General features: G+C 33.1%; 3 protein-coding genes and 1 pseudogene across 10 annotated transcripts; 1 reads left to right on the top strand and 3 right to left on the bottom strand.

Moving 5' to 3' along the window:
* Positions 1-4,196: 4,196 nt before the first annotated feature.
* LOC111298002 (shaggy-related protein kinase alpha-like) lies at positions 4,197-9,168 on the bottom strand. 4 transcript variants are annotated; one of them, XM_022892658.2, is made up of 13 exons: positions 9,013-9,168; positions 7,871-8,039; positions 7,637-7,729; positions 7,442-7,501; positions 7,075-7,347; positions 6,912-6,986; positions 6,694-6,750; positions 6,459-6,599; positions 6,317-6,367; positions 5,407-5,502; positions 5,212-5,295; positions 4,651-4,753; positions 4,197-4,551 (listed from the first exon to the last, which is right to left on the bottom strand). In XM_022892658.2, the coding sequence occupies exons 2-13, from the start codon at positions 7,976-7,978 to the stop codon at positions 4,469-4,471; spliced, it is 1,224 nt and encodes a 407-aa protein (XP_022748393.1). In that variant the 5' UTR covers positions 7,979-8,039; positions 9,013-9,168; the 3' UTR covers positions 4,197-4,468. The 4 variants fall into 4 exon arrangements, with proteins under 4 accessions (XP_022748393.1, XP_022748392.1, XP_022748394.1 ...); XM_022892657.2 differs by having other exon boundaries at positions 7,871-8,042; positions 9,021-9,156; XM_022892659.2 differs by having other exon boundaries at positions 9,017-9,145.
* Positions 9,169-18,959: 9,791 nt separating this feature from the next.
* On the bottom strand, positions 18,960-23,282 carry LOC111295950 (FACT complex subunit SPT16-like). Of its 4 annotated transcripts, none has more exons than XM_022889824.2 (2): positions 22,948-23,282; positions 18,960-22,498 (listed from the first exon to the last, which is right to left on the bottom strand). In XM_022889824.2, exon 2 carries the CDS (start codon positions 22,467-22,469, stop codon positions 19,272-19,274), a length of 3,198 nt encoding a protein of 1,065 aa, XP_022745559.1. In that variant the 5' UTR covers positions 22,470-22,498; positions 22,948-23,282; the 3' UTR covers positions 18,960-19,271. The 4 variants fall into 4 exon arrangements, with proteins under 4 accessions (XP_022745559.1, XP_022745558.1, XP_022745561.1 ...); XM_022889823.2 differs by having other exon boundaries at positions 18,960-22,481; XM_022889826.2 differs by having other exon boundaries at positions 18,960-22,481; positions 23,027-23,282.
* A 2,171-nt stretch (positions 23,283-25,453) lies between these two features.
* LOC111297176 (putative receptor-like protein kinase At5g18500) lies at positions 25,454-31,119 on the bottom strand. Its single transcript, XM_089768843.1, has 9 exons — positions 30,441-31,119; positions 29,410-30,111; positions 29,224-29,328; positions 28,886-29,008; positions 28,647-28,817; positions 28,381-28,510; positions 27,445-27,657; positions 26,255-26,794; positions 25,454-25,819 (listed from the first exon to the last, which is right to left on the bottom strand). The coding sequence occupies exons 2-8, from the start codon at positions 30,072-30,074 to the stop codon at positions 26,672-26,674; spliced, it is 1,530 nt and encodes a 509-aa protein (XP_089624969.1). The 5' UTR covers positions 30,075-30,111; positions 30,441-31,119; the 3' UTR covers positions 25,454-25,819; positions 26,255-26,671.
* Positions 31,120-53,306: 22,187 nt separating this feature from the next.
* Positions 53,307-58,126, top strand: LOC111297995 (transcription factor PIF3-like; annotated as a pseudogene). The gene is made up of 7 exons (XR_016346769.1): positions 53,307-54,335; positions 54,476-55,705; positions 55,802-55,906; positions 55,998-56,063; positions 56,346-56,411; positions 56,537-57,052; positions 57,581-58,126. The product of XR_016346769.1 is annotated as a transcription factor PIF3-like (transcript).
* Positions 58,127-60,948: the final 2,822 nt, after the last annotated feature.

Genomic DNA, 60,948 nt, shown 5'->3' with positions numbered 1-60,948 from the left:
GGACAAGATGAGCTTAAAGGCTCTGGGCTTGCTGTTACTCAACATCTGTGTTGTGTCTGCGAGATCTTGGCATGAGAGCTTGCGTACAATGCGGGCGAGCATGGTGTTAGGTTCTCACCATGTCAGAAAGCAATAATATTATGAGGACTAGGGTTGTAGGCTTCTATGAGAATTCAAGCGTTGGTGCTAAGGACCTTGATCCCTACAGGTTAGATATGGGTGTTCGGGGCCATCTTAAGAATTGTGGTTTGATAAGTTGATGGGAGTTGGGTTCCTCCCTATCAAGGTGCGACCTTACGGGTTCAGAGCCAAAAAATGTTCATGAGCATGTGGCTTGAAAGATCGATATTAAGCTATCCATGGGAAACTGGACTCGAGAAATGTTGACCTTGACTATGAGTAGTCTTGGTACCGTACAAACGTGTGGTTTCGGTTTAAAGAATGCACGGCCCATGATATTTGGTATCAGAGCCTAGTTTAACTCAATAGTGGGATTAATGCAGCCTCAGGTATGAGCATGATAATGTGATATTAAGGTAGTGCTAAGCTAAAAAAGAACTATCGAGATGCTAATGCAGTTTTGTGGCTATGAAGGCTCGGGAATGAGCCAACGATGCATGCTATAGGATAAATTGGCCTGGGTGGAAAGATTTCGAGTAGGCTCTTGGATGTCAAGCAAAAGGGCACAAGAATCGAGCCTCACCTAGCGGAAGGTGTTGGTGCATGTGGGCATGTAATGCCTTTACAATGGGAAAACCATGATGAGATCGAAATGCAAAAAGGCCTTACACCATGAAATGGTGTCGAGTAAGGCCATGTGGGTCGAAGCAAGTTTTGTCTTGAGGGACATAAGTCATGCGTAATGAGATCAATTATTAACGTGTGCATTTTTTGTGTGGTGCAAGTGCCCTAATAGGGTACAAGCCGAGTATTTAGGTCTAAAAGTGGAGCCATTCTATAGAGGTAGATAAGTTTGAGTTGGCTGAAGATTGAAGCCATGAGTTTGTGACAGTTGGTAGCCCATGAGTTTTTGGGGTCAGAGGATGGGGAGATTATGTTAGTTAGTGAACTATGTTTGGTGTTGGTCGAAAGAAATGGCCTTATGAAATGTGGTGGTTAGTAAATCACAACAGTGTGCAGTCTAGTAAAACGAGCAAGTGGGAATTGGCCAGTTAACAAGGCCTTGAGATGTATGAGTCAGAAGATCAATCGAGTTGAGTAAGTCGATGGTATTGCCATTTGAGTTACATCCTATCAGTGGGCTGGACGAGTTTAAGCAATGCAAAGGATAAGCCGATGGTGATTGAGCTGATTAGGATTTGAGTAGATGTTGGCCAATGAGATGGCCTTGAGTCCAAGCGGGTCAATAGACTTTGAATGCTGAGTAGGTTAGTAAACCCTGAGATTGAGTCGATTTGTAGATCCTTGAGCATCGAGTGGGCTTAAAGTTGCCCTTTGTGAGCTATACCAGAGTCAAGGCAAGTGATTGTGGAACCATTGTGGAGATATGGTTGCGTACAGAGCTGAGTTCGAGTAAAAATGGGGGATATTTATGATTCCTTGTGGAATCAAGCCAAGGTAGTGGAGCCTACAAGTATTGAAACTGTGTTTGAGTCTAAAATTGAGTTCAAGATAGCGAGCATTAAGATGTCGCTACAAGGGTAGTTGGCCAAAGGGTCACACCTAGAGAGGGGACCTTGGAGAGGCCAAAAAAGACCTTAGTTGTGAGATGATCGAAGTGTTTAAATGCCACCATGCTACGGTCTATCATGGGTGGTATCGTATGAGTGCGGTTGACCTAAGCATCACGTCCAAAGGGGCTCATCGAAGAGTCGATTTTGTAAAGGTGCAATTGGTGTGATGGGTCACGTCTAATGGCGCATACCAATGTGTGGCAAAGTAGATGGTCATTCATTCTATTGAGAATCATGTTTGACAAAGGTGTCTCAAGGGCACAACATGATGTGATCATGGGTGAATTAGTGTAGTGACATGTACAAGAAATGGATTAAGTGTAAACCAAAAGTGAAATCAGCACAGATGTGCATTGGAGTTGACAGGATCCCTCTACATCGACAATGGATGGGTATTATGGGCAGTGCCTCATGTGACGGGATCTCGACTCAATCTTTGAGGGTATAAGTGGGAGACATATGAGAAAATGTCAACTGTGTACAGTAAGAGAGTTAGGTATGCTCTTGGCGTTGATGAGGGCATTGACATAGTAAACAGGGAGAGTGTCATGGTTAGGCCTTGGTGTGCTTCAGTCTTTCCATGAGTGACCCTGAGCGGAGCAGCAGTCAAGGCCTTATTGACGGGATAGTGGTTCTAGAGCTATGTGTGGGTATTTTAAGCATAGGAACATGTTGCTAATATTATGTGTGGGTAGTGTGAGCCATAGGGCCCAAGATGTGTGGGCAAGTACAAGTTAGTGGACAGGTGCGTTGGAGTTAGTTACCCAATCGGGTACTGTTGGTCGAAGTCGTGTGTGGGCACCTTCATGTGGGTTGGTGGGGCAATAAGTGGAATGCTAGAATTTTGGTGACTAAGAGAAAAATCACTAGGCCTTGAGTTGGGTGAAGAAAAGCCTTGAGATGTCTAAGGAAAAAAGTGTCTCCATTTCAAACATTTTTACAATTCGTAGTAAGAGGCTTGGAAAAGCTCTTACGCTCTTTATAGGGGACAACTAGTGTCAGCTCTCCACCACCCTCTTGGCTAACGGGCAAGCGAGGGCCTGATTAGTTTGAAGTGAGCTATTCTCAGGCACATGTGATGTCTAGGTGGGTGGGCATCGTAGGGTTGCAAGTGTGACGTAATGTCTCTTCGAGTCATGGTAAACTCGAGGACGGTTAAGACCGGTAAACCCGAGGACGGTTAAGGTCGACAGGTCTTGTATCGTGCCTTTGCGTTAAATCATGAGGTTAAACGGTAACGTTCATTATGCCTTTCGATTTCCCTTCCTTGAGTAAGAAAGATCATGAGATGGTGTTTGTGTAGGAAAGGCACCATCGAGCTTGAGGGATAAGCGGGCTAGCAAGCAGTCACACTGGTAGACCTTAATAGCCAATTGGTAGAGGGGTGCTGCACCTGAGGTAGCACACCTAAGTCCCTGAGATGGGACATGCATGATGTTGAATGTCCATCATGCATGGGGGTAGCCTAAAATGCGGTTAAAGGCTAAAGCCTTAAGAAATAAGTTTCGTTGGATGAGATGAGCGTAGAGGCTCCAAGTTAACTGTTGATCAGCATGTATGTTGTGCTTGCGAGATTTTGACATAAAAGTATACGTACGATACGAGCGAGCATGGTGTTGAGTTCTCACCATGCTAAAAAGCAATAATATTATAAGAATCGAGGCTACAGACCCTGAGGAGAATTCGAAGGTCGATGCCCAGGATCTTGATGCTTACGAGTAGAGAAGGGTCTTAGGGTCACTTTAAGAATCGTGAGCTAATGAGTCGATGGACTTAGGTTCCTCCCCATTAAGGTGTGACCTTACATAGTCGGAGCTAGAAAATACTTATGAGTATACGGCTTAAAGGATCGATATCAAGCTATTCATGAGAAAATAGGCTCCAGAAAGATTAACATTGACTATAAGTAATCTTAATGCCACATAAACACGTAGTTTCGATCTAAAAAATGTGCAACCCGTGACACGTGGCTTGAGGCTTTGCACTTTGTGAATCATTCTTTGGATGGAAGCATTTGCGGTTATCTCCGTACTGACAAAACTCCTTGAAGAGGAAAAAGGAAACAATCCAAATGAATTAATCCAGTAAACCCAGATCTATCAACTCTCCCACCAGTTTTAGTTGAGGAGGAAATCAAAGGTTTTCAACTTCTACTCAATTAATTTCTCAAGATAATGCTACTCTCTTTCAAAAGCATTTTTCGACCAAGCATACATTGCCATTGCGATTCACACTGTAATGTTAAGAAACAAAAACTTCAAAATAACACAGCCTCAGGCAAAAGGAAAAAAAATGCTTAGACTAATAATAATGGCCATTGCGGTTCGCGGCGTAATACACAGTAACTTTGATATCCAAATTTCCGATCAGGAAAAGACAGGACAGTCCAGAGAGTGCCCAAAGCCAGCCAGTAACAGCATGCTTGAGACTTAAAAAGAGTCCAAAAACTACTTTCAAATCCACAAATAACCTTCTTAAATTGCTGTCCAGAACAGATGCACATTCAAATAAATTGGGATCTTTCCTTCTCTGAGATTACATACAACACATCGAAGTAAATGTTTGTTTCCATCTATTATGGAAGTTAAAATCTGTTGCGATATACAGAAATATATTTTTAAATTTGGACAGGACGGGGGATTATGTCTAAATCTGCTTTTTCGTAACAAGGTAACACAACACAGGCATACAAGAATATATTTGCATAGATACGGAAACAACACAGCTTCCATAAGATAATACACTTTTGCTACTTCGTTACATTTTGCATCAAATTACAATCCGACAAAAGGACAGTGCTTTCTTGCCTGCTCCGGAATCAATTTCGCCAAAATCTCTACTGGAACACCCTTCAGTTCTAGTGGACACAGCAACACCATCAATAATAATCAATCATACATCTCAACAAAAATCAATAAGCTTATTATAAAGATTATGTTTCTCAATCATTCCGTACCATGAGATTTAAAGTTAAATAGTGGCAGAAGGAAACGACCATTAGGCAAGCGGGCATTTGGATCGCGCAACTCATCAAAGAAAGGATGGATCAAGGCATCCAGCTACAACATTAGTAACACTTCTAAAATGAGATGCATGAAGCAGACACAAGAATTATATAACTAGGTAACCACAATAATTTAAGCTCTTTTATCTTCTCCGCTCACAGCCACAAACCCCCCCCCCAAAAAAAAAAAAAGAACCAAAAAAAGAGATAAAAGAACACATTAACCTTCCTCTTCTTTGCATGCGTAATTAGTAACACCAATGTATAACAAAGGCCAAGGGAACGAGTTAACAATCACACAACTAACCCACATAGATTATGAATTTTAAACTATTCATAAACCACCAAGGACTTTTTTCTCAACTGATATTTTCAACTCCCTTTTTAATCAGGAAGGAACCTCCATAATTGGAGTTTACTCCTGAAGTCATACTAAAGCAACTTGAAGGAAAAGCACAAAGGAAATAGATGAAGCATAATAAATAATTTAATATAAAGATTTTATATACTCACAGCAGTGCAACGGAGATTAGGAGAGTATTGGAGTAATCTTGACACCAAATCAACAGCTTCAGGAGGCATCCGCCTATGGAATATCTAGAACAAATATATATTTATATAATATATATATATATATATATATATATATTGGATGACAAGTTATGGAAATAAAAGACCATTTGCACACCCTTTCTTTATTGTTAATACCTTGTGCCATGGGTGAGCCTTAATCTGAGGGAATTTGAACTCTGTATAGTTAGGGTTCATGCACTTAATTTCCTCTCGAGTTGGAGTGCCCAAGACCTTGAAAACAGTCACATAATTATCATAGTTAAAGAGAAATGGTCAATTTGACATTGGAAATGACTAAAAATATGACACAAAAGTAATTACAACCAAAGTTATTGGTCCAAGCACACCAACAAATGACACATCCACCAGGAACATAGGGATTTCATGATGTTAACGTTAACAAAAGCACTGGTAGGAACCCTGATAAATATGTCAACGTTTGCACAAGCAGGAGGAAGAGAATAGGAACCATATTTTCTTCAGCTGCAGATATTCTAAGACTGTGTGGAAGCAGGTCTTGCAGCTTTGCAATCTACGCAGAGAGGTTGCTGATTGGGAGGAGCTACAGTGGGCGGTTAGCAAGATTAAAGGGAATGCTCTAATTTCTATCCTATTGAGACTGGTTTGGGGGGCATATATACTTGATTTGGAAGGAAAGGAATAAGAGGCAGTTTTTTTCTGAGGAATGTACTGGTGAACAGATTCTGAGGCAGATAAAGGAAGCAGTCAGTCTAAGATTGCTTGGAATAAAACATATTGTTTTTGATCATGTTAATAAAGAGTTAAGTGAGAGATGGGGACTAAGTAGGGATATATTTGCAATGTAATACTTGAGTGTTGAGTTTGACATTGTATGTACAGTCATTTCGTAGCAGTGTTCTGCTGCTTCTCAGATAATGAAATTACAACTTATCCAAAAAAAAAAAAGTTTCATCCTGTCATCCACTCAACATAATCAACATAGAAAAGTCATTCTTGAAAGCATACAGATATATGTATACGTCACGCTTGCACTAACTAATAAATTAGTCAGAAATTGAAATACCTTAATAATCTCAACAAGCTGGTCGACTCCACTCTCACCAGGAAATAGAGGCTGACAAATAGAAAATTATTTAATACAACACACCAAGGATAATTTAAGGCAATAATAACAATAATGAACCTCATATGCACAAGCTTCCTACCTGTCCAAGTAACAGCTCAGCAAGGACACAGCCAGCAGACCAGATGTCAATGGCTGTAGTGTACTCAGTTGCTCCAAATATTAGCTCAGGTGCTCTATAATACCTTGAGCAAATGTAGGATACGTTTGGTTCCCCTTTCACCTAACATAAGAAAATATAAAATAGTAAGAGCTAAGAAAAATCAAAGATTGATGCTTTAACAAAAAAGTAAAAGACAATAGAAATCACAACATACCAAGACTTTTGCACTTCCAAAGTCACATAGCTTAACCTGATGTGTATGTGGATTTACCTGCAGGGAGGGTAAAAAAAAAACTGAATAAGTCACTGATTTGCCACGTATAAGATATAGCAAAGAGACTTGACAAGTTCATTCATCAAGCAGATAAAGAAACAGGGGTACTACTATAATCAACCAACAAGGAGGTAATAGAAATAGATATTTGAACATACCAAAAGGTTTTGAGGTTTAATGTCCCGATGACACACACCAATGCAATGATGGATGTAAGACAATGCCCTAAATATCTGCCAAGAATCAACCTTTATTAGCATCTCAACCAAGTTTCAATTTAAAAAACACGAGAAACCATCTTTTGAAAAACCAACACTATACCTGGTATGTATAAAGTTTCACGTATATCAATGGCATCCTTTGGTTCAACTTGTTATAGTGCTTGATCACACGATGAACAGTTTCAGGAAAATAATCGAGTACCAAATTAAGATAAAGTTCATCCTTTTCAGTTGTTGAAAAAAAGCAATGCTTCAAAGCTATAACATTTGGGTGGTCAAGAAGATGCATTGTTTGCAGCTCACGGTTCTTGTACCTCTTATCTTGAAGAACCTTCTTTATAGCAACAGTTTCACCAGTCTCTAAGCACTTAGCCTAAATTTAAAAGAACAACAGAATGTCCATTACTAATTACTTATGAAGATTAGCATGTTATTCCACCTTTCAGGAAACAAACAAGAGTCTTTACCTGGAAGACAACTCCAAATGATCCATGTCCAACCACTCGTTCAGCCATGTAACTTATTGTCTGGAATTTCAGAAAGAGAGGGATATGAGGAGAAGATGACATTTGGTGATGTTTTGAAAGAAAATGGGAAAAGAGATGAAAAACTTGTACTGGCTCACTCAGAGCAATAGCATTCTCAAGGCACAATCAGATTACCTGTTTTGGCTGACCATTTCTACCACCAATAGTTGTCACAATTATATGCCCTGTCTCTGTTCCATTACCATCCACAATTGTTGCTTCCATTTCCTACAAATTTAAGATGATCCATGAGAGGTAGTTGCATTTTTTTATGAAAGCTAGTTGCATTTTTGGTATGAGAAAAAAAAAGCAAAAGCAGGGAATCATAATGGTAAAGGAAAAAAAAACGTAAAACAAAGAAATGCACACTTTGTCATCTCTAATTTTCATGTCATTCATCTCCTCAGGTAACTTATCAACAGCAGCAGCACTAGACTCTCTTAAACCAGATGTAGGCGCCACGCCAACAGAAGCCATCTGTAGTACAAAGGTGTGTCCTAATCCTGTTAATATTCCACCTCAAAAGCCAATAATTTATCTACAACAAAAAAACGAAAAAAGATGTTAACAAACTCGACTGAGATGTTGCTATTATGCTACAAAAATCTCCATCATTTCCACAACCCATATTAACTCAACAATAGAGTTGGGTATAAAATCATACTAACATAAAATATACCCAAAAAATAATCAAGTGAACTAAGCACTAGGACCTATGTAGCAGTTCAAGCTTTGCAAAAAAATCACTTAACCAGTTTGAAAAAAAAAAAAAAAAGAATTCAACAGATACCCTTGATTTAAATCAAAAAAAAAAAAAAAAACAACAAACAACAGTTTTGAGTCCATCAAATCACAAATCTTTTATCTTACAAATAGTAGGAAATCTCCATATCTAGCTAAATAATGTCTTTACAATATCATAGCTTCTTAATTAAGAAAGAAAAAAAGCTAACCCAACTTAACAAGCCACATACCAAATAAAAAGAAGCATATAACGTTTTGGCAATTTCATTAATTACAAGCACATATTGCCAATTTTTTTTATGGGGGATTTCAGAATATGAATACAGTTAATCATTAAGGGCTCATCAAGCAAATGCACATCAGCAACAAAAAAAAATCCTTTCCATTTAAAAACTTACTTAAGTGTTGAATATACAGAAACACATAAAAAAAAAGGCAGAGGGATATCCATTGAAGGAAGCCTAAACAAGAAAAAAAAAAAAAAAACCATCTTCAACCAATTCCTGAATAATAATAAAAAGTATAAATTTATTTGAAAAAAATTACAAAAATAAAGATCTCAAAGGTAAAATTCAACCACAAAAAAAAATCTTTTTTTGTGGAAAAAGAAGACACAATCTGCGGATCCAAATCTGAAGATGAGCACCAAAAAGATCGTACTCGAAACAACACGATCCAATGTAATTTAAGAAAAGATAAAGAAAAGCATGAAATATATATACAAAAAGAAAAAGAAAAAAAGCCAAGAAAGAGAGGGAGGATGATACCTACGGATTGAAACACGAAATAGAGAAGAGGACGAGGTGTATGATTAAGCAGTAGCGTTAAAGAGGGAGGAATGGAAAAGGAAGGAAAAGTAGGGGAAATGTTTATATTGTGGTGGTCGTACTTTTATTTTATTATTATTTCAGCTTTCCTTTTTTAAAATATATAAAATTTCTGTTTTATTTATTATTTGTTCTGAATTAGTGGTAAAATAAAAACGTAGTAGAGTAGTTTTATTTATATTTTACGTTGTTTTGTTTTGTTTTTTTTTTTTTTTTTGTGATTATATATAAATAAATAAATAAACAAACTGACAAGCTGAGTTGAGTAGGGAGGTATGACATGTTAAGTCGACAGGTTAAGGTGGTTGGTTTGGTTTGGTTTTTTCTCTGTTCTGGTGGTTCAAACGACTCTTACTCCGACACTCACTTCATATTTTAAAGCTAATATGAAGACAATAATATACTAAATAGCAAAAAAAATTAAAAATTATAATATTAATTTATAAATTAACATTTAAATTCAATTTTAACCAATTAATTATATGTTCTCAAAATTATATTAATATAAAAGCATATTATTTTTAATTTTAATTATATATCATTTTTATGAAATTAATTTTAATTGTTATGCTTGATAATAATATAAAAAAGTTTTATGATTGCAATAGTGTGCAAGTGGAGTTTATCACTACTATATTAAGTGTTAATTTTATTAAAAATATATAATCTCTTTTATATTTCCAAAACCAATTTTTTTTTATAAAAAATATAACCAAATTCTTTATCGGCCAAAAATTTTTTTATCCTAAAAAGAAAATGAAAAACTGTAACCATATTAACTATTATACACAAAATTTTGAGTCATCTAATGTAAATATATGGTATCACCTCGAATCCAACCTGAGTTCATTAAAAGAAAGATAAGGTTGAGGTAAAACTCAAAGCAAAAAATATGGAATACTAATTTTTTTGGGGTTAATATTCTATATGGGTCCTGAACTATTATAATTTTTTAGATTTGGTACTTAAATTAAAAAAGTTACTAAATATGTACTTAAATTTTGAAATTATGTATCAATTTTGTCTAAGAGTTAATTTCATTAGCTTAGTTGTCGACTTGACTATTTAACCAACAAAAATCCATCATTTGGACACAAAATGACATATAAGCATGATATGGATTACTTATGTGGTCAAATATTGATTAACCCTAACCTAAATAAAAAAAAAAAAAACCTTAAACCAAGGTAAAAAAAAAAATCAAAATCAAAATTATAAAAAAACCCCCCAAATCATTCTTCTGTTAGTACCCAAAATTTAAATCGTTCTTCTGAGAATCAAATAAGAAAGTAATAGAAAATACGTTAATTTGAAAAGTTTTAGGTTAGATTTGATTATACCATTTGATCGAAATATTGAGTTTCGTCGCTAGAACAAGACAAGTCAAGAGCATTGACTGGCACGAGGGAATTCAACCGACACAAGAAGATTTCTAGAGTATTTAGGTTTGATTTTGTGAAGCAAAGTGAAAATCGATTGGGAGTTATAAAAATTTTTAAGGTATGCTGATTTTTTTATTTTTTGATTTAATGTTACAGTAGTTTTGGAAATTATGACTTTTTTATTTCAAATGCTTTTTTATTCAATAAGAGTTTATACGAGCACAACACTTTACTTTCATATACCTTTTTATTTGGGCACATCACTTCCTTTTAATCAATATTTACATGTCAGACTGTATGTTTGGATTTTGCAATGTGATCCCAATTTGTCTGCATTATTGTATTCTTTATACTATTTAAGATTTTGTTTATTCAATTTTTGTTACTTTTGATGTAGCTAAAATAATGACTTTTATGATGTTTCCTTTACACATGCATTTAGGTTAGAAATTTATTATAAATTCGAGAATAAGTTATATGGGTGGGCATGTAGATATATGGAGTATAGATCTTGATGTGATTTCATTCACTGTGTTATGTAACATGGTTAAAAAGGTTGGGTAGGGTACTACTACTATGTTTTATTACTTGAGATGATAATAATATATGTGGGTTGGCTGACAGTGATAGTAATTTGAGAGATGCATTTGTATATGTGATTGTGTTGGATGCAGGTATACTTGAAGGTTCGCATGAGGGTGCAAAGGAGGGTCAATTTTAAAATAATGAGAAAGAACCCTTTGAAGAATATAAGTGGAACTCAGATATTGATAATGAGAAAATACAGAATATTAGAACATCATACTCTAAATTTTTTTTAAAAAAAAAGAAAAGTAAGGTAGTGAAAAGTAATAAGATCTCACAAGAAGTAGATTTTGAAGGTCTTTTGCAAAAGATCAAGAGAAAAAAGAAAAAAGTAAAATAGAATGAGGTATGTGAGAATAGTGGGGTTGGGACAAATCAAGAGGATGATATAGATTACATAGACTTTTCAAACATAGGTAGTTATGAAAGTTGTGAAGATGGGGACATTGTATGTAAGAAAAGTAAGAAAAATACTTTGACCTTTCAGATCTAGATCTTGGGTTTGAGATTGGCATGATTTTTTATAGTCTAAGACAATTCAATGATATATTGACCAATCATGTAATTGTAAAAAGGTTTGATTATAGATACCTTATGAATGAGAAACATAAGGTTAAGACTATTTATAAACATGAAAACTATCCATTCCTAATTTACGCTATGATAGACAACTATGATGGGTTGTTCAAGGTAAAGACATTGAAAAATGAGTATCACTGTACTATTACCTTCAAAAACTCGATGATAGATTATAAGGTGTTGACTGATCATTTTCTTTGATTTGCAATTGGTTGAGATAAAAAAAGCTTATAAAAAAAGAGTTAAATGATGATGTCATAATAAAAGTTTGTAGGAATGCTACGATGAGAGTTCAAGAAAAAATTACTAACAAATATCACTATGAGTTTTTAAGGCTATTTGATTATGTTGTTGTTCTAAAAATAGCAAATCCAAATAGATATGTAGATCTAGTGGTTGAAAGGCCTATAGCAAAGCATAAACCAAGGTTTTTGAGGTTATATGTTTATTTTATTGCACTTGATGAAGGATTTTAGAAATATTGTAGGCCTTTACTGTGTGTAGATGAATTTTTTTAAAGGTATCTTTAAAAACTAAACTTTTGGTTGCTATTGGTAGAGATACCAATAATTAAATGTATCTTATTGCTTAAGCATTTGTGAAGGTGGAGAATAAGCATACTTAGGATAGTTTTTGGATAACTTAAAAGTTTATTTTTAAATAGAGGATGGTGCTAGATTCATTATCATGAGTGACATGTAAAAGGTATATATGATAATTATATAATTTTGTTTTTTGAAGGTTTAAGGTTAGTTACTTTTGAATGTTTAATTAACTTTTTTCATTTATTATTGTAAGGTTTATGTAATGCCATAAGTTCTATTATTCTTAAAAGTTGAACACAAATTCTGTGTAAGACACTGGTTTGCCAATAAGAAGAAAACCCATTGAGGTAATGACCTTTATAAGCAATTTTGGATGTGCAGTAAAGCTACAACAAAGGCTGAGTTCAAAGCAAAAGCAAAAAAACCTAAAGATTTGAAACATACAATATTAACTGATATATTAAAAAAAAGGTCCTAAGCATTGGTCAAAGGCATTTTTTAGTATTAAATGTTTGTCAATGTTGTGGATAACAATATAGCTCAGGCATTTAATGCTAGAATTATTCATGTTAGGCATATATCCATCATTTCAATATTTGAAAAAATTATACATTATGTGATGTAAAGAATTATTGACAATATGACTAGATGTGTTAGGTGAACTAAGTTGCTCTGTCCTAAAATTTGTGAGAAAATAGAAGAACATAAGAAAGTTAGTGCTTTTTGTCATGTTGTATGGAATAGTAGTGATGGATATGAGGTTGAATGTTATAAGGATAGATTTGTGATAGATATGGGTGGGTGGAAGTGCATATATAGGTCATGGGATTTGATTAGGATATCATGTCCTCATGCTATATGTGTCATAATTTTTAAGAATGAAAAAATTGAAGAATATGTTGCATATATATATAAGAAAAAAATGTATAAGAAATACCATAGTAGTGTGCTGCCAATTATTCTTATAAACAAGTTATGGCCTACCACATAAATGGGAGACATAGACCTAGCACTTCCTAGAAAGATGTTTGATAGACTAAAAAAGAACAAAAATTTAAAGGTGGGTGAAAACTTAAGTGAGACAAAGTTATCAAATAAAAGAAAGAAGCTAAAGTGTTTAAATTTATTTCAAGTTTGGTCACAATTCAAATAAGTGTCCACAAAAACAAAACGAAAGTTACAATATGCATATATAATTTGAAGTTTAATTTACAAATTGATTAAAACCTAAGGTTATGTTTTTTATACATTACAGGCTAGTAACATAGGATAAGGTGAAGACATGAATACACTTATGCATCATGAACCTGCAAGATCAGAACATTATGCTAGAGCAATAACTACACCACTTAGAGTGACCAAACCCGCTACCAATCCACCTAGAGTGACCAAAGCCAAATCAGCAACCACACCACCTAAAGTGATCACAACAACAGCCATATCATCCAGAATGAACAAAATAGCAATAGCAACCACACCACCCGGACTGACCAGAGCTAGAGTAGTAGCCACACCACCCAAAGTGACCACAACAACAACCACACTGCCCATAATGACTCGAGTAGCAACCACACTACCCACACAAACTATAACACTCATAACATCACACAGACTATAGCAGGCATACCATTAAGATAAACTACAAAAACCAATGCAGTACTGAAAGCCACAAGACTTTTAAAGTTACCTGTCCAAAAAGAAAAATAAAAAATTAAAGAAAAACTTGTACTACTTAAAATTAAGAGAAGAACAATCATGCAAGGAATGGCATATATATTAATGAGAAAATAGGATTGCAGATATTAAATGTAGGGTTCTTTTATAATGTAATTTTTTATTTTACTGTTAGATTGCTTGGATTTATGTATATATGCTGATGAATTATATTTTATCAAACAATCTAAACTAAAAGGCCAAATGTTAAACTTTGTTCCAAAAAGTGCTAAGCATACATTAACATCAACAGCAGCTACACATGGTTTTTTAAATAAAGAGATTAATGGCCATTTAAATGGTGTTACCAAAAATGAAGATGAAAAATTTATTTTGGTCAAGGTAACCTATCTATATGTGTTACTAGATATGATTTTGATGCATTATTTGGTAATACTTTAATGGTTTCAATACATGATTTAATAGAGGAGTTGTTGGGCGTAAAAAAGAAGAGACAAACTTCAATAGCACTTGATGACACTTTAACTCTTTTACATAAGATACAAAGTATATAAGAAAGCCAAGTTGGGAAAAAATCAAAGAGCACCAAGTCCAGCAACATTTTTAGGAACTGATATGATTGTTGTTTGTTAACATGATAACTTTTTGTAACTTTTTTATGCTCTTTGTTTATGAATATGATGAATGTTGTTTCTGTTATTTTTGGATTTTCATGATCAATTATTTATGTGTATGAAGGTACATTGTTGGATGTTGTATGAATTACTTTTAGTTAATGATGAATGAAAGGGTTTCATCTTTTTTATAGTTTCATCTTGTTTCATCTTGTCTATGGATCAATTATGGATGTTGTTTATGTTCTTTTTGGATAATCATCATCATTTTTAGGAACTGATATGAATGTTGTTTGTTAACATGATAACTTTTTGTAACTTTTTTATGCTCTTTGTTTATGAATATGATGAATGTTGTTTCTGTTATTTTTGGATATTCATGATCAATTTATTTATATGTATGAAGGTACATTGTTGGATGTTGTATGAATTACTTCTAGTTAATGATGAATGAAAGGGTTTCATCTTTTTTATAGTTTCATCTTGTTCCATCTTGTCATGGATCAATTATGGATGTTGTTTATACTCTTTTTGGATAATCATCATCATTTCTTTTTGTGTAATGAGCAAAGAATTAATAAACTTGTTTCATGATGGATTATTAATGTATTGTTTCATCTCTTGTTTATGTAATGGTGATGGATTTAAATGAATGAATTAGTTTCAATCTTGTTTGTGTAATGATCAATTGGTTTCATTCTATTTGTAGCAACAATATAAACCAATTATCATAGTTGCAGACAACACAAAAAAGGATGGCTTATTGTCATTACAGGCGACATTCAATTTTGAGAAATAGAAAAGAATAAAGATAATGACAAAATAGTATACTTTAGCAAGTGGTACAAACATTATAGTCAATGTGAAAACAATTTACAAAAAATCAAAAGTTAAACTAAGTTGCAATAAGAAGACAAAAAAATTTAAGCAAATGGTGAGAAACAAAAGAAAAAAAATAATTAATAGATTTTTTAAATTAAAAAAATCAAAACCACAAAGTTTTGGTAGCATTTAACAAAGATCTAAACTGGGACACATAGTAGTAATTGCTTTCATTTCATTACTTCATCCTTATAATTGTTTAGAACAAAATATACAGTCATTCTACAAATTCTTAAAATTTTTCAATCTACCATAAAATAAACCCTAAAATGAAAATGAAAAAAAACCATTCAAGAAACTAGTAACACAATTTTGTAATACCATATTAGTCTTTGACCTTTTTGCTACCAATCCTTATATGATTTCTTTTTCATTTTCAAAACCCAAACCTCCTTCAAAAGCCTATTAACTTCATTATTATTTTAATTTTCCTTCAATGCAATAGTTTCTTTCCTCAACTCTTTGTTCTCAGCCAACAATTTATCTTTTTCAAATCTCAGTTCCTCATCCTGATTTGTATTTTCACTGTCTAATGAATGCTCATCTTCAACCCACTAAAAACAATCATAATTCACACCCTGCAAAACATTAACAGAAATAAATTCAATTTTATCCATCAATACAAAACTAGTTCTGCATAAATCAACAAATGTGAAGAATACCTCTTTAAACTTTTCACACCCATAAAAATTTCTTCTTGGATTGTTCAACGTTGTTGACCTACGAATTAGAGCCATTACTCCATAATAACAACTTATTGAAGTAAAATAATTTCTTGTTCTCGAGTTGCAGCTTGATCGTGACTACTTAAAATGTCCATTTCTCTTCAATGAATCTTCAACAAAACCTCTATATCTTCTTTCAGCCATTTTGCTTTCTTCATTTGCTATTGATTTCATGAATGTTGTAGCTTAGATTTCACAAGGTAGCAACTTCGATTTCACATGCTTCTTGCCAAACCCTTTACAAGTTTTGAATTTGTTAAAATTTCAGAGAATTTTTTGATTTTTCGATTTAAGGTTTAACTATTGAATTTGAGATTTATGGTTTAAGGGGAAATTATTATTTTTAACTAATTCACTTTTTTTTTTCAAAATATCTAGTCACATAAGCAATTCATATCATGCTTACATATCATTTTGTGTCCAAATAACGGATTTTTATTAGCTAAAATAGTCAAGTTAGCATTTAGACTAACAAAATTAACTCTTGGATCAAATTGATATATGATTTTAGAGTTTAGGTACCTATTAAGTAATTTTTTTAGCTTAAATATAAAATTCAACAAATTACAATAATTCAAGAGCCATATAGAACATTATCTTTTTTTCTTTTTTAAAGTAAAAAGCAGAGGAGGGAACCTTTGGGCCTTGGGACATTTCCAACAAAATCATACTGAATTCAAATGTTTCTTCTCTTTCTTTCTCCGTCTTTTCACCATTGCCATCATCGTCTCTGCATCCTTCTCTTTCTCTATATCTATTACTGCTATTTTTAGTCTATTCCATACTAATTATTCTTATCTTCAAAATGGTCTTTCCTATCTCATCCATTTCCTCCGTTGCCCAAACCCAAAAATCACCCATCTTGATCATCTAAAACTAAAACTGTTCAGTTAACCCCTCTTCTTTGGGTGTCCTCTTCATTCACTCAGATGATATCGTGAGAAAATTTTCACCTCAAAGCAATATATAGGTAACTGTTTCATCTTTCAAAATCATGTTTTTCCATTTAAGTTTCCCAATTTTTCTCCAATCTTGTCTCTTCTATTTCTATTGTTCTTGGCAAATGACATTTATCAGTATTTATGTTTAGTGCACTATGTCAATGGTTTCAAAGATCAGGCTTTTGACTTTGGACATCATAATTTTTTGTTACTTCCATCTTTAGTCTGATTATGCATACCATGCTCTGATTTAAGTGTATGTAGCAAATAGCTAATTAAGAAAATTCTATTAAGGTTGAACCTTTTGCCAAATGGAGAAGGAACGGGAACTAATAATTATTTGTTGTTTATCACAGTTTATGCTGATTGTCATACTCAACAAGCTTTACTCTCCTGGATTTAATGTCAGTTTTGGAGTAATTCTCAATGGCCGAAAACTGGAATAGAAATGTCAAGCCACCACTAGCTGCCAACCCATATACCATCAATCTGGATAACTTCAGCAAGCGGTTGAAAATTTTATATTCACATTGGAATAAACACGAAACTGATCTAATGGGCACTTCTAGTGCTCTTGCCATTGCAATTCCTCCTGTTTAAGAGGATCGGAGGTACCCGAAATCCTCAGCACTAAATATTTGGTTGGTTGGCTATGAATTTCTAGAAACAAATATGGTTTTCTTGAAGAAACAAATCCATTTCTTATGTAGCCAGAAGAAGGCCTCTTTGCTTGATGTTGTAAAGAAGTCTGCCATAGAAGCTGTTGATGTTGAAGTTGCTATTCATGTGAAGGCAAAAGGTGATGATGGAACCCGTCTAATGGATAGCATTTTTCTAGCTATCTATTCTCAGACAAAGTCGGGTGATCGTGATGTACCTTTTGTTGGTCACATATCAAGGAAGACACCTGAGGGAAAGTTTTTGGAGACACGGGATGAAAAGTTGAAGAATGCAAAATTTGAAATCAGTGATGTAACAAATGGGTTCTCAGACTTGTTTGCTGTCAAAGATGAAACTGCGCTTACAAATGTGAAAAGGCTGCGTTCTTGACTTCATCTGTTATGAGGCAATTTGTGGTGCCCAAACTCGAGAAGTTTATTGATGAGGGAGGAAGGTTTCCCACTCTGCACCAATGGATGATATAAAGAAGACTATATTGGAACCAGCACGAATTAAGGTGAAATTGAAGGCAGAGAACATTGACATTTGTTTCCCTCCTATTTTTCAAAGTGGAGGAGAATTTGATGTAAAACCAAGTGCTTCAAGCAATGATAAGAACCTTTACTGTGACTCTATTGGTGTAATTAAGTTGTGCACTTGGGTCTTTATACAACAGCTACTGTTCAAATGTTGCTCGAACTTTTCTGAATGATGCTAATGCCACTCAAAGCAAGGCTTATGAGGTCCTCCTTAAAGCCCAAGAAGCATCCATCAGTGCTTTGAAATCTGGGAACAGGGTGAGCTCTGTTTATCAAGCAGCAGTCACAGTGGTAGAGAAGGATGGTCCTGAATCAGGTTTTAATAAATGTGCTGTGCAAGACGTGCCACCGGGCATAAAACAACAATTCAAGTATAAAAAGAACAAAAAAAATGCAGCTGACTTCAAAAGCGAAGTTAGTAACATCAGCAAGCAGTGCAGCACCATGCATCAAATTTATGGTTCCAACCCAGAACAAAGGAAAGCAGCTGGCATAATGACTCTTTTAAGAACAAGAAGCACAAGAACTAAGAATAGTGACGTATTAAGGAATGTATGTAGTTGTGATGCCACTGGCATGATTAACGATGCTTATTTTGGCTTCATGAGAGCTTCACAATATCCTGGAAGATGAAGCTTGAAATTTAAGCAGTCTAAAGCAGCACTCGGCCATATTTAGAAACATCACAATATGGTAATCGTATAGGAGAAAGCATTCCAAGAGGTGAATCTCTTCTTAGAACAAGTGATGTGGCACACTGATTTAGTAAATCAAGACCCCTAAATTTGAAAAATTAATGGGGCAAAATTCAATAGAGCAACATAAATAGACGAAATACTAATAGAGCAAATCCGATACCACCAATTTACAACCAAAACCTTTCCTCCATACAAATCCATCTTGGTGCCTAACTGCTTAGGACGAAGGAACAAGATCCTAATATGAAAACTATGAACCAACAGTTCAGAGCTATGTTAGGAAACTACATTCTTCTAAAGCACCAGCTGCAACTAAAATCACGTCTAAACAATAAAAATAAACTGACACTGTAATTAAAAGAAATACTATCACATCTATCGTAGCTTGGAACGTTTGGGAATAGCACTACTAGGAGGAGCTCGAGATTTCCCAAAAGTCTTCATTTTCCTTCTCCTCCTATCCTCCTCACTGTCCGATTCATTCCCTTTTTCCCTGTCTGCATTACTTGCTTCCCTCTCCAACTCCTCCCATGTCTTTCCCTTCTCTTCATCTGATTCTTCCTCAGAATCTTCCTCCTCTTCATCCTCAGATTCAACCAGTGACTCACTATCAGACTCATCATCCTCTGACTCAGATTCAGACTCCATATCAGATGGCTCATAACCCTGATCCGATTCCTCTGAGTTCTCAGAATCAGAATCACTGGCTTCTAGGTTCAAAAATTCCCAACCCCCATTTTCTATGAAGCTCTGTGGATCATCAGTAATTGTCTTCAGAATCTGCCGCCAGTTCAGATTTAGCCTGCTCTCATAATACTTGAGGTCTGTAGTATCAAGCCATTCCTTGATACCATCAAGTGAGGTTGAAGGGATGGAATCAATCCTGAGTACATCTCTCTTGAAGTCCTTAAACACAATGGTCATGTCAAAATTTTTCTGACCAAGACCAACTCTCTCCAGGTTCACAATCTCAATCTCACTTAAGGTAACCACAAGGAAAGGAGTCTCCACCAGCTCAACCAGACAGCTTGAAGTTGGCACAATAAAAGCTGAGGCTTTGTAGGGGACCCCATGGAAGCCAAGTTCTCTAAGAGGCTGATCAAACTCAAGATCAAGACCATTAAACTGAGGCTGCCCCCAGAGATCATTCACCCGATTCACAAAACTCTGAAAATCCATGTTGATCTTATTCTTCCTATCCCTCTCCCTTTGCTCTTCTTCAATCTCATCTGGATCATAAGCAGACCTCTTTCCCCCTCCCAATGTCTGGACTACATCCATAACCTCAACATAGAATTGCACATCCTTAGTTTTTTTATTTCCCACCATTATGTGGTTGTGCAGATGAAAGTGAAGGAGAGTGATCATCTCTTTCTCGGCGGGCTGGAAGAATGCATGCTTTATGTTTCCATACATAATGTCAACACGCTCATCAGCTCTGGTAGTAGAATACCGAAAACCATTAACATGGGCTTCAAGTGTTCCTGGAATCTTTCTCCCACGGCCACCAAAAACAGGACGAATCCAAAGGTCAGATAACCTTATAGGCTTGAACTTGTTCCCTGCAAGTTGGAGTTTCTCCTGAGTAACCAAGGTTGCCCTCTCAGCTTTCTCAGATTCCCTGGCCACAACATGCCGACGAAGTGTTTTAATCTGCTGTACCACTTCACTTATGTGCCTTGGATCCTTGGAGCGAAATGAGACTTCTTTTAGATATATTGCTCCTTGATTCTTTAAAGAGTTTGAATCATGGGGACTAAACGGAGTCCCTGGAACGTGGAATATTATCCGGATAAAGCAATTTCGATTGGTATCCTGCTGGCTGGAAACTGTCCTTATAGTAGCCACATGAAAAGGGACCATACTACCATATATTGGTAAGAGCACAGCCTCATTCTTTTGGTCAATTTGGATCATAAAATTTTTTGGAAGGGGCAGGTCATTGACATTCTTATAGGCAATCAAATCAGCTGAAGTCTTTGCAACTGCTCGATTGTCTCCAGTGCCCATTCCACCTGCAAGCCGCCTAGCTGTTTCTTCATTCTTCTGACGAGCAAGTTCTGCTTGGTGCTGCCTCCTTAACTCCTCCTTGGAGATCTCATGATTATCTGATCTGAGCATTGTCTTAGAAATGAAGGGGTCAGAGCCATTAGTTTCAGCCCTCACTGACGTTTCTTCTTCTTCCTCATCCTCATTGAATGAGTAAGCTACATCCTTAACAGCCTTGGAACTTTTTCCAGTCACCACTTCTGTATTCTGTTCACCAACAATAACTGTATCAGCAAGTAACAGAGAAAAATTCCTGTTCTTTGGAATATTACTCTCGCACTGCAAGTTCTGAAAACCTAGTGACACGTTGAAAACCATTCCTGCTTTGACCACACATTCATTCTTCGCATTGAGATTAAGCCCTGACTCACGAAACTCAAGACCAATTCCTGTCCCAGCTGATTTTGTTAGATTTGTGATCAAATCAGGAGCATCCTTCTCAACAACTGAAAGTGCTGCTTGATAGGCAGCACTAATTCTACTCCCAGGTTTCAACATACCAATTGCAGCTTCATGGGCCTTAAGAAGAACCTCATATGCCTTGCTCTGAAGTGGAGTGGCATCAATCAAGAAAGTCCTGGCAATATTTGAGCAATAACTATTATAGCGAGCTCCAACTGCACATAAGATAACACTGGCAGAATCATAGTACAGGTTCTCTTCATTACTTGCAGCACTAGGTCTGAGATCAAACTCACCCCCACTTTGAAATATGGGAGGGTAACAAATATCAACATTCTCTGGCTTGAGCTTTACTTTCGCCAGCTGTGGATTCAATATGGATTTCTCTGTCTCATCCATCAAGGTAGCGTGACTGATTTTCTTTTCCTCATCAATTACATTCTCAAGCCTTGGAACCACAATATTGTTCATCACATTGTAACTTAAATAAGCAGCTTTCTTCACATTCATAAGCTCTTCTTTGTCTTTCACAGCAAACAGGTCAGATAACACGTTGGTTACATCAGTAAGCCGAAAGCTAGCACTTTTTAGTTTTTCAGCCCATATCTCTAAAAGCTTTCCTTCAGGAGCCTCTCGGGCTATGTAACCAAAAACAGGAGCATCATTTCCAAATCCCTTGTATTGTGCTCCAATGGACCGAAATATAGCTTCCATCAATGCAGTTCCATCATCACTCTTTGCCCTCACATGCATCACAACATCAACTCCCACAGCCTCCTTGGCAGATTTTTTCACAACTTCAAGCAGAGATGCCTTCTTCTGGCTACACAAGAAATGAACATGCTTCATTGTGAAAACCATAATTGTCTCTGGAAACTCATAACCTAGCAACCAAATGTTTAGAGCTGAAGATTTCAGGTAACGCAAATCATCTGAAGGTGGTGGCGTTGCTACTGCAAGGACACCAGAAGAACCCCAAAGCTCAGCTTTCTGTTCATTCCAATGCGAATACAAAGCCTTCAAACGTTTTCTGAAGTTATCCAGATTAATAGAGTAAATACTTCCTGATCCAGTAGCTGTTCCATTTGGAGGCTGGCCATTTGCATTCCGATGATCAGCCATTTAGAAGCTATTCTGCATAGAAAGTAGGGCTAATAATAACCGTTAGTTAGAGATGATTAAAGAATAAATGTAACCGCAAAAAGAAGGGAAATATCTATCCAACAGTTCAACACCAATTACAAAAAACTTGAATTTAGGGCTCGGTTAGCTTTTAAGGAACCTTAAAACACTTCAGAGACTACAAGAATCAAAGAACAAAAATGCAACACACCAACATTTCTCACTCTTCATGAATAAACATTCAACAAACTTAAATTGAAAACCAGAAATTTTAAGTTCGATTAAGCTTAAGTATCAAAAATTAATACTAGAAAACATATAAAACCTAGGCTTACATCTCCAAAATACCAATGGAAACCGTCCAACACTTCAACTTATCATCAAATAAAACTCGAATTCAAAGGAAAATTAGGGCTTCAATTTGTGTCAAATAGTTAATAGGTACCAAAAATTAAATGAATAGAAAGAGAAAACTCACATTTTCAACTCTGCTGACAATCTCCTTCAATTTTCAGACGGAGAACAAACAAGCCTTGAAGTAGAATTAGGCTTCTTACCTCTGCGACGGCCTCACACTAACTCGGAGAATGCGAAACTAAGGTTAGGGTTTCGAAGAGCAGCAGAACTAAACTAAACAGAGCCCAAATTTTGTCGGTAAATAACAAAAAGATTCAGTGAAAGCCAAGAGAAACAAAGATTAAGCGGGGAATAAAAGAAAGGAAATAAGGGGAATTTTTTCGACTTTGTAAATGGAAGATTGAGAAAAGTTAAAATCTGAAAACTGAAATGAGAGGAAATCCAAAGGGGGAAAACGAGAAAGGATTAGGAGGATTATGGAGACGGCTTATATAGGTCGACCGACTACAGGATGTGGCCTCAGGGTTTGAATATTTACGACAGATGCCACCGTCTTCACGTAGCGAAGTTACAGAATTATCCTTGCTGACGTGGGTCCGAAATGCCCCGATTAGTACGTCATCACGGCTAGTTCTCTTTCTTTCTAATCTATTAATTAATTAATTAACTAATAGGGATAGGGGTATTTTTGAGGAATGGGGTTGTTGGGGCGAGCTGGAATTTTAATATTTTATGAACTATAGTCTAGGCGGGAGTGGAGTCCCAACGGTGTACTGTGGTCTAGATCTAGCTAGAGACGTCGTCGTTTGGTCTTGCAGTTGCTGATGATGCGAGGAAATGGGCGGGAAATAGGTTCTGAGCCCTCAAGAGTGGCGGGAAGGTTCAGATTGGTTTCATCACTAATATGGAAAGGTTGGTACAGTAGTAGTACCAAGCAAAGCAAAGGTAGTATTTTATTTCGTAATATATATATATATGAGGTAAAGTTTATTTTATCCTAGTATTTCCTTGTCGATCGAAACCAATCAAAACATAAAAGCGAAGCGATAAAGCCTAAATATTTGTTCTTGCTTGAGATTGAAGTCTCCCTCCTAGCTAGGCTACCAACTTGATTGACTACTACAACAAGCATAAGGGAGGGAATTAATTAATGATTGAAAATCCTCCTGTGTCTTCTGTATATACATCCTCCAGGAAAATACTACGTACTACAAGCACAACTATCATTTTGGTAATTGTCCAAGTAGTAATAAAAATGCGTTGGTGAAATCCCATCAAGTGATGAAAAGTGAATTCATTTAATTTAAATTTAATGGGAAATAATAAAGGCAATCTCAATAGCTATATATCTCATGCTAGCTTGTTATATATAGCTCATGTTTCAGTGTGGATTTGTCTCCACATGGTTGAAGAACATTTGTTGATAACGATCTTTGCTTTACATTGCAGACGTACGAGTGTATCTCTGTAATTCACTGTCTTGAATCCAAAAGGGCTCACCTGGAAAATCGTTGCTGGAGGTGCTGCTACATGCTGATCATACTGTAAGTGATCTAGCTAATTAATGGATGCTACGTTTTACTTTCCATTGACCTTATCTTTAGCTCAAGTTTGTCCATAAAATGGTTTTAATAGTTATAATACGCAGGTTTAACATCATTTGCAATAGGAGAAAACGAAGGTTTTAAAAGAAGAAAATCATCCAATTGGCCGTTTCTAGCTACAGATTAACCCACGAGGGTACAATAAGAACATGAAACTGGTGAAAATGATGATTAATCTACAGCTATTTTTCTGTTACCTGTTAGTGGGCGTACGGTCCTGAATATCGCAATGCAAATTATTAAGTCCAATTAACAGTGTTAGAGTTGTGCAGTTAATGCTAATTGAAGCTTTTTTATATATTGAATGTATTTGCTTGTTCAAAACAATGGAAATTTTACTATAAAAGTCCTTTTGCTTCTCGAATGCCGAGCTAAAAGAGTCCCAACATTTGAAGGAAGTTTGATTTTGTTAGATGATTACAATAATGCTCTCTTGGCTAACTCTGCTATATAGTGTCCACATGCTCAGAAGATTATCAGATGATTAGATCGTTATAATCTAAAAATGATTGGGATTTAAAAGGAACGGGGAAAGTTCCTTTATTAAAGTGAAATTTATCTTGGATAAGGGTAATAAATAATAAAGGTCAAGATAAGACATTGCAAGCCTTATCACATCATATCATATTTCTATGGGCAACAGTTTCATTCATCCTCGTGAGAAACCGAAATTCACCTTCGATCAAAATTTAAACGTGTAACAAAAAATGCAAAAATTAGGGGATAGGAAATCAGAAAGATTGCTGTAATAGGTATGCGGTCATGGTTGTAGCGAGGAAGCAACTGCCTTGGCTTCACCCAGTACCATAATTTCATCATTTACATCTCCATATGGTGAAGTGAGCAAACAATTCAATGTCCAAGATATAGTCATCAGATAATACAACCAGATCCACCACTTTGGAATTTTCGGCAGAGGAAGAACAAAATATATAACCAGCCAGCCAGCCAAACGAATACCATCTCGAAGTAGTTACTATGTTTCAACATATTCATTCTTTCATGCTGTATTCATCTATGATATGGACAATAATAATAATAATAATAATAAGATCTGGACATGAATTTCTTTTTACAGGCCTTTCTCTGAGTCTGAGGGGATATTCATATAATACTAATAGCTTACCGGTTGAGGAATTGGGAAGCCAGAGAAAAGATTAAGCAGTTGGTAGAACTTAGAAGGCAGAGAATAAAGCTGCTGCTATTGTGACATCTGGTGTCAATGACTCAACAACATTCCAAAAACTTGGAAGTAGAGCTGTGTGCAGAACAAGGCATAGAAGTACCACAAAAACTTATATGCTGATCCATAGTAGCCAATCATGGGCTACGTGATAATCTCAAACGCTAGAGCTTGGATAAATAGAGATGGGGAAACTCAATTGTCACCTGCAAAATAATTAAGTCCCCTCATTTACTCTTTAAGGTCTATCAAGAATTCAGAAGACAACTACTCAACTCAACCAATAAAGAATAAAAAAAAAAAGAGTTGATAAAACTTATGACATGAAAGAAAACGTACATGTGCAAGTGCATAAACACTTACGGCAACACATCCTGCCAGGATGCAAATATATAGAGGGAAAATAGTTAAATTTAATTGTTAATCTGTACAATCTTCTTCAACAAACTCAATGAATAACTGCTTCAATTAAATCACATTGATAAGGAGTTAAACTTTTTGAGTTTGTTTAGAATAAATAATAATAAAAAAACCAACAATCAAGCTAAAAAATTTTCCGGAACTGGACCTGACTAACAAGTTCTACCCTTCAGGTTATGTTCTGGGGTTATGGAATATCAAAAGCAATTGACTATTCTTACCCTTTAAGATTAGACTCTTGCATTGGCTTTCATTCCTTAATTAATGATACATGACATGATCATAATCATGAGCATGAGTCCTGCAGCTGCATTCAAGTTAATGCTCTTCAATTTTCCCGATTATAACATAGCCAGTGTCTCATCGAAAATGTCTTCAATCCTGTACACACCCCTAGTAATCTTGGGTTCGTCAAACGCCAATTTCATACACAAACAAATCATCTCTTCCATCTACAAATTACATTCAACTTTAAAACTAATGGAGAAAGAACCAAAAATAATAATACAACGTAAAATAATAGGGGATTACCTTCCCCACCGTTCCCTACTTATCAACAGTTACGGAGACAAACCCAACAACTTCAAAAATATTTTAAGAATCCCACCCTTCATTCCCCATCCTGTTTGCAGTTTATGTTAAGATTGCATCCGCTTGCTCTCTGATCTGGAAGCTGGATAATCACTCTGATCTGTGTCAGAATTATACCTTTGTGAATCTATTTCCAAGTTACTTCCATGAGTCCTGCGAAGCCTTCGATCCTGAATTTCAAAATTTACCAAGTCATCTCTTTAAAGTTCACCAATACAGAACAGCCAATAAATCTATCAATTTATCAAATTTAAACTAGCCACTAAGAAGAAACCATCACATGCATCATGAATATCAGATTGTTTATAAGCATGATTAATTGTATCTGGGAGTGTGATATGAACGTAACTATTGGTAGGAAAGAAAACTTTCTGGTTAAAATATAGAAAGAAGGGAAAAAAAACATAAAGATACTATTCCTAGGGAGAAGTTGTTTACTAGATGCATCTTTTGATCACACAATTTAAGCAGAATAACTTGGTGAGTATTTCATTATAAAGGCAATAGATGAGAGGTACGAAATGAAGGGAGGAAAGAAATAGATGTGCTTATCATGATAGATATAAAGTCACACTAAGATAGTACCAGAATCAGTCAGTAGATAATACTCTTGGCAATTGAAGTGAGAAATGCTCGGCTATATCTTATGAAGCCAGAAAAATGCCACAAACAGTGAGCAATGGGATTCAAATTGACTCTACCATATTTTGAAGTTTAAACAAGTGTCTTTTTATTTTCACTTCTTTCTTTTTCATTAAGAATTATCCAAACTGAATCTACCATATATAGCATCATGCAAAAAAATGAATTTGACACTAACCTCTCTTGGTATGGGATACTCCTCAGACTCAAGCATTCGCACAACTTGGCCCATCTTGGGTCTTTTTTCAGAATCCGGATCAACACATCTCAAAGCAGTAAGAAGGGTGCGTTTTAGAGCTCTTGTTGATGGTCTAACCTCTATATTTGGGTCTACCACTTCCTCTGACCTCCTGCTTCCAACCATCATTTTCAGCCAATCTACCAAATTTACCTGTAAACATAAAAATTTCATGTTTAACAAAACTTTAAAAACTAAGGAATGCAATGGTAATATTTGTGTTTCTGAAAACAATTTCAATCCACCTAAATCAATTTGAATTAGACCTTTGACTAACTATGACCACAAAGTTGAAATTAGGAGCTTTACTACAGTATGGGTGCAGAATGCTGTTGACTTTTACATATTCAACTTAAGGGATGCCTTGGTGCTCTAAATAATTTTGAAGTCTGAAAAATTAGTTCAGAATTAAGATTAAAATTCAGGACAGTGTAGAAATGCCTCCCAAAACACAAGGGGGATAGAAGCATTCAACTGCAAATAGCCGGTAGTGCAGCCTTAGCCATTTAATTTTCAGGTACTTTTCTTAGCTCCAGAAATATAAAAATTTTACTTAGTTATGTACTTTGATCGATCACATCAAAGAGACAGAAAAACAATCACAATCAGTTCTCTAGTTAATCAATACAGATGAGACACAAGATGTCATTCCTTTTAACAGGAAGAGAGCATTCCTTAAGTTAATGCTAGTAATAGGCAGTAGTGGGCATGTAACAAGCTGCACTCCTATTATATGGTAAGGACACCTAAATCATCAAATGTCAACTGACATATTTCTACGATTTAGCAAAAAAAGCATTGAATTTAACTAGCTTTTGATAGCTATAATATAGTTTGCAGCACCATAGTAAAGAATGCATCAAGATTACAGTGTACCTCATGGGCAGGACGACCATAGTCCACAGGATCTCTACCAGTGATTGCTTCCAATAGTACAACACCAAAGCTATAGACATCACTCTTTTCATTCAGAAGGCCAGTATTTGCATATTCAGGGGCCACATATCTGTGTGATTTCAGGAAAACGGAAAAGTTGTTAAGAGATGACTATTCCTCAACAAACACATAAAGAAACAGAGAGAGAGAGAGAGAGAGTAGTAATAAATATATGAACATCAACACGCATTAGAGAAAATACATACCCAAATGTTCCCATAACTCGGGTTGTGACATGACTTTTCCCGGCACCCAGCAACTTGGCCAGACCAAAATCAGAAACTTTGGTATTGAAGTCCTCATCAATCAATATATTGCTGGACTTAATGTCCCGGTGCACCACCTTTGGTTCAATAGCCTCGTGCAAGTAGGCAAGACTGCAAGAAGAACCATCATGTCATATGAGAACTGAACTAATGACAATGTATACAAATATATCACTTACGCCTTAGCTGTGCCAAGGAGAATTTTAATGCGAGCCTCCCAAGTAAGATATCCATGCTGACGCATAGCTCCATGAAGCCATTGTTCCATGTTCCCATTGTTGACATACTCATAAACCAACATCCTGAAATTTTAAATCATATGCCCTTTGTTAATAACAGCCATAAGCCAGAAACTTAATCAATATCTGGATAGCAGCAGGACTGACACTCCTACTGAAATATTTAAGCCCCAAACTATTTTTCCATGAGCCTCTTAATTTTATTACTGCCAAGGCCATTATCTACGTAATTATTCAAAATTTAAACCAGGCAAAAACATAGTAAAAGAAGACTTCACCTGTGTGTTCCTTCAATACAGTAACCCAAAAGACGAACCAAATTCTTGTGGCGCACATGCCCAATGGCTTCTACTTCCACTCTAAATTCTTTCTCTGCTTGGCCCCTACAGAGAAATATTAAGAAGCTCAGCTAAAGAAGGACAAGAAAATAACACCATTTTTTAAGTTTACACATATATACTCACAAGTTGTTGAGGATCTTTTTCACTGCCACTGGCGTCCCATTGATCAATTGGCCCCGAAAAACAACGCCATATCCACCCTCTCCCAGAACATTTTCCTTTGAAAACCTGTTTGTGGCTAGTTCAAGATCCCTCAATGTAAACCAGTGACCCCAACCCAAGTGAGAGAATTCAGGCAGGCCAACTAGAGGAGAAGGAGCAGTAATGGGATATGAAGAAGAGGGTTTGTATACAGTTACTGTGCCAGAGCTCCCTTCTTCTCCTGATTGAGACCCTGCACCATCTTTTTCTAAATGGTGAAATGAACCTGACTGACTACTATTGTCTCCATTCTTGGATTTTCCCATCCCCAGATGAACCAGAACCTTATCTGACTCTTTGTCACTGGATTTGTCTTGAATGGTGAGAAGAATACCATCACGAGGAACAAAATCATTGGTTGATATTTGCTCCACACTGACTTCCTTAATTTCCTTAGAAATAGATGGGATTTGGGTAACGGGAAGCTTATTTCTAGCTCTTGATTTCTTCCGGGAAGTTAAAAAAAATGACAGCAGAGAAAGTATGATTATGATAAATAATGCAACAACAATCCCAATAACCTCCCAGACCTTAAGACCAAAAATGGCAGTCTTCTTGGATAATTCTGCATTGAGATCAGTTGCCATGTCTGTTTTTCCTTATTTTCTTTCAGATATTCTGAACCTACATGATTAACACAAGACATAAAGAAAGAAATTTGCCTGATACATAAATCATAAACTAGAAAATAAGGTTCCTATTGCTCCACATCCATATGACCGTATTAAAATTTGCATTCCATATCTTATATTTTAGGGCATTTCCAGACAAGCAACCAAGGAGCAGAAGCATCAAGCTACGGAAAAAAAACCCTTTGTTTTACCAAATAAACAGATCGGAGAACATTGTTGAACAATTAAGGCCCCAAATACAAAGAAACGATTTTCTGTGTAACATAAAAGCAAAATTTTGACACATAAAAAAGAACAAATAAACAAATGCGGCATCTTTACCTTCCAGCAGTAAAGTTCAGATCTCGAACTAACAAACATAAAAGCAGCCAATTAAGGAAGCCCAAATGTGGCCACTTCCCAGAAACAACAACAGCCCATTGAAGAAACCCAAATGCACCCACTTTTCAAAAAAAAAAAAAGGCAGTTAAATAGCTAAAAGAAGATGATTTGTTTTCTGGGGAAATGTGGAGGTGAATCTAAGCTGGAGTGGAGCTATCTGGTACCAGAAATGAGGGTCCTTGTAAAGGCAAAGGCAAAACCAGAAAGGCAGAAATGAAAAGGAAAGGCCTGAGGCTGGGAGAAGTTGATGAACATAGAAATGGATTGAGACTTGAGAGGTAAATGGTGGGGAATAATAATAATAAGAGAAGAAGATGAAGATGAAGAAGGGATGGAGTTATCAGTGGTTGGTGAAGAGTTTAGATGCCGTACACAACATTACGTGTTAATAATACATACAGTAAAACACAAGCATGCATTTTGCAAATCTCTGAAGCCATAAAAATCATGACTTTTTGTCAGTAATTTACTATTTTTCTTTACTCTTCCCTTCCATCTTTCTTCACTAAAAAAATTTATGCCGTGAGTAACTGCAATTCAATTAAAATCTCCTGTCTTTCCCTTTGTTTTTAGAGCTCTATCGAATATTTTTAATTCACTCCTATATGACTAGTCAAACATCTCAATTAAGATAGACCAGTAGTATTAGCATAGAAAAGATAATTATGATGGTGGAGAGGATAAATAATGAGCAAATCAATGTGATATATAAAGTTGAGTGCTGGTCAAATGAATAGGAATAGGAACGGTTGTTAGAAGTCTCACCCATCAGTTTACACCTTCAAACATGTGATGTCGATAATAAATAGAAGTTTGTTTTTATCTCTTTTGATTTCCACAACAAAAGCTTGATTAAAACTCTTCAGTTTGGTTTTATTAATTTAAAATTAAATTATTTTAAATTGAATTAATTAAATCATTTTATTTTATTTTTATTAATTGAGTCAAATTTTTTATTTTTAAAAATTAATCTATCAAAATTAATTTGATCAATTCACTTAATTTTTTAATCAATTAAATTATAAAATATATTAAAATTTTATTTTTATATATGAAACAAATTAAATAAAATTCAAATATCAAAATATTAAATTAAAAACTCTAAAATTTGAAATGAACTGAATAATTTTATATATTTTTAATTTTATATATAAAATTTATAATATTTTGATTAAAATTATGATTAATTTAATTCGAATAAAAAATTTTTAAAAATTATTTTTATTAATCTATCAAAATTAATTTAATAATCAATTAATTAATTTAATCAATTTGATTAGTTAATTTAATTAAAATTGAATTATAAACATCTCTAATCAAAATTGATAGTGCTCTCCCTCCAGCTAAACTCATGATCAAGTTAATTAATTTCAAAGTGATATTCACTATATGCACTTTACTTTGTTTAATTAGTAACAGAAACTATATATATATATATATATCTAAATTCAATTCTCAGCGTCAAAGCAAAACGAAGAGAAAAGCAAACATCAGTTTGGGCTTAATACTTAGTTGGATTCATATTGTTAGAATTATTATATAGATTGTCGAACGAAAGGCATTAATCCACCCAAACCCCAGTTTCAAATAGGATTTCAACACTTTTTAAAACGAGGGTTATGTTTATTTTGTGGAAATGATTTTCAAAAGTTTATTAAAATTATTTATATTTTTTGAAAAAATAAAAATTTTCTGTTATACGGTTAAAGAAGTGAAAAATATTTTCGACTGTTTAATTATTTTTAAGAAACTCAGTTTTGTACTTAAATAATATTAATAAAATTATTAAACTATTTTACATTATTTATTATTAATTAACGTGCCACCAGCAACAATCAGTCCATCGCGCAATATCCCCAAAAAAAAAATATATATAAAAGAAGTTAATGCTCAACCTCAACCTGCAGATATCTTCTCAAGTCTTTAATTGTACACTGTTGTACATCTAGCACTAGCTGGCTCCGCCTTTTACAATACGTCTTAATTTTTAGTAGCCATTACCATGAAATGAAATCAATTGCATGCGCTTATCGGTATTTGTTTCTGCTAATTGCCATAGCATGAATGTTTTTTTTTAATTGAAGCAAAAAAAAAATTTTGTATTCAAAGAAACACAACATCTTATTATAAAAAAAAAAAAAAACTTAGATTCGAATCTAAATTTTAATATCTCTTTAAAGTTTTTTTTATCATTAAATCAACAAGCGAAACATAATTGAAGCAAAATTTTTATTAAACAAAAAGAGATATAAAGTTATAACCAAACCACTAAGGCTTCCTTTGGATCTAACCAAAGCATTAGTACGTGGCGAATAACATGCTTTTTACCTTATTTTACACCAGTAAAATCATTTGGATAGCATCGATGCAGTATGTTTACATCAACAGGACTGAGAATTTGAATCCGAAGGTTACAATGGAGACTCTCCCCTTCCACCGCAACTCATTTTTTTCATTTTTAACCTCACTTTCTTTTATTTTACCTTTAAATTATAGTGTAAGGACAAAAATATCTCTAATATTTTAATTTTTGTTTTTTTTATTTTCTCATTTTATTTTTAATTTAAAAATTTTCAAATAATTTTATTAATTTAATATAATAAATAAAATTTCAAAGAATTTTATTTAAAATTTTTATTATATTTAAATTTTAACATAATATTCTTAATAATTATTTTTTTTATTACACTTTACTTTATCATCATCATTACGTTTATATTTAAACATAAATTTCACAATTAATTTTAATCTCACTATAATAATAATTAATCTCACTAATATTATTATTTTCAATTTTATCGTAACTAAATTTATCATCCATCTCCAATGGATCCTAAATCTAAAGTCCAATAAACTCTCGTCTTAAAGGGAATTAGTCAAGCAGTTTGTCTCTCTGGTAATTGCTATAGCATGAAATTAATTAAAGCACATTTTTTATCTCCATTTTTTTCTCTTAACTAGTCTATTTATCTCCATTAATTTTTTACCTCTATCGAATAGATATTGAAAGACAGATATACAAGTATTATTATATAAAGATGTCAATTTTATCCATATTTAATGAGAAATTTGACTTTTTACTCAAATAGAGATAGAGATAGGAATGTTGTGAGTATGTAAATGAGGATGAAAATGGGATGAGAATGAATAAAAATGAATATTATATTGTAAGTACGAGAATAATAATGAATTTAAATATTTATCAAGTACAGAAATAAGAATGAGTAATATAATATTCGTCTTGTATTCAGTCCTTATTATATATTTATATATATATATATTTAGTAAATAAAATTTTTATTAAATAATATAAATTATTATTTTAGATTAATTAAATTTAATATATTTTTATTGAAAAATAATATTTTAATATCTAATTTTAAAAAATTACATACATATATAAGATAACAATAAAAAAGTTTAAAAAATAAAATTTTATTTTTATTTTTTTAAAGCTATAAGTATGAGAATTACCTATACTCATTAAATACTCACGAAAATAGATATGAAAATAAATTTAAAATATCCATTAAATATAAGTACAAAAAGGAATATAATATAAAAATTTATGAATAAAAATGAAAAAATACTTTATTTTACCTATACCTTACCCATTGACATTTTATAGACCACAAAGACATATTCATTTTTGAGTGTTTAACTAGTTCAAGACTTTTCAAAGTGTTAGAAACAATATTGATGGTTCAGATTAACTTGTACTTGTTTGTCCTTAGTTACTTTTGTTATCTCCACCCATGTATCCCTTTCTCAAAAGGAATATATATATATGTATATATATATATTTGTATATATACATATATACACTAGTTTTAAACACATGTGTAACAAATACGTAATTTTTATTTTTATGTAATTTAATAGAATCGTAGACTTTGTTATGATTCATTGATTTAACTATTTTTTTCACGATGTCTAACCATTTGCTAGAATTAACATTTTTTATGTCTTGTGAAAACTAAAATGATTCTTTATCAATTTTTAAGTTAAATTTTAATTCTTATATATATAGATCATATAAAATTCTAATTCTTATATATATAGATCATATATTTATAAAAATAAGTGTATCTCATTTGCTTTTGAAATCTTTTTAATGCTACTTTACGTGGTTTTTCTATTGTGAGTAGGGATGGCATCGGGTCGGGTTTGGGGCGGGTTTTGCTCGGCCCGAACCCGACCCGACTTTATGCTTTAGCATACCCGAACCCAACCCTACCCGATTTTTTTAATACTCGAACCCAACCCGACCCGACACTATGTAAATCGTACCCGACCTGACCCGAAATTAATAAAATATTATTTTTTAAAATATAAAATATTATTTTTTAAATATAAATATTTAAAAATATCATTATATAAATATATATATATAAATAATTAATTAATTAATTAATTTAAAAATAATTTTTTATATAATGTCGGGTCGGGTCGGGTCGGGTTTTAGGCATACCCGAACCCGACCCGACCCCGATTATTCTCTAATTATACTCGACTCGACCCGAAAATTGAAATTCAAAAAAAAAAACCCGACCCCATAGGGTCGGGTCGGGCCGAAACCCGTCGGGGACGGGGTTGATTGCCGTCCCTAATTGTGAGTTAATGGATATCAATGTTATTATAGGGTGTTTGATCATTTATATGTTATTCATGTAAGTTGTTACACGATTCAACAACTGTAGGTATAACAACTTAAGAAAAAGTTATAGATAAAGGAATTTGCACTCTAAATTTTAGAATTTTCACTTTACATGGTTTTACACTCCCACTAATTTCACTATCTCAATAAACCTAGTATTACCAATTTCAACAATTCTTGTATTATGATTAGAATAATAAAATTTGTACCCTTTAGACTTTTTGGAATAACCAATGAACAAACCACTAGTTGTTCTTTAATCCAAATATTTGGATTATAACTTCTTATTTTCATAGGAAACCTTAAATATGCAAGTGTCCTAAATTAGCACAATTATGCTTTTCATCCGTAGTTTAAAAGAAATTTTTTGAACTGTTCTACTATGAATCCTCCTTACAAATATATGACATTCTTTAAAAGATGCATCCTAAATGATAATGGTTAAAATACACTGCTTAACAAATAAATTGTTTAACGTACAATTATGCTTTTTTGCATCACTATTTTTTTTACAATATACCTAACATTGTGTATTGAGCATAGATGCATATCTTTTAAAGAATTTAACAAATGTACACTAAGTCATTATTCGGTTTTATCATATTTTCTATAATATTCAATTCCCTGTCAGACCTTTACAATTTTCATTTATAATGTGAAAAATTATCAATAAATGTAATAAAATACTGTCTAAATCAAAAGACCCATATATATTAGTGTTTATAATTTTAATAAGTTATGAACTTATTGTGATTGCTTTTTTTTAATTTATTTTTTGTGTTTTCTAATACAATCAACAAAAATATCAAGAACAGTAAAATCCAAAATTAAAAGGATTTCAATTTTTACTAGTCTTTGTAATATTTCCTTGGATACGTGATCCAAACGTACAAGTTACAAGTGAGCTAAGCTTTCATTTCCTATACCACATTTAGTTCAAACATTATGATGTGGAGTCAATAAGGTTTTAGCAAAAAATTATAAGTTTTAATTTCTATAAACATCACTGTCGTAATAGTTTTGTGTCCGTCCGACGAATTTGAAAGCGAAATAAAAAATAATGGAGTCGCTACAAATATTTTTTGATTAGGTGCAATTGATCACCTATTAAAATATATCATTTCAGTGGAATCTTAAAATTAATTAAAATTTATTAAAATGATAATTTTAGGGTCTACGCAACAGTCTGGGTTCGAGAGTCGATTATGTGTGAGGAATGATTAGCACCCCCACAATACCCGTTTAAAACGATACCAATTAACTATGTGTTATCCATTGATTTTAATAAAAATAGTCTTATTTTCAGTGTTTGAAAAATAATTTTCTTGATTTTTTTTTGTTTATTGAAATTTTGATTTTTTCTTATTTAGTGTTCAAATTTTATTCGAGAAAAATAAATTAAAACCTTTTTATCGAAATAATTCTTAAAATGCTCTAGTACGTTGATAACATTAGAAGAACATTTTCTCACCTAGAGATTTCTTACGCATCGCTTTTTGGAATACTTTAGAATCTCATCTTTGGAAGCTGAAATTTACTTTTTGTAAAAAAATTATGTCGTGCATGCAATGCAAAATGTTACTATGTTGATGCACACATTTTATTCTTCTTTTTTAGAAATTTTATTAATTGTTTTATTTGATTTTTATTTTTAATTTAAATTTTTGAAGAAAAAAAGAATTTTTATTATATTGAAGTTTTTCTATAAATATTCTAATACACTGATAATATTTTAAAAAAATCTTCTCACTTAGGGATTCCGTAAAGCATCACTACTCGGAATACTTTTAGAGTCCCATCATTGGATAAAATTTCATTTTTTCTTATGTATATTATTATTATTATTTAATAATTAATTAATTTTACTTTTTATTAACAAAAAGAAAAATTTTATTGTATTGAAATTTTTTTTATAAATACTAAAATACATTGGTAGTATTTAAAAAAATCTTCTCACTTAAAAATTTCATAAGCATCACTACTCGGAGTACCTTTGAAGCTCATCGTCGAATAAAATTTTTCTTTTTTTCTTTTTTATTAATTTTGTATTATTTTGTATTTAATTAAATTTTTACCAATTATTTTATAAGGTTTATTCAAAATTATCAAAAAATTTTATTATATTTTATTATTTATTTTTATTAATAATTATTATAAAATAACAAAAATTTATTTTGGTAAATTTAAACATTTTAACATTCATAAATATTAAGAATAATAATTAAAATAACAAAAATAATATATATAAAAAAATCTTTAATAAAATTCAAAAAAAAAATTTTTTTACTTGAATCGGACCGATCAACGTGGGTTTGATCGGTTCGATGACTCGGTCTGGTCTGATCGGTTCGACGGTTCAGCATTGGTCTGGTTCAATCTGGGACGGTTCGATTGGATCAATCAGAGGCTAAAGGGATGCGGGTCACCGGGTCGGGTGTCCGGACCCTGGGTCAGGTAACGGGATTGACGTGCGGATACTCAAAGCTCAAAACAACGTCATTTTGGTCCTTATTGAAACGACATTATTTTGATTCTGACGATTTTTATAAAAGGCCCAAAATTATTTTTTCAGCCATTCTCTTCTCTCTCATAAAAAAAAACCTTTTTTTTTAGCCAAAACACAGGTGGTAGGCCGGGTGCCATCGTCGTTGCCACTGGTTGTCGGTGATCGAAAAAAGTCAAAATCACCTAAAATATTTTTTTAACCCAATAAACACAGATCTAGCCTTCGTTTCACCTAAAAATATCCCAAAATACGCAGATCTGGCCTGAAGTTTCGGACAAATTTTTTTTTCTTTTTTGTGTTTGTGTGCTTTTTTTTATGTTGGTGCTGGGTTCCCTATTTTAGGGGACTATGTTTTTGGATTTTTTACTTTTTTATTTTTTTTAGGGTATCTTTTTTGACATAAGTTTTTTTTTTATTTTGAAAAATTTTTTGGTAATTTTTTTTCGATTCTTCTATCCTTTCAATCGTGCAGGAAATGAGCACTATTTATAGAATTTTTTGAGATTCAAATCTCAAATTTTTTGAGATTCAAATATCATATTTTTAACCCAAAATTCACGCTGTCAAGTTAGGTAGGATTTCAGGTGGCTACTGGTGGTGGCGGTGGCTATTTTGGACTTTTAGGGAGAGTGCATTTAATGCACTCGTATTTTTTGATCAGAATAGAAAAAAAGAAGGAAAAAAAAGAAAGAAAGAAAGAAAGAAAAATATAATAATAATAATAATAATAATAATAATAATAATAATAATAATAATAATAATAATAATACAAAATGGTGTTTACAGCTGCCCCTCTTTGCCTATTTATGAGAATTGAAAATAAGGCAAAGACAAACAAACAACCATTTTGTTCGAAAATAAGCAACATTGAACATAAAATTTTTTTTTAAAAAGGATCCTTTAAATAGAGGTTCAACGATATTTTTGAAAATTTACAAAGCTCCTCTGAGCAGATGCTTAACAAATTTTAAAAATTTAAATAGGCTCCTCTAAGTAAAGGCTCAACAACTTTTAAAAATTTAAAGAGGCTCTTTTAAGTAGAGGCTCAATGACTTTCGAACATGTAAAAAAGGCTCATCTAAGAAGAGGCTCAACAACTTTAAAAATTCATTTTGAAAAAGTTCTTCTAAGTAGAGGCTCAACAACTTTAAGAATCTTATCTTGAAAAAACTCCTCTAAATAGAGGTTCAACAATTTTAAAATTTATCTTGAAAAAGCTCATCTCAGTAGAGGCTCAATAACTTTAAAAGAATCTCATCTTGAAAAAGGCTCCTCTCAATAGAGGCTCAACAACTTTAAAATTTGTCTTGAAAAAGCTCATTTCAGTAGAGACTAAACAACTTTAAAAATTCATCTTGAAAAGGCTCCTCTAAATAGAGGCTCAACAACTTTAAAAATTTATCTTGAAAAAATCCTTTCAGCAGAGGTTCAACAACTTTAAAAATCTTATATGTTCTCAAAACCAAGTTCTCATCTTTGAACAAGTAAATTTTTTTCTTTTGAAATCTTTTGTTTGATCATTGTCTTCATCTAAATATCAAAATCTTATTTTTCATTAGGAAATGGAAAGTTTTTGTCTTTATTATAACTATTCATTGATACATGTACTGAGTGCTTTAAATGCATTGCATGTAATACAATCAAAATTATTTATTATAGTAAAATGGTTTTCAAACAATTGCCATATGACTAATCTGTTCTTAACATCTTACCATTGTATTCTTTCCTAACAATATTTTTCTTCTTTAAAAGTCTGTAACATTAATGTCTCGTCATGCCTTTTTCATCTTTTTTCATCTGTCTTTGTCAACTTTTAAAAAGTAATACTAAGATCTTTCATGTTTGTTTTTCTTTTTATCATTTTAAGTTCAAGACAAACAAAATACAATCACACATTTCTCCTATTTGTACGGTGAACAAAAATGTCAAATAAGAATAAAAGAATGGATAGCGTTATTTTCAAAGAAAAGATAGCATATTTTATTAGACTGATAATAAATGTATGGTAAAGTGTTTAAGTTGAAACAAATGTGCCCAAATAATAATCACAAGATAATAATGAACAAAATTTCTCAGATTTTTTAAAAAAAACTAAATCAGATGATTTCTTTGATTCTTCAGAGTTCGTCAAACTACATTTGCCCCTGTGTTATGGGATTTTCTCTTGATGATGCTTTTTCTTCATATCCAAGCCGCTTTTTTAGGTTTTCAGCTTAGATAAGTCATCATTTTTCTTTTTTTTTTTCTTTTTTTAAGTAAAACATTTCTTTACAACATCTAAATTTATTAAAGTAGGTAAATCACCTCCATCCATTCCTACCAAAATTAATGCCCTACCAAAAAAAGCCTTTTTCACCACATACGGGCCCTCCCAATTTGGTGTCCATTTTTTTTTATTGTCATGTTGATTTAGAATGATCTTTTTTAGCACTAAGTCTCATTCTCTAAAGTGACGAGGATGAATTTTTTTATCATGTGCTTTTATCATCCTCTTTTGATATAATTAGTCATGACAAAGTGCTGTAAGTCTTTTCTCTTCAATGAGGTTTAATTGCTCATAGCGATTTCAAGCCCATTCTGCTTTCTCTAACTTTTCCTCTATCAAGACTCTCAGTGAGAGAATTTTTACTTCAACTGACAGCATAACTTTCATTCTATATACCAAAGAGAATAAGGTGGCCCCAGTAGATATTTAGACTGATGTTCTATAAGCATACAAAGAAAAAAGTAACTTCTCATGTCAATCTTTATAAATATCAATCATTTTTTTCAAGATTATTTTGATATTCTTGTTTGCAGCCTCTACTGCCTCATTCATCTTTGGATGATATAGTGTCGAATTACGATGATGGATCTTAAACTAAATGCACACATCATTCATCATTTTGCTATTCAAGTTTTTGGCATTATCAAAAATAATTGTCTTTGGAAGCCCATATCTACATATTATCTCTTTTTTTATGAACTTGTATACCACAGATTGGGTCACACTAGCATATGATGCAGCTTCTACCCACTTTGTGAAGTAATCAATCATTACAAAGATGAATCTATGTCCATTTAAAACTTTTGGAGTGATGGGACCAATGACATCCATGCCCCACATAGAGAATGGCCATGTAGGAGCTAGAACGTGTAATGTTGATGGTGGAGCATGAATCTTGTTAGTATAGATTTGACACTTATAGCATCTCTTAGCATAGTCAATACAGTCACCCTCTATTGTCAGTCAATAATAGACAGCTTTCATGATTTGTCTAGCCATCGTACGACTGTTTGCATGTGCCCCACAGACTTCGTCATGTACTTCTTTAATAATCTTTTTTGCTTCAGCTATATTCACACATCTCAAGAGTATTTGATTTTGACCCCTTTTGAAGAAAACATCTTCATCTAGAAAAATACTCATAGCCAACATTTTGATAGTCCTTTTATCATTTTTTCTCGCATGCTCCGAGTATTGCTGACTTTTAATATATTGCATAATATCATGATACCATGGCCTCCCATCAACTTCTTCTTCGACACCTGAATAATGTGCTAGTTTATCTTTCACATCCAGCTTGATGGGTTGGATTTTAATATTTGCATCTATTTTAATCATTGCAACTAGAGTAACTAGTGTATCAATAATTTGGTTCTCCTCTCTAGGCAAATGCTCAAGTTGAACTTCTTCAAATAGTTTGACCAACTCAGAGATATATTTATGGTACTAGATCAACTTGGAATCTCTTATTTTTCATTTTTCTTATAATTGATAGATAACTAGAGCTGAATCTCCAAACACATCTAACACTTTAATTTTTTTTTCAATTGCTGCTTGTAGACCCATAACATAGGCATCGTATTTAGCCATATTGTTTGTGCAATCGAAATTCAACCTAGTTGTGATTGGATAATAATGTTCATCGAGAGATATTAAAATTACCCCAATACCATGACCCAAAGCATTAGCAGCTCCATCAAAATACATCCTTCAAGACTTTTCAATAGGTTTATTTTCTTCAATGGCCATCATATCTTCATCAGAAAAATCCAATTTCATTGGCTCATAATTTTTGGTTGCACGATCAGCAAGAAACTCGGCTATTGTATTTTTTTTAATAGCCTTTTGAGTCATATAAATAATATCATATTCTAAAAGCATAACTTGCCACCATGCTATTCTCTCTGTCAATGACGGTGTCTCAAAGATATACTTAATAGGATCTAACTTTACTATGAGTCAAGTGGTATGATAAAGCATATATTATCGGAGCCTTCGAGTTATCAAAGCTAATGCACAATACATCTTCTCTAATGATGAATACTTGGACTCATAATCAGTGAATTTCTTGCTCAAGTAGTAGATTATTCGTTCTTTCTTGTTAGTTTCATCTCTTTGCCCTAACACATATCCTATTGAATTTTTATACACTATTAAGTATAAAATCAAAGGTTTTTCTGGGATTGGTGGCACCAACACAGGTGAATTTGACAAGTATTCTCTGATCTTATCAAAAGCTTCTTAGTATTCATCATTCCATTCTCCTGGATCATGTTTTCTAAGAAATTTGAAAATAGGATCGTATTTGTAGGTGAGTTGAGAGATAAAGTGAGTAATATAGTTTAATCTCCCTAGGAAACCTTATACTTTTTTTAGGGTACGAGGAAGAGATAAGTTCTGGATGGCTTGTATCTTATCCGAGTCCACTTCGATTCCTCTTTTAGTGATTACAAAGCCCAATAATTTTTCTGATTTAGCACCGAATATACATTTAGCAAGATTTAACTTCAGCTGAAATCTTTTCAACCTGTCAAATAGCTTTTTGAAATTGACTACATGATCTTCTCTTTCACAGATTTTATGATCATATCATTAACATATACTTCTATTTTTTATGCATCATATCATAAAAGAGAGTCACTATTGCTCTTTGATAAGTGGCATAGCATTTTTCAACCCAAAAAAATGACTTTGTAACAAAATATCCCCTACATTATCATAGATATGGTTTTCTCCATCTTATCTCAAGCCATCTTAATCTGATTATAGCTTGAAAAGCCATCCATAAAGGAAAATGTGAAGTACCTAACAGTATTATCCACTAGAGTATCGATATGGAGTAGAGAAAAGTTATCCTTATGACTTGTCCTATTTAGGTCTCGACAATCGACACATATTCTCACTTTTTCATCTTTTTTGGGAACTAACACTATGTTGGCTACCCATCAGGATATTTTACCACCTCCAAAAATTCAGCATCAAATTACTTTTTCACCTCTTTTTTAATTTTTAGCAGCATCTCTAGTTTTATGAGCCTTAGCTTTTGCTGCACCAGCTTGCATTCTAATTTTAAAGGTAACTTGTGCTCTGCAATATCAGTGTTGAGTCTTGACATATCCTGGTAAGACCACACAAACATATCCATATATTCTTACAGAAGTTCTTCTAATTTTTGCCTTTCAGCTGGTAAAAAGGATGTACCAACTTTGACATCTCTTTTGTTTTTACCATCTCTTAAATTCACTAATTCGATAATTTTTTGGTGGGGTTCAATTGGCTTATCTTAATGGTCTATCAATTTTAACAAATCAAAAGGCAGTGTGTAATTATTTGAATCTTCTTCATTATCAAGTTCATCAACATGAATTAAGTTTTCAAAATCAAATATGAGATTATTGCCATGATTATCTTCATGTTCATTATTTGAGACCCTGCAAAAGGTAAAATGAAGGAAATATTGGCATACAAAAATGAAATGGCAAGAAAATGATGGAAAGAGAAAATGGAAAGCAAAATAAAGATAAAAATAATAAAAGAAATACTGATGCATCTTTTAAGTCTTTTATTAAAATGACAAATATAAAGACACACAAAAGATCACCTAATGCTCATAATAGCAATTAGGGATTTAAAGTTCCACAATACATTACTTTTTAAAAGTTTTAAAGATAACATGCAGCTCTATGACTCTCTAGTTATTCAGCTTAAAATTTGAAAATCAAGAGTGCACAAATAGCTCTTCATCTTAACTCTTTTTTTCTTCATCATCCACCATTTGAATGGCCAGCTCTGAAAACTCTTCCACAAATCCTGCACTTAGAGCTCCAGGTAAATATGGGTAAATATATCCTTCTGAACGAAAAAAAAATCATAAAGGTATGGAATGACCATAGGCTCTGACTTTGGCTCTTATCCCTCAAGATTAGCCATTCTTTTATCTTTGTCCTTATTCATCATTTTTATTCTGTCTCATCTTGTTGGCTTATATTCTAAGCCAAATTTATCTTTTTTGTCATATACTACTAGTGGCTCTATAATTCCTTGTAGGTTTTTTCCTAGTCTAGTTCTAGGTTGCCATCACATTCTAGTAAGCCGTTTATCGACCATTTTAAAAGTTATAGATAGGTGTGGTGAATGTAATTTAGATCTTTCAGTCACATATGTTGCATTAACAATCTCAAAAGATCTATACAAGCACTCTAGAGCTTCATCTGCTGTTTCTATATAAAGAATATTTATCGATTGGGTGTCCAGTAAATCTTTTTCTTTTACCACACATGTTAATTTTTTATCAATAATGATTTGACTTTTTGATGCAATGAGGATGAAATAGCATCCATTATATGAATCTATGATCTTTCTAACAAGCAACTGTATGAGGGAGAGATATCCATAATTTAGAATTTAACGTTGAAAGTGCACGGGCTAATTTGTAATAGCATTTCTATGTCTTCCAACACCTCTTTTCGGGTTCCATCAAAGGTTCAAACTATCATATGACTAGATTTTATGTAAGATTCATCCACAGGTAGTTTTGTCAAAATAGTCATTGGCATAACATTGATGGATGAGCCATTATCAATTAAAACCTTAGCAATTATATGACTCTTGCATTTATAGTAATATGAAAAGCCTTGGTATTTTTTCGACCTTCAAGAGGAATCTCTTCATCACTGAAAGAGATATAATTTGAAATCGTCAGATTACCAACAAGTTATTCCATGTATTTAACAGAGACATTATGTGACACATATGCTTGATTAAACACCTTCAGCAGAGCATTATGATGTGACTCTGAGCTTAGCAATAATGACAATAGCGAAATTCTAGCTCGCATCTTGTTTAACTGTTCTACCATGCTATACTCGCTATGTTTTATTAGCTTTAAAAATTCACAAGCTTTACTATCAGAGATTGACTTTTGACATTTTTTTTCTGGGGCTGTGGTAGGATTATTCTGACTTTCCTTTTCTTCTCCTACCTTTGCTTTCTCTTTTCTGGCTTTCTCTAAAGCTTTTAAAGTATAACATCTTTCATTTTGAGTTATACCTCCTATGCCTGTTATATTTGCAGTATCTGGATTGACAATGACATCATAATCATACTTTTATGATATTGTTTTGTCATTCTGGTATAAAAAAGAACCAAAAATTTAATTGTCACTATTAATCGAGAGATGTGTTTTTTTTTGCCTCGGTATTGACTTATTATCATAATAAATTATTACTAGTCTACGCATAAACTTATTCTTTAAATTAATGATAGACACTTCAACTTTCATCAACTTTTCTCTTTCTTCGTAAAACTCTATCCGACCTATATCCATAAACTTCTGCACCTCTTAACGAAATTGGTGACAACTCTTGATAAAATACCCTAAAGCCCCTTTGTGATAATTACAGCTCTCAATTGAGTTAATAGCTTCAGAGCAATTCTAAGGTTTTATTGACTTCAACATGTCAGCTTTGACTAAAGCTTTAAACACTTTAGCCATAAGAGTTTTGACCTTTTTTATCCTTCTTTTCATATAGCTTGCTTGCCTATCAGTCAAAGCATTTATCAATGGCCTAATGTGGTTCGGTAGAGGGTTTTCATTAACATTTGGAGTTCTTCGTTGACTGGTTTCAAAATTTAATACCCCTTAATTGATTAATTCTTGTACTTTACGCTTCAAGGTAGTATAGTTCTCAGTAGAATGGCTTGAGTTTTCATAATGATAATCACAATGTGCATTAGGGTCATACCATTTGGAAAATGAAAGTTTCAAAGGCTTAACAATAACAAGGGTTAGTAAATATTTCTCGATAAGTTAAAGGTACAAATCTGTGTATGTCATAAGTATGAGGTCGAAAGTGGGTTTTTTTTTTATATTTTTTAGGGCTCTTGGATCATTATTTAGACTAGGTCTCCATTTTGGTCTGGTAGGTGTAGCAAGACGATTGTAAGAATATGTGAGTGTCCAAAAATATAGCTAAAACTGAGATGGATAAGCTGGTTGTGGTAATGGCTGGTAGACTGGTGCAGGATAAGGTGTGAAACCTCTGAACTGTTGCCTACATAGTTCACCACTTGGGCTTCATTCTCTTTCTTTTTGGGGACTCCACCTTTTTTTACTCCATTCGTCTCTCTTGCATTGAGCTTACTATTTTTTATAGCATTTTCAATAATCTCATCCGATATCACCATATTTGTAAAGTTTTTGGTTGTATTGTTCATCAATTTCTCATAGTATGGTACTTTTAAAATGTTCATAAATAAGACAGTTGTCTCTTTCTCGATGAGAAGATGTTGAACTTGTGCAACCATATCTCTTCATCTCTCTGCATACTTTTTAAAACTTTTTGTTACCTTTTTTTCATACTTTGTAAAGATAGATGATCTGGAACCAAATTCGTGACATGCTGATATTGTGTAAAAAATATCCTTATGATCTCTTACTAAGAATGAATACGAGTCATATCTAGTTGGACATACCATTTAGCTATAGATCCTGTAAGGTTATCTTGAAATACGTGCATCAATAACTTTTCATCATGAGCATGTGCTATCATCTTATGATAATACATAGTGATATAGGTTATCGAACATTTTGTGCCATTATATTTTTTAAATTTAGGAACCTTGAATTTATGTGGAATGACCACGTCTGGGATGAAACAAAGGTCGGCTACATCTATGGAACCATAAAAATTCATTCCTTCTATGGCCTAAAGTCTTTCTTCTAATACTTTCATCTTTTGTTGGGCATTGGTATCTTCTACTTTCTTGAGTGTCTTTATCCCTAGCTTTTCTCTCTCATTAAGATCTTCCAAGTCAGGGATAAAAATTGACTCAGGTGATTTTTTCATCATAATGGGATTAACAAAATTTTGAAATTATCCTAAAGTAGGTGTAGATGTCATTCCTAGATAAGGATTGAGATATCCACCGAGAGTAAAAATTTGTACTCTAGTTCTTTAAGAAGGTTAGGTCAATCGTGGTTCAAACCCTAGAGGGTAAACAGGATCTATCATATATGATGATTGCTCTTGAAAGCTAAGATTTTCTTCCATTACTTTTTCTTTGTCAAGTTTCCTAAACATATCCATTATTATACTGAGATTCCCTTTTAGTTCTTCTTGAACTTTCTCGATTCTCTCAAATCAATTGGCCTATTCTTGTTTCGTAATTCTTATCTAAGTCTTGATGTTGTATGAATGGCGAGCGGGTTGAGTTAAAATTTTTGAAGGGTAAGCTATTTTTGAACCTTTATTACCATACATTTTTAAAAATTAGAATGCTATGTGTAAAAAAATTTTATTTTTTTGAAAGAAAACAAAAATGGTGTAAATGATGCATGAATGCAAGTGAAAAATATTTGCTCTTGGATAAATTTCAATGCTAGAAATTTTCATTGATTCTATACAATTTTGATTACATGAGATTTATCATCCTAGAATTATCTCCATAGAAGCGTTTGACTTGCTCATAATAGTCTTTCACCTTGTCTAGAAAGTTCACTAGATGTTGTCCGTATTCTTCTATGGGATTAATTTCTTGTCTTAACATCTCTACCTTTTCAACTATTTTCTATGCTTTCTTCACTACTTTTACAAACTTAATTAGTTAGATATTTTATGTACTGTTGTCTTCCTAAGCTTTTTACCTTCTACCTTATATGAGCATCTCTTTTTGAATCACATATGAAGATTCAATCTTTTTTCTTTCTCTACCACTTATCTATTATTGCTGAAATATGGCTCTTGTAGTCTTGTAGTTGCAACTCTAACCCTTGGATCACCTGATGAAGTGATTCTTACTCATTTAGTACTTTTAGGTGAATTCTTTTCTCTTTTGTGACTGTAGCTTTCAACCTTTCGTTTCTTTTTTACTTTCCACCAATCTTGTTGAAGCTGTAGTATATAATCCATTCCAATTTTGGCATTTTTGAGAAATTTTGGTGGCTTCCTCTTACTTTTCTTGAGCTTTACCTTTCCATTAGTTCATTTTTTCTCGGAGTTCATCCACTTCACATTACCGACTAAGGTAAGACTTAGTGACATTTTCAGTCTTGAATTAGACTCGTAACCTTTTGTTTTCTTAGTGAAGATCTTTCAAATCATTATTGGCCACATTTCGTTCTTTTATGACTTTTTTTAATCTGTTTCTTTGTATCTCTACTTCATATTTTAATTATCTCACTTTCTCTCGAAGTCTCAAATATTCTCTTTTTATTTCTTTTTTTTTAGCTTTTAATTCTTTCTTGACAAGCTTGACTTTTAATAGTTGCACTTCTGTTGAAAGGTTAACGGATTGGTGTGAGCTATCATCAGAAGATAGTACTATGTCTCTAGGCTGCCTTATTTTTTAAATCTGGTAATCAGAAGTGACTTTGTCGATGAAATGCCTTAATCTCATTCTTCATATTTGTTTTCATGCTTAGATTAACTGCTCTGAGGTTTTTGGTAAATTTGGTTCCCCATAAATGAATTCTACCTAAACCAAGCATTAAGTGGCAGAAACGAACTGTTTTGCACAAAATTGCCTAAGCACCATCAATAAAGCATAACTTACAACACCCTATAACCTTAAAAATGGTATCCACGGCTCGTTTCCTCCATAATATAGTAAAGGAATATGAGGCATCCAAGGACTATCCATTCAATTTCATCACTGATAAGCCTTCACAAGAAAAAGACTAGCTCTTTTTTAGTTTTCAATGTTGGCCATTGACTTTTGCAAAACTCTTCAATTGGTGCTTTGTTTCATAGATACAACTTTGAAAATGCATTTTTCTCGTACTTGAAATGACTTTTGATCCACACATATAATAGCAGTGCACATCTTATGAATCGTTCTTTTCTATTTCGTAGACAAAAATTCAATGACCAGATGGTTCTGCCAAGACTACTAGTGCAGGATTAATTGTTTGAATTTCAATTTGCTCGAAAAAATCTATCACAGTTATCTCAATGTAACCTAAAGTCTTCAAAAAAATTACCATGCCATACAATGCTAGAGCAAACACAGCCATACCTTGGTCATCATTTAAATGCTCTTGAATGAAGTTTTGAAAAAAGTCCCAACGAATATCGAGATGTTCATTTTTAGACTTTGCGACGGAATCAATGGTTTCTACTTTAACGCCCATAAGCTTGGCTAACTTTTTACGATAACATGATTTCGACTTTTGAGTAAACACTTTATTTAGACACTATAGTTTTATCTCGAGTAAAATCGAATATTCTTCAATAGTTGACACCAAATCTTCCTGATTAAAAGTAAAACATCTATAGGATGGATCCTAACATTGTATAGCTACCATGACCAACTGTTTATCGATCACAACTGAAATGAAAGATGCAATATGCCTGTACTTCTTGTAAAAATTTTTTTTTTCACTTAACTGACCCCAAATGGCGGCTAAGTCTTCTAAATCATTCTGTGTGAGATTCAAATGCACATTCTCAGGTAACTCAGACACAGCCAATAGGCAAGCAATCTCCATTCTTTTATTGGGCTTCTTTCGACCAAACATATACTTCATTATACGATTCACATAGGACACTAACTGAGGATAAGCAAATCTGTAGTTTTATGGGATCCATGAAAACTTTTTGGAAGAAATATGTTCTAGAGCAAATATTTTGATGCAGAACTATATGATATTATTAATGCAAAAAAAAAAAACAAAATTGAGTTAGTGTGAGGATGTGGTTTGAGAAAAAATATTTTTTTGAGTTTTGAGATTTTTTATTTTATTTTTTGTTTTGTATTACACACAACTTTTATTCTTAGGTATTTCCTACAAGAAGGTGGACTAGGCTCTACCTAAGGTTAGTTTCCTAGGTTTATTACATGCTAGGTTTGGATTGACACATGTCTAAAGGTTCTCAAATTATTTTTCATTGTCATTCACGCTGAACTAATGAGGGACCTCGATCTTCATCCGTTACAGGCTACGAACGACAAGGGTTCAATTTGAATGAAAGTATTTCGTTTGCCGTTACGGAGGTTATCACCTCACGAAGGTATATGTACTTTACTTTTTTCTATAAGGGATGAAGTTCGGGTATAGAGCTCATACATGAGATGCATTATATCATTATGTGTACAAGTATATCTTAATTTATTGAGAGTAATATATACAAAAAAAAAGTATAAGAGGCATAATGAAAGAAACGTGTGTAAATTTTTTTTTTTTGTTTTTGATTTTTTTGTACCTTTTTTTGTTGAAAGTGAAAAATAAAAATATAAGAAATCGATTAGAACTATTTAAATCAAAATTTGAGGATAACACGTAGTTAATTTTGACCTGACTCTAGAAAATAAAAGGCGTCCCTAGTGGAGTCGCTAAGCTATCGTAACAGTTTTATGTCCATCCGACGAATTTGAAAACGAAATAAAAAATAACGAAGTTGTCATCAATCTTTTTTAGTTAGGTGCGATTGACCACCTATTAAAACATATCCTTTTAATAGAATCTTAAAATTAATTAAAATTTATTAAAAGGATAATTTTAAGGTCTACGCAATAGTTTGAGTTCGGGAGTCGGTTACGTGTGGGAAAGAATTAGCCTCCACAATGTCAGTTTAAAACGGTACCAATTAACTATTTGTTATCCATTGATTTTAATAAAAATAGTCTTATTTTCGGCTTTTGAAAAATAATTTTCTTGATTTCTTTTGTTTATTAAAATTTTGATTTTTTCTTACTTAGTGATCAAATTTTATTCGAGAAAAATAAATTAGAATATTTTTATTGAAATAATTATTAAAATGTTCTAGTACGTTGGTAACATTAGAAGAACTTTTTCTCTCCTAAAGATTTCTTACGCATCGCTTTTCGAAATACCTTAAAATCTTATCTTTGGAGGCTCAAATTTATTTTTCGTAAAAAAATTATGTCGTGTATGCAATACAGAATGTTAACATGTTGATGCATACATTTTATTCTCTTTTTTTAGAATTTTTATTAATTGTTTTATTTGATTTTTATTTTTAATTTAAATTTTTGAAGAAAAAAAAGAATTTTTATTATATTGAAGTTTTTTTATAAATATTTTAATACACTGGTAATATTTTAAAAAAATTTTATCACCTAAGAATTTCGTAAAGTATCACTATTCGGAATACTTTTAGAGTCCTATCATTGGATAAAATTTTTTTTCCTTATTTATATTATTATTTTTTAATAAATAAATTAATTTTACTTTTTATTAACAAAAAGAAAAATTTTATTGTATTGAAAATTTTTTTATAAATATTTCAATACACTGGTAGTATTTAAAAAAATCTTTTTACCTAGAGATTTCGTAAGCATTACAACTCGAAGTACCTTTGAATCTCATCGTCTGATAAAATTTTTTTTTCTTATTTTTTATTAATTTTATGTTATTTTTTATTTAATTAAATTTTTACCAATTATTTTATAAGGTTTATTCAAAATTATAAAAAATTATATTATATTTTATTATTTATTTTTATTAATTATTATATAAAATAACAAAAATTTATTCTGATAAATTTAAACATTTTAACATGCATAAATATTAAGAATAATAATTAAAATAATAAAAATAATATATACAAAAAAAATCTAAAAAAAATTCAAAAAAAATTTTTTTTTACTTGAACCGGACCTGTCAACGGTCCGGTCAACGCAGGTCTAATCAATTAGGCGGCTCGGTCCGGCCTATTCGATTTGGCAATTCAGCACCGATCTGGTTCGATCTAGTTTGATCCAGGATGGTTTGACTGAATCGGTCAGAGGTTGAAGGGACGCGGGTCACCGGGTCGGATGCACGGACCTCAGGTTAGGTTATGGGTTGACGTGTGGATCCTTAGGGCTCAAAACGACTTCGTTTTGGTCCTTATTGAAACAATATTGTTTTGATTCTAGCAGTTTATATAAAAGCCCCAAAATTTTTTTCAGCTATTATTTCCTCTCTCACAAAAAAAATCATTTTTTTAACCAAAACGCGGGTAATCGACCGGGTGCCGTAGCCGCTGCCACTAGTCGTCGATCACCGTCACTGTGACTAAAAAAAGCTAAAATCACCTAAAATGTTCTTCTCAATCCCTTAAACATAGATTCACCCTTCGTTTTATGTAAAAGTATCCCAAACGATGCAAATCTAATCTGAAAGTTTCAGGCAAAAATTTTTTTTTTTGTGTTGTGTTGTGTGTTATTTTTTTTATGCTGGCATTGGGTTCCCTATTCCAGGAGATTGTGTTTTTTGATTTTTTGCAGGATATCTTTTGTGACAGAATGCTTTTTTTTTTATTCTAAAAAATTTTTTTGGTAATTTTTTTTCGATCCTCTTTTCTCTTTATTCGTGCAAAAAATGAGCTCTATTTATAGAGCTTTCTAAGATTCAAATCTCAAATTTTTTGAGATTTAAATCTCATATTTTCAACCTAAAATCTACGTTGTCAAGTTATGTAGGATTTTAGACGACTATTGGTGGTGGTGGTGACGATTTTGGATTTTTGAGGAGAGTGCATTTATTGTTTATCAAATTGATCAAAACAGGAAAGAAGAAGATGAAAAAAGAAAGAAAGAAACAAAAAAACAAAAAAATAAAATAAGAAAGAAAGAAAAAAAAAATAATAATAATATAAATAATACAAAATAATGTTTACAATCGCAACAACAACCAATAAGAAGTTTTTGTTTAAATAAATTAAAAAACGTTTATTTTCAAATTTAAAAGAGTATTCAATTATATCATGACTTCGTTTATCTTATAAAAAATAATTTATAAATTTTTTGTCTTTGTTTGATTAAAAGTTAATTAATTAATGAAAATAATTTATCGATCAAGAGCCATTTTTTTTTTTTAAATTGTCTTCTATTTTTCAAAAGGGTGGATTTAGCTAGCAAAGGTATAGGAGTTTTTGAGGAACGAAACCCTCGACTTTATGTGCAGAATTAGGTGATTAGGAGGTGTTTTTAAAAAATCTATTAGGCGACGTTGGATGGCGATGAAGTAAGACAGCCAACTTGACAATGTCGATAACTCATACATGGTCGCCCATGGATTATAAAGAGAAAGTCTGAGTCACAGAGGGAAAGAAAGTTGAAAAGAAAAAAAAAAAAGAAAAAGATAAAAAAAGAAAAAAACTTTGAAATTTTCAAACACCAAAAAAAAAAAAAAGTACACTGTTCAGGTGATTTAAAGGCGCTCATGCACTAGATTTCATCTAAACAAAATTTCTAATTGTTTCATCTTTCAAATTAGAAAATTAGGTCTTTGTTCAAGCAATCCCTGTCGGAAAGTAAATTAAGCATTTAGACAATTATTTTTTTTTACAAAATGAAAACTAAAAAAAGAATAGTTTCTAACACCATAATAGTATGCCAAGCCTGAAATGCATAGACGCCACGGGTGAGTTATTCACTTATTTGTGAGTAAATGGTTGTATTTGTATCTCTGTCTTGGTCTGGTCTGGTCTGGTCTGGTCCCTGCAACTGTGCAAGCCTTGCGCCGTCTTTTGCGTCCTCTTGGAGTCTTGGTTTTGGCTTCTTTCACTCTTGAAAACTTGGTTTCTCTTTGTTCGACCTTACGGATTGTACTTGTGTAAAATTTTATTTTAAACCCAATTGCTAAGTTTTAATGCATTTGGATCAGTGTAGTTTTACTGCTTGGAGGAACACAGTTTTCCTCAACAATTTTCTTCATCGTGATGCATTTATCTGGATCTCTACCCTGATTACTGGGTTTGCCTGTAATTTCATCTTTTCTTCAATTAGCACGATTTTTGAGGACCCCCTCTTATTAAGATGCACGATACATGATTTGCGGCCTATTTTTTGCTCTAATGGTGATTGGAAAAAATCGAATTGTTTAAGAAAAGGAGCTTAATTTATTTTGGAGGTTTTTGGTTTTCTTTAGGAGCCGTTGAAGATTTGGTTTGACGGATTTATTTTACGCAGCTCCAGGTCCACCTTACTTAAGCCCGTAACATATTTTTGTTTAAATTAAATTCAATGTATACTTTTTTATTCCATTACTTACTGATAAGGATTTCTGCATTCGAAAGGAACATTTTATTCTGTAAATTATAGTTACTGAAATACCGGCAGTTTTCTCCCCTACTTTTTTCCCCTTCTATTTGTTGCCTTATAAGTATAGTGGGCTGTCCTGTAGTGGGTTTTTTTGGTCAGGCTAATTTGTCTTAAATCCTTGATAGCTTCATTCATGTATGCTTCCTTGGGTTCTTTTGAACCTTGCATGAAGAGTTAAGAATAGTGATGGGAGGTACTAGCAATGGCTAATTGCTTGAATTTGGGTTATTTCTGAGTACGAAAAACGGTGTTTCAGCCCTTCATCATGCCTTTGTCTGAGCTATACCGGCTGGCTAGGGGGTAGCTTGATTCATCTCAAGAGAAGAATCCTCCATGTTCTACTGATCTGTCTTTTGTGTAAGTTCCGTTTTACTCTAGTTCCTCAGTCTCTTTAAACATTAATTTCTTTGGTTCATGGTATTGAATTATATGCAATTTTCTAATTTGGTTGTCTTGCGCCTTTTTGTCTTGCCTTTTCCCTATGTGTTCGAATGCAGACCTAAGAATGACTTTGTTGAACTTGTATGGGAAAATGGTCAAATTTTGATGCAAGCTCAATCAAGTAGAGCTAGAAAGATTCCTGCTTGTAACAGCTTACCCTCTCATTGTTTACCATTGCACACTCCTAAGAGCAGACATAAAGATACAGGAAATGTAGGAACTAATACAAAAATGGTAAAGTTTGGGGCAATGGATTCTGAATTAAGCAAAATTCCAATGTCGGTGGCATCTGGAGAAATGGGTTTGGATCAAGATGATGAAGTGGTGCCTTGGTTGAACTACCCTGTGAATCAATCTTTACGGGATGAATATTCTGATTTCTTGCCTGAATTATCTAGGGTCAGTGCAAATGAGAACCCTAATCTGAGTAACTTTGCATCATTTGACAGAAGAAACCAATCCATTAGAGATTCCAGTACTATTTCTCTAGATGATGGTGCTGGTTTTGAACAAGGAAATCTGTCAAAGGTTCCTAGACTAGCAGATGGCGAAGCTATGCCTAGAACTGGTACCAGTCAATTATGCATGCTGCCATCACATCCATGTCAAACTTCTTCTCCATATTTTAGATTACAAATTTTGGAGAATATTAGTACTTGCTTGAGTCATACCACCACCCACCGTTCCATTTGCCGAGATTCAGTGGGAGTCCAAATACCAGATGGTGGTTTGTCAGGCATTAAGATGCAGAAACAAGATCCAGTACCACCTTGTAATAATACTGTCTTGATGAAAATTTCCCATTTTTTGCATCCTGCTACTCTTGTTAAAGCTAGTCTTAAGAACATAGGTTCTATGGCTAGCACTGAAAGAATTGGAAGTAAGGAAAAGGGTTCTGCTGCCAGTATTAGCAACCCTGCTGATATCACACTCATTCATTCAAATATTGAGTTACAGAAGGAAAAATTTTCACATTGCCAACCTATGATAGTGCCAATGAAGACCGATATAAAAGAATCTGAACCTAGGTCTCTAGATGAATCAGTTGCTGCTGAACCAACTGATGCCATCTGTGAAGAAAATGTCCTCAAGAATGATAAAAACCCTATTCAAGTTATTGGTGAAAGTGCTTTTATAGGACTGCCAGATAGTGATAAGGCTGTAGAGCCTGTGCTTGTTGCTTCCTCTGTTTGCTCTGGCAGTAGTGTAGAGAGAGCATCTGATGGTCCAGTACATAATTTGAAGAGAAAAAATCGTGATATGAGGAGTCCGAATGTCCTAGTGAAGTAAGTTATAGTACATTTTTTTTATGTACTTTGTCCTGCTGTTTTCTAATTCATCTTTCCTTTGCCAATAAAACCAAGTAACCAACTTATGTGCAGGATGCTGAAGAAGAATCTATAGGTATGAAAAAAGCAGTTCCTGCTCGAGGAGGTATAGGGTCTAAGAGAAGCCGAGCAGCAGAAGTGCATAATTTATCTGAGAGGGTGAGGAAGAGCATTCGATAAATTAAATAATTTGTAATTTGTCTTCCAAATTGCTGTTTCTGAATTGTAAGGTCTGGACTTCCACAAACAGAGGCGAAGGGATAGGATAAATGAGAACATGCGTGCTTTACAGGCGCTCATACCAAACTGCAATAAGGTTGGCAACTCATTAGGTCGTTGATTGCTTCTAAATTTTGTTGTCCTTTTAACTAAAGCAAGGAATTTTGTTTAGAAATAGAGGTGATCGTGGAAGTAGAATCAATAAGCTCAGGCATATCTTGTCATTTTATTCATACTTCTTATCTTTGACTAAATTTTTAGTTAATTTCATTAGACATGGGTTAAATGGATTTGTGATTGAAACCAAAAACAGACCAACAAAGACCTGATGGATTTTGTATTTTAATTACTGTTGGCTCTTACATTTTGACATTACAAGGTGGACAAAGCATCGATGCTTGATGAGGCAATTGAATATCTGAAGACACTTCAACTACCCGTGCAGGTAAGATCTCTCTCTTCTTTCTCCCAACTCCTAACTCTTAGTCTTCTTTTTAGTGTATATTTGAATTTTGATTTTTTGAAGAGTAATTGAATAAGTTCAATTTGTCAATTACCGCCCTTAAGCAGATTATGTCTATGGGAGATGGCTTGTATTTGTCACCAATGATGTTAACAACTGGAATGCAACACATGCATGCAGCTCATGTGGTGCATATTTCACCCATTGGTGTTAGAACGGGAATGGATATGGGTTTTGGAATACCATTGCCTCACATGAATGCTGGATCTTCTACTTGTCCTATGGTTCAGGTGCCTCCAATCCCTGGAGCACCTTTTTCTGGCCCAGGCCCACATATTTCAGGTCCCACTGCTCTCCATGGGATGGCAGGATCTAACCTCCATCTATTTGGGCTTCCTGGTCAAGGATTTTCCATGTCAATGCCACGTGCACCTTTGATTCCTATTTCTGGTAGGCATCTCATGAAATCAGCCATGGGATTGAGTGCCTGTGGACTGGTAGGTCCTATGGATAATATGGATTCAGCTACTGCTTCTAGTTCAAGGGATCCAGTTCAGAATATCAACTCACAAGTGGCACAGAACACAATGGCCAATAGCTCAATGAATAAGACTCCTACTCAGGTTTGGAGATTTTTTCCCATATATTTCACATTTTTTTTAAAAAAAAGACAAGTCTTAGTATTTACTGAAGCGGGTTTTATTTGCCACTTGGAGAAGGTTGCCTTGAGGCATTATTTCTCTGCAGAGGCAAAATTACAAATTAGTTATTTCACATTGTATAGAAGCTTACCCTTGATGACTAGTTAATGTGATGCTGTATTATTTCCAAATGTAGACAAGCTCATGGTAAAGCTGACCAATGTTTCTTGTTAGGGTTAGATCAGAGAAATCCTTTTTCTTTTCATCATTGAAGAAGTTTTATGCTTATAAAGCAGGAGTTGGAACATATACATACAAACATGCACACAGACACTTATGTTTATTACCTTTTGCTTTTTTCTACATATAAAGATATGGATGACAGAAGAAGGGTTTCAGATTCTATTAACTTGTCACCCATCCAAATACTTTGCTATTTAATTTGATGGATTTTCCTCCTGTCATGGTCTGGCTGAATCTAATTAAATTTTATATTGTTTGCAATGCCAGTGCCCAACAACAACTCAAAGTTTTGAATAGCCAGCTGTGGTGCAAGAGAATGGTCAATCCTCAGTAGTCACTGGTATTGTACCTTTTAGATCAGCAGAAAATGAAAAAAATACCTAATAGGTCAGATTACTTTTAATTCTATATTTGCATCATGTGTTAGTGAATTGTGGCTTGAAGAATCTATGAACACTAAATATTTTAAGTGCAGGTTAAAAATTGTTAGCTTTTTGACTGGAGGAGATGAATCCTTTTTGCTTCCTATGGATACTGAAGCTTTTTCTCCCCGAGGAGATTGAACCTCTATGATGGTCAACTGAATACTAATTTCAGGACAATACAGTCACAATTTGCACAGATTTTGATATGTTGAGGAGACTTGAAATCTTTTCTTGCATATGTACATTCATTGATACAATCCATGCAAATAATGCGATGTCTATCTAAGAGATAAATACCTCAATTCAATAGTATGTATTCAAATGTTTGTTGTAGACCTATGGTTAACCAATTCTTTGAATTCATGAAATGATAATTATTTTTCCGTTACATATTAGGCAATCAGTTTCTCTCTGTCTCGATCTACATATTTTAGTCAAGTGAAGTATGATACATAAATTGTGGGTGGCATAATCATCCATCTCTTTTCAGCTTCCTGAATGCAACAGGTATGGAATATTTGATACAGTCCAGAATATTCTGATTTACATGTTGCTGATAATTTGCTATCACAAAGAATTTAAAAATTTACAGAGTTTACTAATGTAAATACTGACTCTGTCCTTGATTTAGTCTTGATTAGCTTAAAGCCATAAACCTTAAAAGAGTATTTACTTTCATTTTTTTTGGGGACCTGCCTAAGATCATCACATGTAAAGCAGATAATTGTTAGGACTCAGGAGTATATTCATCTTCATCTAGTTCTCTGGATCAGTAATTCTAATGAAACTTTATGCCCTAGTCTGAAAACAGTCGACAGATTAGCTGGTCCATCTTCAAAGATGTGGCCAAAAGGCAGGGAAGGGTTAATATTACAACTAAATTTATCTCTAAACAGCATCAAGCAGAGCCTTTTCAACTGTCTATAAGTAATTACTGACGTATGCATGCACTTCCATCGCTGAAAATTAGTTAGGATTGGTTAATTATTATTTGTTGCTGGTATGCACATGACATTCACATGATGATTTTATAAAATATTTAATATTTTATTTAATAAATAATATGTATATGATAAAATTATATCAGTTAAATATTTTATAGATGAGTTAAAATGTTAGTATTATAATTTAAATTAAAATGATATATTATTTAAAAATTTAAAATATAAATTTGAATGTTTTACTTTTTTAAATAGTAATTTATTATTGTTTTATAGGAAGGCATAACGTCAGCACAAGAAGGGGAGTCATTAGCCAGCATTATTTGCTTTCCTATCTGTCGCGGAATTCACGGGCTTGTTTTTCCATTGGATCCAATTCAGTTCGAACCCAAGACCCTTGTTGTCATTAAAGTTTATCCTAATTATCATTCTTCTATGGGAATGCTCAAACCATAAAGGTGCTTCCTCCTTGTGTTGTTGATACATATCCCATGGTTGTAATAGTTGGGGCTGTAAACAAACTGCAAATTAAATGAATGAACATATGTATGTAGTTTATTCATTTATTTTTAGAGGTATTCAGGTTTGGTTCATATTTATTAAAAAAATTATTTTGTATGATCATTTAAATAATAAATTATTTGTGTTCGGTTTTTATTTGTCTAATTAAATTAAATGAGTTCATTGGTGAATATTAAATAATAATGTTTATAAATATATACAAATAAACATATTTATAAATAATAAATATATCATAATCAAACAAATTTAAACAAATAAATCTTAAATGATTATAAACGAATTTAAATAAATATAAATGATCTTTAAATTAGGATTAGGGTTTAGGATAAAAATGTAATTTTATTAGTATTATTATAAATGAACAGTAAATGAATAATAAACAAATAATAAACGAACAAGTTTTAAATGAATTTTAAATGGGTTTGTTTATGAGTGAGTATAAACAAATCAAATAGGTTTTTGTTCATATTCAATTTTTTTAATAAATAAATATAAAAATATTATTTAAAATCGTTTGTTAAGTTTAATAAACAAATATAAATAAATAAAAATTAAATATGTTTACGAATAATTCATTAAAAGTTCTATTCGTTTACACATCTTCATCATATTTAATATGGTTTCGAAAATTTGACTCATTTTCAGATTGATTTCCCTTCATTTGCCCCCTTTGTATATATCACACCTGTTGGCTGACTAATTCTCAATGTCATAACGTATAAATCTATAGACCTACCATTGGTTTTAATTTTCAATAGCATCTCTGGTTTTATTCTTTTTAGCTTTTACTGCACTGGTTTGCATTCTAGCTTTAATGGTAGCCTATGTTCCATTATTTTGGTACTTAGTCCAAGCATATCCTGGTAGAACCAAGCAAATACATCCATAAACTCTCGGAGCAACTCCTCTAACTGTTGACAGTCAACAACCGAGAGTGAATTACCAATCTTGACTTCTTTTTTATTTTTAGCATCACCCAAATTGATCAGTTCAATAATTTTTTGATGAGATTCAATAGATTTATCCTTTTATTCAACTAGCCTCATTAAACCTGCAGACAAAGTGTATTCCTCAAAATCTTCTTCAGTATCAAGTCCATCGATATTAATTGAATTTTCAAAGTTAAACCCTAAATCATTGTCATGATTACCTTCACATTCATTAGGAAACCTGCAAATTAATATAATAGGGAATATTGGCAAGAAATTTTAATGGTGATGGAATGGAAGAAATGTATAAAATGCATGCTTCCACTTTTATTGGAATAATGAAAAATAAAGACCCAAACATAAGAGTTTATCCTAATGCTTTTGGGCATAAGCAATTAGGAAATGTGATTACATTGATGAAAAATAAAAAACAATAGGCATCTGGATGACCTTTAAATTTGGTAATTCATATCCCGACGGGCAGCGGTAAACCAAAGCTTCATCATTTTGGCTTCCATCATCCACCATGTGAATGAATAGCTTGGCAAAAACTTCTTCCCATTTCGGTTTCTTTTTTGGGTCTTTTTCAGCTTTCGAAAGTATGTATCCTTTAAGAGTGAAAGTCTCATTTAAATGAGGAACAACCGTCGATTCATTTCTTGCCTTCCTGCTATAGCTTGGTATTTCTTCCATCTTATAACCCAATCCTGCTCTACCATTGTTGTCTTTAAGTTTCAGGAATTCTTTCATCCCTTGAAGATTCTTGCCTAAGTCGAACCCAATATTCTAACCCTTGTTAATCATTTGATTAATCATAA

This window comes from Durio zibethinus, chromosome 12 (genome assembly GCF_047325235.1).
Source record: "Durio zibethinus cultivar Kanyao isolate XHJ-2024 chromosome 12, ASM4732523v1, whole genome shotgun sequence".
NCBI lineage: Eukaryota > Viridiplantae > Streptophyta > Magnoliopsida > Malvales > Malvaceae > Durio > Durio zibethinus.
This window is presented reverse-complemented; position numbering and strand designations above follow the sequence as displayed.

Coding starts and splice junctions, on each gene's coding strand:
- LOC111298002 (XM_022892658.2), bottom strand. CDS start 7,978: ATGGCTTCTGTTGGCGTGGCGCCTACATCTGGTTTAAGAGAGTCTAGT. Junction 7,348..7,441: donor CATTTGGAGTTGTCTTCCAG/GTAAAGACTCTT, acceptor TTTTAAATTTAG/GCTAAGTGCTTAGAGACTGG. Junction 6,368..6,458: donor CTGAGCTGTTACTTGGACAG/GTAGGAAGCTTG, acceptor TCTATTTGTCAG/CCTCTATTTCCTGGTGAGAG.
- LOC111295950 (XM_022889824.2), bottom strand. CDS start 22,469: ATGGCTGATCATCGGAATGCAAATGGCCAGCCTCCAAATGGAACAGCT.
- LOC111297176 (XM_089768843.1), bottom strand. CDS start 30,074: ATGGCAACTGATCTCAATGCAGAATTATCCAAGAAGACTGCCATTTTT. Junction 28,511..28,646: donor CGAGTTATGGGAACATTTGG/GTATGTATTTTC, acceptor GAAATCACACAG/ATATGTGGCCCCTGAATATG. Junction 27,658..28,380: donor ATGGTCGTCCTGCCCATGAG/GTACACTGTAAT, acceptor TTATGTTTACAG/GTAAATTTGGTAGATTGGCT.